The following is a 70,242-nucleotide window of genomic DNA, read 5'->3' as shown; positions in this document are numbered from 1 at the left end:
CACGGCTAAACAGACACAGGAAGGAGTGTCACTTAAAGACACTCAAACATTTACAGAACAGACGAGAAGAGGTCAAAGTACCGCCCAAAAAGCTTGATTGACAGGTGACGATGATCAGATCTCAGCAACGAGCATGAATAAAAATCAAGTTGAAGATTTAAAACACAGCAAGTTAAACATCTGTCTCGTTAATGACTTCTGTCTAGTTCAGTTTACACAACTCAGCAGAGTCTCCAGGAGAATAATATAACCCCAGTCCAGCATGTAGAGGCTGAGTGAATGTGGTCTGGACTCTGTGGAGGAGAGTCATGGTTTCAGAGATGCTGTAGAAGGACAGAATACCTGCTCTGTGATCCAGGTACACTCCTACTCTGGAGGACTGAGGACCTGAGACAGGAGTGAAGACTTTGTTGTACCAAAAGTAATAACTGTTACTGTTACAATATAACACCCAAGATTTGTCATTACGTCCAAACACACATTCATATGAGCCCCCTGTTCTGCTGATATTCTTGTATGTGACTGCTACATAAACTCTTCCTCTCAACTCCACCTCCCAGTAACAACGTCCAGTCAGACTCTCTTTACTCAGGACCTGACGCCAATCAGTGAATCTGTCTGGGTGACTAGAATAAGACTGATGTTTACTCATTGCTGTTACTTTTCTTTTCTCATCAGATAATAACAGTTTTGTGTGTGCTGTGTTTGGATCCAGTGTGATGTCACATGAATATTTTAAGAACTCAGCTCTGGTCTTGGGCTCTGGTTCTGGTCCTGACAGTAAAACATCCACTTCAGTCACTGTCTGTGAGATGTTTGTCCATTTCTCTCTCAGGACGTCCTGTAGTTTATCTCTGACTTCTGACACAGCCGCTGTCACATCCTCAAAGTACCTCAGAGGACGGATCTTGATGCTGGATGAGTGTGTAGATTCACTGAGGGGTGACAGTGAGGGGTAGTCGTGTAGAAACTGGTTGTGATCTTCTGTGTGTGAGAGCTTCTCCAGTTCAGAGTCTTTCCTCTTCAGCTCAGTGATCTCCTGCTCCAGCTTCTCCTGAAGCTCTCTGACTCGACTCACTTCAGTTTGCTGCTGGGATCTGACCTGCTGCTTCACATCAGAGCGTCTTTTCTCCATGAGACGGATCAGCTCAGTGAAGATCTTCTCACTGTTCCCCACTGTTTTATCAGCAGAGCCATTGATAGCCTCCACCTCCTGTTGGAGCAGCTTCACATCTTTCTCTCTGTCCTGGATTCTCTGCTGGATGTTTTGTCGACTCACCTCGAGCTCTCTCTGCTTCTCGCTCCTTTCTGCTGCAGCTGAGACTGTGTCGTGACCTTTGTGTTCGTCCATTAAACAGAGGAGACAGATAGACTGCTGATCAGTACGACAAAATACTTTCATTTCCTCATTATGACGAGAGCAGACGTTCTCCTGGAGCTTCTTGGAGGGCTCCACCAGCTTGTGTTTCTTTAATGGAGCTGCTTCAAAATGAGGCTGGAGGTGTTTCTCACAGTAAGAGGCCGGACACTGCAGACAGGACTTACAGGCTTTCAGTTTCCTCCCGGTGCAGACATCACAGGCCACATCTTCAGTTCCAGCATAGCAGTGATCAGCAGGAGCAGCTTGGAGTCCAGTCTTCTTCAGCTCCTCCACTAAAACTGCTAACATGGTGTTTTTCCTCAGGACAGGCCTCGGTGTGAAGTCCTGTCTGCACTGAGGGCAGCTGTAGATTGTCTTCTCATCCTCTGTGTCCCAGTGGCTTTTAATACAGTTCATACAGTAACTGTGTCCACAGGTAGTAGTCACCGGATCCTTCAGGAGATCCAGACAGATAGAACAAGAGAAGGCCTCCTGGTCTAGTTGAACTCCTTTCTGCGCCATTTCTCCTCTCTGTAACAACAACTGTCTGAGTTTCACTTCCTGAGAAATCAGACTAGCTCCACCTCTGATCTGCACAGCATGTGTTTGTTCAGTGAACGTCAGCTCTTCTTGGTTACACCCATCCTCAACTTGTAGATCTAAAGGGGAGGGAACCAGGAAATATAGAGTCAGAGTGGAGCTGGCTGTGTTTGAGAGCAGGAAGAAGAGGGAGGGGGAGGGAGACTTGTTTACAACAGAGAACATTTCTCTTTTAAAAACACTTCTCATTTCAGATTTTACAAGATGAACTCTTCTTTGAATCGGAGGGTTTGGAGAAGGCTTTCTGCCCCCAGTACTGCATGTTGTTTGTACAGCAGCTTAGAGGTTGCTCTGTTGTGAAAGTGCAATGCAGGCTTCATAAAAGTCAATCATTAAACTCATAAATGTCTGTGTTGCATGCTGGGAAACGTATTTGTAATGCTTACTGTGCAGGCGTCACTTTGCTGCCACCGGTGTTTTCTGAAGCAGCTTGTGATGACGATGAGCCCTCTCTGTGCAGATAAATGCAATTCTTCCTCTTGTCTTCAAATATTCTGCTTGTATGTATGCAACACTGAAGCCTGCTCCCCGCCTCCACACTCTGTCACGCTCAGAGCATGCACGGCGGGGCTGACCACGGACAGATTGGCATTCTTGTCATGCTCACATTGATTTGAAGCTTCTCACACAAGCAGCAAAAGCGAGTCGTAAGTAGTTAGTGAATTAAATGTTATTAGAATCAATAATAGAAAACAGCAGCCAGCAGTAACTAAGTGACTCATAGGCTGTTTCTGTGACAGCCGGCGCTTACTGAAAGAACTGGTTTACTCCTGCATTCACACCAAAGCTGGAAAAACAACTTCCAAACTCAGGAAAACAAACAGTCACAGGAGCATTTAAACAGTTTCATCGTCAGAAGTCATTAATTAGATTCTTTGCTGAATAAAAACTCTTCTTGTGTTAACTCATCAGACAAACGATTGTGACCTCACAGACATTTATGTAACAGAAGAATTCAGCGAGATTATCCCGTTTAAGTATCTAAGATTAAAGGTGAGAGCATTCAGCAGCCGGACTCCGACATCCTCTCAGGCCGAGCTGATTGACAGGTGCTGGGCGGGGTGAAGACGTCGGGGTCGCTGATGCCCAGCTGCAGGTTGAAGAAGCGGGTGGAGGTGGTGACGCTGCTGTTCCTGGCGTAGGTCTCCTGCACGGGGTAGCAGTCCTTCAGGGTGTAAACGCCCACCCAGGTCTCATCTGGTGGAGAGATGAGAAACAGGTCACAGCAGCTCTAAGAGGAACTGGAGGTTCATATCCAGCAGAAGTTGCTCCTTAAATCTGATGAAGCTTCATTTTTATTGTGAAGCAGCTGCAGGAAGAACGTACACAAACACTGGATTCAAGCAGCACGGACACTTTGTGTTTTAAAGTTACCACATAATCTAAAAGATGTTTAAAGGCTTTATAAGTGATTTTTTGATCCAGCAGATGTCGCCCTTGAGCTCCAGCATGAAACCAAAACAACTCGCGCTGCATTGTTGTGTTAGCATGCTAATGCTGGCGATCTTTATTATGCTGGTATCTTCACACTGCATGTAAATTTACCTGAAATGAGCGTGATCTAGAAACACAGTTAAGCAGTGAGTACAGTATGTTATTCTTCTTTTCTCTAGTCCCTCAATTAAACAACTTTTACCCGCGAGGGGAGGAGTCAGCCGGCCGTCCCGGCGATGTAAACAAAGTGAAGATAGGACTCTGAAAACTCTGAAAACATCACAGACAGTGGGACTCGGGTGTTACACCCATTGTAAACAGTCATGACTCACAGAGTTATTTTCAGAGGAGATACTTGATTTCTACATTTAAGTGTGAATAATCACATATAAAGCCTTTAACTGTTTTTAACACAGATGTCCTCCATTAAACGCAAGGTGTTGAAAAACTGAGCAGATATGGAAGTGCAAAAGATCGTAGTCTGTTCTGACGACCCCTGACTGTATCAGTGCTCCTCCTGTTGTCTTGTCTCTCTCCCCACTCAGGTTGTCTTCAGGTAGAAAGGGGCGGAGCCAGTTAATTTGATGTCATGCACCTGGGCAGACTGGGCCTTGGTATATAAGCTGTTTTCTCAGTCTCTCTCTCTCTCTCTCTTGTCAACACTCACTTTGGTTGGTGGTCTTTGTTTAGCCACAACACCACACATTCACCATTGCCATCACCACTGATGGCCTGGATTGTGACAATGTGTTTACCACAGATAAACCTACTTTATGTCATTTGGAAGGTTTGATTTTGGTGTCAGGCTGGCTGCACCCTAAGCCGTCATTTCAGGAGGAGTGATCTGGATATTCTCTCGACCTGGATGTTCACATATGCACCTCACAGTGGGAGACTATCCCTGTCACTGGCAGTTAATACTGACTTATTTCTTTGATTATGACTTTCTGTCTGTGCATGTCCTTTCTGGTGTTGTGTTTCAAAAATATTTTAAAAACCAGGTTTACGTTGGCGTGCTAGGCTTCCTGTCCGACCACTCCTGGACCACCACGTTGTCCCCGGGGCCTCCGATGATGTACTGGTCCTCGAAGGTGGAGTTGGCTGGGTTGTCGAAGAGATCCCAGGCCTCGGTCAGAGAGATCTTTGAGCAGTCCTTCGTCTTCTGGTCGATCTGGAACATCACCAGGCTCTGGTGCAAAAAGATGGACTCGAAGAACCTGGAGCCGAGGAAGAGAAAGATGAAGAAGTGACATCTTTGAATGTATTCTTCTGGCCAAAACAACAGAACAAAACCTAAAAAGTATTTAATTTATAATCATGAAAATCATGAAATCCTGGCATTTCAGAATCTGAAATCTGAAACATCTGGAATGTTTTATAATTAATTAAAATGTATAGCATAATTTCTTTTGACTAATTGATTGATGGGCTTATGTTGCAGCTCTAAATCATACCTTCTTGTTCCCATGTAGAGAGCTTTAACCAGGCCTGCCTTTCCTTTACATTTATTAGCTATATTTAAAATATAAAAATAACCGCTCCGTGATGGCTCCATATTTCACTCTTTATCATTTTCTGAGCTTATATTTCTACTTTTATCAATCTACATCTGTCTTTTCTGTTGATATCATGATGGTTAATGTTATTTTCCAGCTTATTTTTCTGTCATATATATCGGTAGGTGTGCCGCTCACTCGTCCATCAGTCTGAGTGAAGAGACGAACTTCTTATACGCGACTCTCTAATCCCTAAAACCCTGAGTGAATGAAAGTTTGTCTTTTTGTTTCTTTTATCACAGTTTAATTTAGTTAAAATGTATTTATTTCCCTGAAAACTCTCCTTTTTAATTGGATTTATTATTTTGTGATGCCTAAAATAAGCTGGTTCAGTCTCCAAGTGAGGCCTCAATTAACACTAAAATCTTACTAAGAAGGCTGATAACGTCAAAAGCAGCTCAATACACTTATTGTAAACCATGGTCACTTGTAAAGTCTGGATAAACATCTTATTTAAAGATATATAACTAAAAAAAATAAAGGTCTGAACTGCTTGTTAAAAGTGAAAATAATATATTTATGCAAATTTGACTTGATGACACCTTTTAACATTTAAACAAGTTAAATTTGCTTGCTGCATTAGCAACATTTTTACAGATTAAAAGCAATCCAGGTTTTATTTTGTATCTTGAAGAGGTTTTTCTGGACCTGTCAGGTGATTGTGGCTTTTAATAAGTGTATTGTTGACTAGAAATGACATAAATACACTTGGTAATATGGAGAAGAATGGCAGCAGAATCCAGGGACAGATGTATATGAATGAAAATCTGTTAGTACGTATTTTCATAGATTCATTCATCTTGATAATTTTGTGGACATATCTTTAAATTGTGTCAACCATCTCACAGTAATTCTTCTTTTGGGTCTGTGAAGCGTTAACCTTATATGGGTGAAGCACCTAAGTAGTAGCAGATCTATAAATGGATAGGAGCCAACTATATGTTGTCAGCAACTGTCTACACTGAGTCTACATCTGTTACGTATACAAATCAGTGTCATGTCATCTTTATTGTTTTATAGTGATGTACCCAAATGGAAAGGAATTTGTGGGCTGTACCTTCTAGCAGAATATAAGCAACACTGTGTGATGAAGATTTTGCCATTTTGCCATTTTGCCATTTTGCCCATGATGGCCACTTTGCCAATGATTGTCAATGATTGTGAGATCTTGGTCAGCATGGGTCAGCGATGGTCTGCACTTTGTCAGCCATGTGTGTTGTGTTTCTGTGTTGTCTGACCATGGCTGAATAAATCTGAGATGATCCACAGTCTGTTTCACAATTACATAATTGTCCATCTCATACAGAAATAACCCCCACCTAACAAGATCAGAGGGAATGAGTGAATAACTTTAAGTAGTTTGACTTCTTTTCACATCACTCTCTTCTGCACAAACTGAGTTCAGGTGATCTTTACAACCCTGGTTAGTAGGATGAAGGCGCCCTCTTGTGGTGATTTTTACTCTCTGCAGGAAAGCATCTGTATTATTATCCTCCCTTGATATCAATCAATCACACCGCTCAATGTAAATACTGTTACAACTCTTCCTCAAGTAAATGAACTCATCTGTTACATATATATATATATATTTTATTACAAGTTATCTCAGCATGTTTGCTCGACCCAACACTGCACTATTCTCTCATCGAGCCTTGTACGTGTTAGTCTTTGCTTACATTGTGTTTATTGTTGTAATTTAATGTTGTCCTTTTTGTGCATAGAGAGTATTGTTTTAATGAAGTCAAATTCCTTGTGTGTGAAAGCATACGCGGCCAATAAAGCTGATTCTGATTCTTCTGATTCTGATGCTGCATTCAGGACACATTGGAAATATAGGAAAGAAAAGTCTGTCAAAATGTTTTTAGACGTCAAAATGTTAAAGAGAACTCTGCTCATTCCTCAAAAGCAAATCTTTTTTAGTGAGGAGAGCTGAAGGAACAGAGAGTGAGTGACAGACGCTCTTCAGCTCTAAACACCAACACATGAACAAAGTGACTGAGTTTGACTCTCCATCAGCTTCTTACGACACCCTGCAATGAAGACGAGAAGAAAACATTTTGTTCTTGTGTTTATTCAGGATGTCAAACTTCAGTTTGTTCAAACATTAAATCAGTAAAGTGTGTTCAATGTCTCTTGTTCAATCATTTCATGAACACATTCACACAATCAGTTTGTTTGATCAGAATCTCCACTCACAGAAAACGATGATTTAACTCCTTATTGATTTAATCAGGAGGATTACAGTTTTAAAATACCTCAGAGGACATTTTTTACTTTACTTTGAATATGAACAACAACATTTATTCTGACTAACTCATTTCTTTAAGTGTGATTTTATAGATTTTCTACAAATGTACAAAGTGGTGAGAAGAGAAAATCAACATTAAAGAAAAGTTTGCTGCTCTCTCTCTTCAGACTCATGAATCAGAACAGAAACAACAGCATATAAATGTATGAATACAAATAATCAAACATGGAGAGTGGAGAGAAGTTGATATTTTCACGCAGAGAAATGTCAGTTCAGGTGAACAAAAGTCATCCTGAGCAGTGAAAGAGTCCACGGCTAAACAGACACAGGAAGGAGTGTCACTGAAAGACACTCAAACATTTACAGAACAGACGAGGAGAGGTCAAAGGACCGCCCATAAAGTTTGATTGACAGGTGACGACGATCAGATCTCAGCAACGAGCATGAATAAAAATCAAGTTGATGATTGAAAACACAGAAAGTTAAACATCTGTCTCGTTAATGACTTCTGTCTATTTCAGTTTACACAACTCAGCAGAGTCTCCAGGAGAATAAAACCTGAGTCCAGCATGTAGAGGCTGAGTGAATGTGGTCTGGACTCTGTGGAGGAGAGTCATGGTTTCAGAGATGCTGTAGAAGGACAGAATACCTGCTCTGTGATCCAGGTACACTCCTACTCTGGAGGACTGAGGACCTGAGACAGGAGTCCAGACATTGTTGTACCAAAAGTAATAACTGTTGTTGTCACAATATAACATCCAAGATTTGTCATTACGTCCAAACCAACATTCATCTGAGCTCCCTGCTCTGCTGATATTCTTGTATGTGACTGCTACAGAAACTCTTCCTCTCAACTCAACTTCCCAGTAACAACGTCCAGTCAGACTCTCTTTACTCAGGACCTGAAGATAATGAGTGAATCTGTCTGGGTGACTAGAATAAGACTGTTGTTTACTCATTAATGTTACTTTTCTGTTCTCATCAGATAATAACAGCTGTGTGTATGCTGTGTTTGGATCCAGAGTGCTGTCACATGAATTTTTGAAGAACTCAGCTCTGGTCTTGGGCTCTGGTTCTGGTTCTGACAGTAAAACATCCACTTCACTCACTGTCTGTGAGATGTTTGTCCATTTCTCTCTCAGGACGTCCTGTAGTTTATCTCTGACTTCTGACACAGCTGCTGTCACATCCTCAAAGAACCTCAGAGGACGGATCTTGATGCTGGATGAGTGTGTAGATTCACTGAGTGGTGACAGTGAGGGGTAGTTGTGTAGAAACTGGTTGTGATCTTCTGTGTGTGAGAGCTTCTCCAGTTCAGCGTCTCTCCTCTTCAGCTCAGTGATCTCCTGCTCCAGCTTCTCCTGAAGCTCTCTGACTCGACTCACTTCAGTTTGCTGCTGGGATCTGACCTGCTGCTTCACATCAGAGCGTCTTTTCTCCATGAGACGGATCAGCTCAGTGAAGCTCTTCTCACTGTTCCCTACTGTTTTATCAGCAGAGCCATTGATAGCCTCCACCTCCTGTTGAAGCAGCTTCACATCTTTCTCTCTGTCCTGGATTCTCTGCTGGATGTTTAGTCGACTCACCTCGAGCTCTCTCTGCTTCTCGCTCCTTTCTACTGCAGCTGAGACTGTGTCATGACCTTTGTGTTCGTCCATTAAACAGAGATAACAGATAGACTGCTGATCAGTCCGACAAAATACTTTAATCTCCTCTTTATGACGAGAGCAGACGTTCTCCTGGAGCTTCTTGGAGGGCTCCACCAGCTTGTGTTTCTTTAATGGAGCTACTTCAAAATGAGGCTGGAGATGTTTCTCACAGTAAGAGGCCAGACACTGCAGACAGGACTTACAGGCTTTCAGTTTCCTCCCGGTGCAGACATCACAGGCCACATCATCAGGTCCAGCATAGCAGTGATCAGCAGGAGCAGCTTGGAGTCCAGTCTTCTTCAGCTCCTCCACTAAAACTGCTAACATGGTGTTTTTCCTCAGGACAGGCCTCGGTGTGAAGTCCTGTCTGCACTGAGGGCAGCTGTAGATTGTCTTCTCATCCTCTTTATCCCAGTGGCTTTTAATACAGTTCATACAGTAACTGTGTCCACAGGGAACAGTCACCGGATCCTTCAGGAGATCCAGACAGATGGAACAAGAGAAGGCCTCCCGGTCCAGGTGAACTCCTTTCTGCGCCATTTCTCCTCTCGGTAACAACGACTGTCTGAGTTTCACTTCCTGAGAAATCAGACTAGCTCCACCTCTGATCTGCACAGCATGTGTTTGTTCAGTGAACGTCAGCTCTTGTTGGTGACACCCATCCTCAACTTGTAGATCTAAAGGGGAGGGAACCAGGAAATATAGAGTCAGAGTGGAGCTGGCTGTGTTTGAGAGCAGGAAGAAGAGGGAGGGGGAGGGAGACTTGTTTACAACAGAGAACATTTCTCTTTTAAAAACACTTCTCATTTCAGATTTTACAAGATGAACTCTTCTTTGAATCGGAGGGTTTGGAGAAGGCTTTCTGCCCCTAGTACTGCATGTTGTTTGTACAGCAGCTTAGAGGTTGCTCTGTTGTGAAAGTGCAATGCAGGCTTCATAAAAATCATTCATTAAACTCATAAATGTCTGTGTTGCATGCTGGGAAACGTATTTGTAATGCTTACTGTGCAAGTGTCACTTTGCTGCCACCGGTGTTTTCTGAAGCAGCTTGTGATGACGATGAGCCCTCTCTGTGCAGATAAATGCAATTCTTCCTCTTGTCTTCAAATATTCTGCTTGTATGTATGCAACACTGAAGCCTGCTCCCCGCCTCCACACTCTGTCACGCTCAGAGCATGCAGGGCGGGGCTGACCACGGACAGATTGGCATTCTTGTCATGCTCACATTGATTTGAAGCTTCTCACACAAACAGCAAAAGCGAGTCGTAAGTAGTTAGTGAATTAAATGTTATTAGAATCAAGAATAGAAAACAGCAGCCAGCAGTAACTAAGTGACTCATAGGCTGTTTCTGTGACAGCCGGCGCTTACTGAAAGAACTGGTTTACTCCTGCATTCACACCAAAGCTGGAAAAACAACTTCCAAACTCAGGAAAACAAACAGTCACAGGAGCATTTAAACAGTTTCATCGTCAGAAGTCATTAATTAGATTCTTTGCTGAATAAAAACTCTTCATGTGTTAACTCATCAGACAAACGATTGTGACCTCACAGACATTTATGTAACAGAAGAATTCAGCGAGATTATCCCGTTTAATTATATAAGATTAAAGGTGAGGGCATTCAGCAGCTGGACTCCGACATCCTCTCAGGCCGAGCTGATTGACAGGTGCTGGGCGGGGTGAAGACGTCGGGGTCGCTGATGCCCAGCTGCAGGTTGAAGAAGCGGGTGGAGGTGGTGACGCTGCTGTTCCTGGCGTAGGTCTCCTGCACGGGGTAGCAGTCCTTCAGGGTGTAAACGCCCACCCAGGTCTCATCTGGTGGAGAGATGAGAAAAAGGTCACAGCAGCTCTAAGAGGAACTGGAGGTTCATATCCAGCAGAAGTTGCTCCTTAAATCTGATGAAGCTTCATTTTTATTGTGAAGCAGCTGCAGGAAGAACGTACACAAACACTGGATTCAAGCAGCACGGACACTTTGTGTTTTAAAGTTCCCACAGAATCTAAAAGATGTTTAAAGGCTTTATATGTGATTTTTTGATCCAGCAGATGTCGCGCTTGAGCACCAGCATGAAACCAAAACAACTCGTGCTGCATTGTTGTGTTAGCATGCTAATGCTGGCGATCTTTATTATGCTCGTATCTTCACACTGCATGTAAATTTACCTGAAATGAGCGTGATCTAGAAACACAGTTAAGCAGTGAGTACAGTATGTTATTCTTCTTTTCTCTAGTCCCTCAATTAAACAACTTTTATACACGAGGGGAGGAGTCAGCCGGCCGTCCCGGCGATGTAAACAAAGTGAAGATAGGACTCTGAAAACTCTGAAAACATCACAGACAGTGGGACTCGGGTGTTACACCCATTGTAGACAGTCATGACTCTCAGAGTTATTTTCAGAGGATATACTTGATTTCTACATTTAAGTGTGAATAATCACATATTAAGCCTTTAACTGTTTTTAACACAGATGTCCTCCATTAAACGCAAGGTGTTGAAAAACTGAGCAGATATGGAAGTGCAAAAGATCGTAGTCTGTTCTGACGACCCCTGGCGGTGTCAGTGCTCCTCCTGTTGTCTTGTATCTCTCCCCACTCAGGTTGTCTTCAGGTAGAAAGGGGTGGAGCCAGTTACTTTGATGAGGGAGAGAGTGATGACCCGCTGCCGACACCGAGGGGCCACGCGGCCTCGGGTGCAGGGATCTACCGGTAATGATCCATCTGCAGGTTCACCTACGGAAACCTTGTTACGACTGTCTTGGCTTCTCTGCACTGGCTCCCTATACAGTCTAGAATAGAATTCAATATCCTTCTTCTCACTTACAAAGCTCTAAATGGCCAGGCACCATCTTATCTTAAGGAGCTACTAGTGCCGTACTGTCCCTCGAGAACATTACGGTCCCGGAGTGCAGGCTGGTAGTGGTACCTACAGTCTCCAAGTGTACTATGGGAGGTAAAGCCTTCAGTTATCGGGCTCCTCTCCTCTGGAACCGCCTTCCAGCCGGGGTCCCGGAGGCGGACACAGTCTGTATTTTTAAGAATAGACTTAAAACTTTCCTTTTTGATAAATCTTATAGTTAGTGCTGGTGTAGACCAGCAATTAGTTATGCTGCTATAGGCTTAGTATACCGGGGGAACTGGCACCTTGAGCTCCTCTCTCTCTCTCTCTCTCTCTCTCTCTCTCTCTCTCTCTCTCTCTCTGTGCATATACAGTACATCATATTACTGCATGTATCTATCTGTAAATCTCAGTCACTAACCACCTACTTTCCTGAGAGCTCTTGAGCTCTCTTAGGCTCCTCAAGATCGTTGGTTGACAGCCTGCCAGAACAACCCCCCCCACCAAATTGTTGATGGACGGTTTGCCTCCCCCCACCCCCTTGCTCCCTATCCCTCTTCCTGCATCTTATCCCATCTCTCCCCCTATCCCTTTCCAACCCCGGCGCAGTCTAGTCCTGTGAAGGCTGTTTCGTCATGAGCCGGGGATCCGGCCGAAGATTTCTGCCTTTTAATAAGCCACTTTTTTCTTACCACTGTAACTTTTGCTGCTTTGTTAAAGTGCTCATGATGGATAGGCCGGATCTTTGTAACATACCAATAAGTAAGGTCTTTTTACCTGCTCTTTTGTAACATAACAATGAGTAAGGTCTTTTTACCTGCTTTTTTGTAACGTTAAGAGACAAAGGGTAAGGTCTTTTACCTGCTTTTTGTAAAGTGTCTTGAGATAACACTTGTTATGAGTTGACGCTATACAAATAAATTGAATTGAATTGAATTGAATGTCATGCACCTGGGCAGACTGGGCCTTGGTGTATAAGCTGGTTTCTTAGTCTCTCTCTCTCTCTCTTGTCAACACTCACTTTGGTTTGTGGTCTTTGTTTAGCCACAACACCACACATTCACCATTGCCATCACCACTGATGGCCTGGATTGTGACAATGTGTTTACCACAGATAAACCTACTTTATGTCATTTGGAAGGTTTGATTTTGGTGTCAGGCTGGCTGCACCCTAAGCCGTCATTTCAGGAGGAGTGATCTGGATATTCTCTCGACCTGGATGTTCACATATGCACCTCACAGTGGGAGACTATCCCTGTCACTGGCAGTTAATACTGACTTATTTCTTTGATTATGACTTTCTGTCTGTGCATGTCCTTTCTGGTGTTGTGTTTCAAAAATATTTTAAAAACCAGGTTTACGCTGGCGTGCCAGGCTTCCTGTCCGACCACTCCTGGACCACCACGTTGTCCCCGGGGCCTCCGATGATGTACTGGTCCTCGAAGGTGGAGTTGGCTGGGTTGTCGAAGAGATCCCAGGCCTCGGTCAGAGAGATCTTTGAGCAGTCCTTCGTCTTCTGGTCGATCTGGAACATCACCAGGCTCTGGTGCAAAAAGATGTACTCGAAGAACCTGGAGCCGAGGAAGAGAAACATGAAGAAGTGACATCTTTGAATGTATTCTTCTGGCCAAAACAACAGAACAAAACCTAAAAAGTATTTAATTTATAATCAGGAAAATTAGGAAATCTTCGCATTTCAGAATCTGAAATCTGAAACATCTGGAATGTTTTATAATTAATTAAAATGTATAGCATAATTTCTTTTGACTAATTGATTGATTGGCTTATGTTGCAGCTCTAAATCATACCTTCTTGTTCCCATGTAGAGAGCTTTAACCAGGCCTGCCATTTCTTTACATTTATTAGCTATATTTAAAACATTAAAAATAACCGCTCCGTGATGGCTCCATATTTCACTCTTTATCATTTTCTGAGTTTATATTTCTACTTTCATCAATCTACATCTGTCTTTTCTGTTGATAGTTAATGTCATTTTCCAGCTTATTTTTCTGTCATATATGTCGGTAGGTGTGCCGCTCACTCGTCCATCACTCTGAGTGAAGAGAGGAACTTCTTATACGCGACTCTCTAATCCCTAAAACCCTGAGTGAATGAAAGTTTGTCTTTTTGTTTCTTTTATCACAGTTTAATTTAGTAAAAAATGTATTTATTTCCCTGAAAACTCTCCTTTTTAATTGGATTTATTATTTTGTGATGCCTAAAATAAGCTGGTTCAGTCTCCAAGTGAGGCCTCAATTAACACTAAAATCTTACTAAGAAGCCTGATAACGTCAAAAGCAGCTCAATACACATATTGTAAACCATGGTCACCTGAAAAGTCTGGATAAACATCTTATTTCAAGATATATAACTAAAAAAAATAAAGGTCTGAACTGCTTGTTAAAAGTGAAAATAATATATTTATGCAAATTTGACTTGATGACACCTTTTAACATTTAAACAAGTTAAATTTGCTTGCTGCATTAGCAATATTTTTACAGATTAAAAGCAATCCAGGTTTTATTTTGTATCTCGAAGAGGTTTTTCTGGACCTGTCAGGTGATTGTGTCTTTTAATAACTGTATTGTTGACTAGAAATGACATAAATACACTTGGTAATATGGAGAAGAATGGCAGCAGAATCCAGGGACAGATGTATATGAATGAAGATCAGAGAGAATTAGTGAATAACTTTAAGTAGTTTGACTTCTTTTCACATCACTCTCTTCTGCACAAACTGAGTTCAGGTGATCTTTACATCCCTGGTTAGTAGGATTAAGGCGCCCTCTTGTGGTGATTTTTACTCTCTGCAGGAAGGCATCTGTGTTATTATCCTCCCTTGATATCAATCAATCACACCGCTCAATGTAAATACTGTTAAAACTCTTCCTCAAGTAAATGAACTCATCTGTTACATATATATATATATATTTTATTATAAGTTATCTCAGCATGTTTGCTCGACCCAACACTGCACTATTCTCTCATCGAGCCTAGTACGTGTTAGTCTTTGCTTACATTGTGTTTATTGTTGTAATTTAATGTTGTCCTTTTTGTGCATAGAGAGTATCGTTTTAATGAAGTCAAATTCCTTGTGTGTGAAAGCATACGCGGCCAATAAAGCTGATTCTGATTCTTCTGATTCTGATGCTGCATTCAGGACACATTGGAAATATAGGAAAGAAAAGTCTGTCAAAATGTTTTTAGACGTCAAAATGTTAAAGAGAACTCTGCTCATTCCTCAAAAGCAAATCTTTTTTAGTGAGGAGAGCTGAAGGAACAGAGAGTGAGTGACAGACGCTCTTCAGCTCTAAACACCAACACATGAACAAAGTGACTGAGTTTGACTCTCCATCAGCTTCTTACGACACCCTGCAATGAAGACGAGAAGAAAACATTTTGTTCTTGTGTTTATTCAGGATGTCAAACTTCAGTTTGTTCAAACATTAAATCAGTAAAGTGTGTTCAATGTCTCTTGTTCAATCATTTCATGAACACATTCACACAATCAGTTTGTTTGATCAGAATCTCCACTCACAGAAAACGATGATTTAACTCCTTATTGATTTAATCAGGAGGATTACAGTTTTAAAAAACCTCAGAGGACATCTTTTACTTTACTTTGAATATGAACAACAACATTTATTCTGACTAACTCATTTCTTTAAGTGTGATTTTATAGATTTTCTACAAATGTACAAAGTGGTGAGAAGAGAAAATCAACATTAAAGAAAAGTTTGCTGCTCTCTCTCTTCAGACTCATGAATCAGAACAGAAACAACAGCATATAAATGTATGAATACAAATAATCAAACATGGAGAGTGGAGAGAAGTTGATATTTTCACGCAGAGAAATGTCAGTTCAGGTGAACAAAAGTCATCCTGAGCAGTGAAAGAGTCCACGGCTAAACAGACACAGGAAGGAGTGTCACTGAAAGACACTCAAACATTTACAGAACAGACGAGGAGAGGTCAAAGTACCGCCCATAAAGTTTGATTGACAGGTGACCACGATCAGATCTCAGCAACGAGCTTGAATAAAAATCAAGTTGAAGATTTAAAACACAGCAAGTTAAACATCTGTCTCGTTAATGACTTCTGTCTATTTCAGTTTGCACAACTCAGCAGAGCCTCCAGGAGAATAATATAACCCCAGTCCAGCATGTAGAGGCTGAGTGAATGTGGTCTGGACTCTGTGGAGGAGAGTCATGGTTTCAGAGATGCTGTAGAAGGACAGAATACCTGCTCTGTGATCCAGGTACACTCCTACTCTGGAGGACTGAGGACCTGAGACAGGAGTCCTGACATTATTGTACCAAAAGTAATAACTGTTGTTGTTACAATATAACACCCAAGATTTGTCATTACGTCCAAACACACATTCACCTGACCTCCCTGCTCTGCTGATATTCTTGTATGTGACTGCTACAGAAACATCTCCTCTCAACTCCACTTCCCAGTAACAACGTCCCATCAGACTCTCTTTACTCATGATCTGCCACCAATCAGTGAATCTGCCTGGGTGACTAGAATAAGACTGACGTTCTCTCATTACTGTTACTTTTCTGTTCTCATCAGATAATAACAGCTGTGTGTGTGCTGTGTTTGGATCCAGTGTGATGTCACATGAATATTTTAAGAACTCAGCTCTGGTCTTGGGCTCTGGTTCTGGTCCTGACAGTAAAACATCCACTTCACTCACTGTCTGTGAGATGTTTGTCCATTTCTCTCTCAGGACGTCCTGTAGTTTATCTCTGACTTCTGACACAGCCGCTGTCACATCCTCAAAGTACCTCAGAGGACGGATCTTGATGCTGGATGAGTGTGTAGATTCACTGAGTGGTGACAGTGAGGGGTAGTCGTGTAGAAACTGGTTGTGATCTTCTGTGTGTGAGAGCTTCTCCAGTTCAGCGTCTTTGCTCTTCAGCTCAGTGATCTCCTGCTCCAGCTTCTCCTGAAGCTCTCTGACTCGACTCACTTTAGTTTGCTGCTGGGATCTGACCTGCTGCTTCACATCAGAGCGTCTTTTCTCCATGAGACGGATCAGCTCAGTGAACATCTTCTCACTGTTCCCCACTGTTTTATCAGCAGAGCCATTGATAGCCTCCACCTCCTGTTGAAGCAGCTTCATATCTTTCTCTCTGTCCTGGATTCTCTGCTGGATGTTTTGTCGACTCACCTCGAGCTCTCTCTGCCTCTCTGTCCTTTCTGCTGCAGCTGAGACTGTGTCGTGACCTTTGTGGTCATCCATTAAACAGAGGAGACAGATAGACTGCTGATCAGTCCGACAAAATACTTTCATTTCCTCATCATGACGAGAGCAGACGTTCTCCTGGAGCTTCTTGGAGGGCTCCACCAGCTTGTGTTTCTTTAATGGAGCTGCTTCAAAATGAGGCTGAAGATGTTTCTCACAGTAAGAGGCCAAACATTGCAGACAGGACTTACAGGCTTTTAGTTTCCTCCCAGTGAAGACATCACAGGCCACATCTTCAGGTCCAGCATAGCAGTGATCAGCAGGAGCAACTTGGAGTCCAGTCTTCTTCAGCTCCTCCACTAAAACTGCTAACATGGTGTTTTTCCTCAGGACAGGCCTCGGTGTGAAGTCCTGTCTGCACTGAGGGCAGCTGTAGATTGTCTTCTCATCCTCTTTATCCCAGTGGCTTTTAATACACTTCATACAGTAACTGTGTCCACAGGTAGTAGTCACCGGATCCTTCAGGAGATCCAGACAGATGGAACAAGAAATAGTTTCCTTGCCCAGCTGAACTCCTTTCTGCGCCATTTCTCCTCTCGATAACAACAACTGTCTGAGTTTCTCTTCCTGAGAAATCAGACTAACTCCACCTCTGATCTGCACAGCATGTGTTCGTTCAGTGAATGTCAGCTCTTGTTGGTTACACCCATCCTCAACTTGTAGATCTAAAGGGGAGGGAACCAGGAAATATAGAGTCAGAGTGGAGCTGGCTGTGTTTGATAAAGATAAAGATAAAGATAAAGATAAAGATAAACTTTATTGATCCACCGTGGGGAGAATTTGTGCATTACAGCAGCTCCAGAAAACAGGGGACGGGAATATACTTACAAAAAATAAAAATCGAAGTTAAGAAATAGATCAAACATATTTACATCATTTAAATAAATAAAAAATACAATAATGTAAAAAAATACAATAATGTAAATGTAAAGTTACACAAAACAATACAATAATGTAAAATGTTTGCGAGCAGGAAGAAGAGGGAGGGGGAGGGAGACTTGTTTACAACAGAGAACATTTCTCTTTTAAAAACACTTCTCATTTCAGATTTTACAAGATGAACTCTTCTTTGAATCGGAGGGTTTGGAGAAGGCTTTCTGCCCCCAGTACTGCATGTTGTTTGTACAGCAGCTTAGAGGTTGCTCTGTTGTGAAAGTTCAATGCAGGCTTCATAAAAGTCATTCATTGAACTCATAAATGTCTGTGTTGCATGCTGGGAAACGTATTTGTAATGCTTGCTGTGCAGGCGTCACTTTGCTGCCACCGGTGTTTTCTGAAGCAGCTTGTGATGACGATGAGCCCTCTCTGTGCAGATAAATGCAATTCTTCCTCTTGTCTTCAAATATTCTGCTTGTATGTATGCAACACTGAAGCCTGCTCCCCGCCTCCACACTCTGTCACGCTCAGAGCATGCACGGCGGGGCTGACCACGGACAGATTGGCATTCTTGTCATGCTCACATTGATTTGAAGCTTCTCACACAAACAGCAAAAGCGAGTCGTAAGTAGTTAGTGAATTAAATGTTATTAGAATCAATAATAGAAAACAGCAGCCAGCAGTAACTAAGTGACTCATAGGCTGTTACAGAACTGGAGGTTTATATCCAGCAGAAGTTGCTCCTTAAATCTGATGAAGCTTCATTTTTATTGTGAAGCAGCTGCAGGAAGAACGTACACAAACACTGGATTCAAGCAGCACGGACACTTTGTGTTTTAAAGTTACCACATAATCTAAAAGATGTTTAAAGGCTTTATATGTGATTTTTTGATCCAGCAGATGTCGCCCTTGAGCACCAGCATGAAACCAAAACAACTCGCGCTGCATTGTTGTGTTAGCATGCTAATGCTGGCGATCTTTATTATGCTGGTATCTTCACACTGCATGTAAATTTACCTGAAATGAGCGTGATCTAGAAACACAGTTAAGCAGTGAGTACAGTATGTTATTCTTCTTTTCTCTAGTCCCTCAATTAAACAACTTTTATACTCGAGGGGAGGAGTCAGCCGGCCGTCCAGGCGATGTAAACAAAGTGAAGATAGGACTCTGAAAACTCTGAAAACATCACAGACAGTGGGACTCGGGTGTTACACCCATTGTAGACAGTCATGACTCACAGAGTTATTTTCAGAGGATATACTTGATTTCTACATTTAAGTGTGAATAATCACATATAAAGCCTTTAACTGTTTTTAACACAGATGTCCTCCATTAAACGCAAGGTGTTGAAAAACTGAGCAGATATGGAAGTGCAAAAGATCGTAGTCTGTTCTGACGACCCCTGACTGTGTCAGTGCTCTCCTGTTGTCTTGTATCTCTCCCCACTCAGGTTGTCTTCAGGTAGAAAGGGGCGGAGCCAGTTAATTTGATGTCATGCACCTGGGCAGACTGGGCCTTGGTGTATAAGCTGGTTTCTTAGTCTCTCTCTCTCTCTCTCTTGTCAACACTCACTTTGGTTGGTGGTCTTTGTTTAGCCACAACACCACACATTCACCATTGCCATCACCACTGATGGCCTGGATTGTGACAATGTGTTTACCACAGATAAACCTACTTTATGTCATTTGGAAGGTTTGATTTTGGTGTCAGGCTGGCTGCACCCTAAGCCTTCATTTCAGGAGGAGTGATCTGGATATTCTCTCGACCTGGATGTTCACATATGCACCTCACAGTGGGAGACTATCCCTGTCACTGGCAGTTAATACTGACTTATTTCTTTGATTATGACTTTCTGTCTGTGCATGTCCTTTCTGGTGTTGTGTTTCAAAAATATTTTAAAAACCAGGTTTACGTTGGCGTGCTAGGCTTCCTGTCCGACCACTCCTGGACCACCACGTTGTCCCCGGGGCCTCCGATGATGTACTGGTCCTCGAAGGTGGAGTTGGCTGGGTTGTCGAAGAGATCCCAGGCCTCGGTCAGACAGATCTTTGAGCAGTCCTTCGTCTTCTGGTCGATCTGGAACATCACCAGGCTCTGGTGCAAAAAGATGGACTCGAAGAACCTGGAGCCGAGGAAGAGAAAGATGAAGAAGTGACATCTTTGAATGTATTCTTCTGGCCAAAACAACAGAACAAAACCTAAAAAGTATTTAATTTATAATCATGAAAATCATGAAATCCTGGCATTTCAGAATCTGAAATCTGAAACATCTGGAATGTTTTATAATTAATTAAAATGTATAGCATAATTTCTTTTGACTAATTGATTGATTGGCTTATGTTGCAGCTCTAAATCATACCTTCTTATTCCCATGTAGAGAGCTTTAACCACGCCTGCCTTTCCTTTACATTTATTAGCTATATTTAAAATATAAAAATAACCGCTCCGTGATGGCTCCATATTTCACTCTTTATCATTTTCTGAGCTTATATTTCTACTTTTATCAATCTACATCTGTCTTTTCTGTTGATATCATGATGGTTAATGTTATTTTCCAGCTTATTTTTCTGTCATATATATCGGTAGGTGTGCCGCTCACTCGTCCATCACTCTGAGTGAAGAGAGGAACTTCTTATACGCGACTCTCTAATCCCTAAAACCCTGAGTGAATGAAAGTTTGTCTTTTTGTTTCTTTTATCACAGTTTAATTTAGTAAAAATGTATTTATTTCCCTGAAAACTCTCCTTTTTAATTGGATTTATTATTTTGTAATGCCTAAAATAAGCTGGTTCAGTCTCCAAGTGAGGCCTCAATTAACACTAAAATCTTACTAAGAAGGCTGATAACGTCAAAAGCAGCTCAATACACTTATTGTAAACCATGGTCACCTGTAAAGTCTGGATAAACATCTTATTTAAAGATATATAACTAAAAAAAATAAAGGTCTGAACTGCTTGTTAAAAGTGAAAATAATATATTTATGCAAATTTGACTTGATGACACCTTTTAACATTTAAACAAGTTAAATTTGCTTGCTGCATTAGCAACATTTTTACAGATTAAAAGCAATCCAGGTTTTATTTTGTATCTTGAAGAGGTTTTTCTGGACCTGTCAGGTGATTGTGGCTTTTAATAAGTGTATTGTTGACTAGAAATGACATAAATACACTTGGTAATATGGAGAAGAATGGCAGCAGAATCCAGGGACAGATGTATATGAATGAAAATCTGTTAGTACGTATTTTCATAGATTCATTCATCTTGACAATTTTGTGGACATATCTTTAAATTGTGTCAACCATCTCACAGTAATTCTTCTTTTGGGTCTGTGAAGCGTTAACCTTATATGGGTGAAGCACCTAAGTAGTAGCAGATCTATAAATGGATAGGAGCCAACTATATGTTGTCAGCAACTGTCTACACTGAGTCTACATCTGTTACGTATACAAATCAGTGTCATGTCATCTTTATTGTTTTATAGTGATGGACCCAAATGGAAAGGAATTTGTGGGCTGTACCTTCTAGCAGAATATAAGCAACACTGTGTGATGAAGATTTTGCCATTTTGCCATTTTGCCATTTTGCCCATGATGGCCACTTTGCCAATGATTGTCAATGATTGTGAGATCTTGGTCAGCATGGGTCAGCGATGGTCTGCACTTTGTCAGCCATGTGTGTTGTGTTTCTGTGTTGTCTGACCATGGCTGAATAAATCTGAGATGATCCACAGTCTGTTTCACAATTACATAATTGTCCATCTCATACAGAAATAACCCCCACCTAACAAGATCAGAGGGAATGAGTGAATAACTTTAAGTAGTTTGACTTCTTTTCACATCACTCTCTTCTGCACAAACTGAGTTCAGGTGATCTTTACAACCCTGGTTAGTAGGATGAAGGCGCCCTCTTGTGGTGATTTTTACTCTCTGCAGGAAAGCATCTGTATTATTATCCTCCCTTGATATCAATCAATCACACCGCTCAATGTAAATACTGTTACAACTCTTCCTCAAGTAAATGAACTCATCTGTTACATATATATATATATATATTTTATTACAAGTTATCTCAGCATGTTTGCTCGACCCAACACTGCACTATTCTCTCATCGAGCCTTGTACGTGTTAGTCTTTGCTTACATTGTGTTTATTGTTGTAATTTAATGTTGTCCTTTTTGTGCATAGAGAGTATTGTTTTAATGAAGTCAAATTCCTTGTGTGTGAAAGCATACGCGGCCAATAAAGCTGATTCTGATTCTTCTGATTCTGATGCTGCATTCAGGACACATTGGAAATATAGGAAAGAAAAGTCTGTCAAAATGTTAAAGAGAACTCTGCTCATTCCTCAAAAGCAAATCTTTTTTAGTGAGGAGAGCTGAAAGAACAGAGAGTGAGTGACAGACGCTCTTCAGCTCTAAACACCAACACATGAACAAAGTGATTGAGTTTGACTCTCCATCAGCTTCTTATGACACCCTGCAATGAAGACGAGAAGAAAACATTTTGTTCATGTGTTTATTCAGGATTTCAAACTTCAGTTTGTTCAAACATTAAATCAATAAAGTGTGTTCAATGTCTCTTGTTCAATCATTTCATGAACACATTCACACAATCAGTTTGTTTGATCAGAATCTCCACTCACAGAAAACAATGATTTATCTCCTTATTGATTTAATCAGGAGGATTACAGTTTTAAAATACCTCAGAGGACATTTTTTACTTTACTTTGAATATGAACAACAACATTTATTCTGACTAACTCATTTCTTTAAGTGTGATTTTATAGATTTTCTACAAATGTACAAAGTGGTGAGAAGAGAAAATCAACATTAAAGAAAAGTTTGCTGCTCTCTCTCTTCAGACTCATGAATCAGAACAGAAACAACAGCATATAAATGTATGAATACAAATAATCAAACATGGAGAGTGGAGAGAAGTTGATATTTTCACGCAGAGAAATGTCAGTTCAGGTGAACAAAAGTCATCCTGAGCAGTGAAAGAGTCCACGGCAAAACAGACACAGGAAGGAGTGTCACTGAAAGACACTCAAACATTTACAGAACAGACGAGGAGAGGTCAAAGGACCGCCCATAAAGTTTGATTGACAGGTGACGACGATCAGATCTCAGCAACGAGCATGAATAAAAATCAAGTTGATGATTGAAAACACAGCAAGTTAAACATCTGTCTCGTTAATGACTTCTGTCTATTTCAGTTTACACAACTCAGCAGAGTCTCCAGGAGAATAAAACCTGAGTCCAGCATGTAGAGGCTGAGTGAATGTGGTCTGGACTCTGTGGAGGAGAGTCATGGTTTCAGAGATGCTGTAGAAGGACAGAATACCTGCTCTGTGATCCAGGTACACTCCTACTCTGGAGGACTGAGGACCTGAGACAGGAGTCCTGACATGGTTGTACCAAAAGTAATAACTGTTGTTGTCACAATATAACATCCAAGATTTGTCATTACGTCCAAACCAACATTCATCTGAGCTCCCTGCTCTGCTGATATTCTTGTATGTGACTGCTACAGAAACTCTTCCTCTCAACTCAACTTCCCAGTAACAACGTCCAGTCAGACTCTCTTTACTCAGGACCTGAAGATAATGAGTGAATCTGTCTGGGTGACTAGAATAAGACTGTTGTTTACTCATTAATGTTACTTTTCTGTTCTCATCAGATAATAACAGCTGTGTGTATGCTGTGTTTGGATCCAGAGTGCTGTCACATGAATTTTTGAAGAACTCAGCTCTGGTCTTGGGCTCTGGTTCTGGTCCTGACAGTAAAACATCCACTTCAGTCACTGTCTGTGAGATGTTTGTCCATTTCTCTCTCAGGACGTCCTGTAGTTTATCTCTGACTTCTGACACAGCTGCTGTCACATCCTCAAAGAACCTCAGAGGACGGATCTTGATGCTGGATGAGTGTGTAGATTCACTGAGTGGTGACAGTGAGGGGTAGTTGTGTAGAAACTGGTTGTGATCTTCTGTGTGTGAGAGCTTCTCCAGTTCAGCGTCTCTCCTCTTCAGCTCAGTGATCTCCTGCTCCAGCTTCTCCTGAAGCTCTCTGACTCGACTCACTTCAGTTTGCTGCTGGGATCTGACCTGCTGCTTCACATCAGAGCGTCTTTCCTCCATGAGACGGATCAGCTCAGTGAAGCTCTTCTCACTGTTCCCTACTGTTTTATCAGCAGAGCCATTGATAGCCTCCACCTCCTGTTGAAGCAGCTTCACATCTTTCTCTCTGTCCTGGATTCTCTGCTGGATGTTTTGTCGACTCACCTCGAGCTCTCTCTGCTTCTCGCTCCTTTCTACTGCAGCTGAGACTGTGTCATGACCTTTGTGTTCGTCCATTAAACAGAGGAGACAGATAGACTGCTGATCAGTACGACAAAATACTTTCATCTCCTCATTATGACGAGAGCAGACGTTCTCCTGGAGCTTCTTGGAGGGCTCCACCAGCTTGTGTTTCTTTAATGGAGCTACTTCAAAATGAGGCTGGAGATGTTTCTCACAGTAAGAGGCCAGACACTGCAGACAGGACTTACAGGCTTTCAGTTTCCTCCCGGTGCAGACATCACAGGCCACATCATCAGGTCCAGCATAGCAGTGATCAGCAGGAGCAGCTTGGAGTCCAGTCTTCTTCAGCTCCTCCACTAAAACTGCTAACATGGTGTTTTTCCTCAGGACAGGCCTCGGTGTGAAGTCCTGTCTGCACTGAGGGCAGCTGTAGATTGTCTTCTCATCCTCTTTATCCCAGTGGCTTTTAATACAGTTCATACAGTAACTGTGTCCACAGGTAGTAGTCACCGGATCCTTCAGGAGATCCAGACAGATGGAACAAGAGAAGGCCTCCCGGTCCAGGTGAACTCCTTTCTGCGCCATTTCTCCTCTCGGTAACAACGACTGTCTGAGTTTCACTTCCTGAGAAATCAGACTAGCTCCACCTCTGATCTGCACAGCATGTGTTTGTTCAGTGAACGTCAGCTCTTGTTGGTGACACCCATCCTCAACTTGTAGATCTAAAGGGGAGGGAACCAGGAAATATAGAGTCAGAGTGGAGCTGGCTGTGTTTGAGAGCAGGAAGAAGAGGGAGGGGGAGGGAGACTTGTTTACAACAGAGAACATTTCTCTTTTAAAAACACTTCTCATTTCAGATTTTACAAGATGAACTCTTCTTTGAATCGGAGGGTTTGGAGAAGGCTTTCTGCCCCTAGTACTGCATGTTGTTTGTACAGCAGCTTAGAGGTTGCTCTGTTGTGAAAGTGCAATGCAGGCTTCATAAAAGTCATTCATTAAACTCATAAATGTCTGTGTTGCATGCTGGGAAACGTATTTGTAATGCTTACTGTGCAAGTGTCACTTTGCTGCCACCGGTGTTTTCTGAAGCAGCTTGTGATGACGATGAGCCCTCTCTGTGCAGATAAATGCAATTGTTCCTCTTGTCTTCAAATATTCTGCTTGTATGTATGCAACACTGAAGCCTGCTCCCCGCCTCCACACTCTGTCACGCTCAGAGCATGCAGGGCGGGGCTGACCACGGACAGATTGGCATTCTTGTCATGCTCACATTGATTTGAAGCTTCTCACACAAACAGCAAAAGCGAGTCGTAAGTAGTTAGTGAATTAAATGTTATTAGAATCAATAATAGAAAACAGCAGCCAGCAGTAACTAAGTGACTCATAGGCTGTTTCTGTGACAGCCGGCGCTTACTGAAAGAACTGGTTTACTCCTGCATTCACACCAAAGCTGGAAAAACAACTTCCAAACTCAGGAAAACAAACAGTCACAGGAGCATTTAAACAGTTTCATCGTCAGAAGTCATTAATTAGATTCTTTGCTGAATAAAAACTCTTCATGTGTTAACTCATCAGACAAACGATTGTGACCTCACAGACATTTATGTAACAGAAGAATTCAGCGAGATTATCCTCTTTAATTATATAAGATTAAAGGTGAGGGCATTCAGCAGCCGGACTCCGACATCCTCTCAGGCCGAGCTGATTGACAGGTGCTGGGCGGGGTGAAGACGTCGGGGTCGCTGATGCCCAGCTGCAGGTTGAAGAAGCGGGTGGAGGTGGTGACGCTGCTGTTCCTGGCGTAGGTCTCCTGCACGGGGTAGCAGTCCTTCAGGGTGTAAACGTCCACCCAGGTCTCATCTGGTGGAGAGATGAGAAAAAGGTCACAGCAGCTCTAAGAGGAACTGGAGGTTCATATCCAGCAGAAGTTGCTCCTTAAATCTGATGAAGCTTCTTTTTTATTGTGAAGCAGCTTCAGGAAGAACGTACACAAACACTGGATTCAAGCAGCACGGACACTTTGTGTTTTAAAGTTACCACATAATCTAAAAGATGTTTAAAGGCTTTATATGTGATTTTTTGATCCAGCAGATGTCGCCCTTGAGCACCAGCATGAAACCAAAACAACTCGCGCTGCATTGTTGTGTTAGCATGCTAATGCTGGCGATCTTTATTATGCTCGTATCTTCACACTGCATGTAAATTTACCTGAAATGAGCGTGATCTAGAAACACAGTTAAGCAGTGAGTACAGTATGTTATTCTTCTTTTCTCTAGTCCCTCAATTAAACAACTTTTATACTCGAGGGGAGGAGTCAGACGGCCGTCCTGACGATGTAAACAAAGTGAAGATAGGACTCTGAAAACATCACAGACAGTGGGACTCGGGTGTTACACCCATTGTAGACAGTCATGACTCACAGAGTTATTTTCAGAGGATATACTTGATTTCTACATTTAAGTGTGAATAATCACATATTAAGCCTTTAACTGTTTTTAACACAGATGTCCTCCATTAAACGCAAGGTGTTGAAAAACTGAGCAGATATGGAAGTGCAAAAGATCGTAGTCTGTTCTGACGACCCCTGACTGTATCAGTGCTCCTCCTGTTGTCTTGTCTCTCTCCCCACTCAGGTTGTCTTCAGGTAGAAAGGGACGGAGCCAGTTAATTTGATGTCATGCACCTGGGCAGACTGGGCCTTGGTGTATAAGCTGGTTTCTCAGTCTCTCTCTCTCTCTCTCTTGTCAACACTCACTTTGGTTGGTGGTCTTTGTTTAGCCACAACACCACACATTCACCATTGCCATCACCACTGATGGCCTGGATTGTGACAATGTGTTTACCACAGATAAACCTACTTTATGTCATTTGGAAGGTTTGATTTTGGTGTCAGGCTGGCTGCACCCTAAGCCGTCATTTCAGGAGGAGTGATCTGGATATTCTCTCGACCTGGATGTTCACATATGCACCTCACAGTGGGAGACTATCCCTGTCACTGGCAGTTAATACTGACTTATTTCTTTGATTATGACTTTCTGTCTGTGCATGTCCTTTCTGGTGTTGTGTTTCAAAAATATTTTAAAAACCAGGTTTACGTTGGCGTGCCAGGTTTCCTGTCCGACCACTCCTGGACCTCCACGTTGTCCCAGGGGCCTCCGATGATGTACTGGTCCTCGAAGGTGGAGTTGGCTGGGATGTCGAAGAGATCCCAGGCCTCGGTCAGAGAGATCTTTGAGCAGTCCTTCTTCTTCTGGTCGATCTGGAACATCACCAGGCTCTGGTGCAAAAAGATGGACTCAAAGAACCTGGAGCCGAGGAAGAGAAAGATGAAGAAGTGACATCTTTGAATGTATTCTTCTGGCCAAAACAACAGAACAAAACCTAAAAAGTATTTAATTTATAATCATGAAAATCATGAAATCCTGGCATTTCAGAATCTGAAATCTGAAACATCTGGAATGTTTTATAATTAATTAAAATGTATAGCATAATTTCTTTTGACTAATTGATTGATGGGCTTATGTTACAGCTCTAAATCATACCTTCTTGTTCCCATGTAGAGAGCTTTAACCACGCCTGCCTTTTCTTTACATTTATTAGCTATATTTAAAACATTAAAAATAACCGCTCCGTGATGGCTCTATATTTCACTCTTTATCATTTTCTGAGCTTATATTTCTACTTTTATCAATCTACATCTGTCTTTTCTGTTGATGTCACGATGGTTAATGTTATTTTCCAGCTTATTTTTCTGTCATATATGTCGGTAGGTGTGCCGCTCACTCGTCCATCACTCTGACTGAAGAGAGGAACTTCTTATACGCGACTCTCTAATCCCTAAAACCCTGAGTGAATGAAAGTTTGTCTTTTTGTTTCTTTTATCACAGTTTAATTTTGTAAAAATGTATTTATTTCCCTGACAACTCTCCTTTTTAATTGGATTTATTATTTTGTGATGCCTTAAATAAGCTGGTTCAGTCTCCAAGTGAGGCCTCAATTAACACTAAAATCTTACTAAGAAGGCTGATAACGTCAAAAGCAGCTCAATACACTTATTGTAAACCATGGTCACCTGAAAAGTCTGGATAAACATCTTATTTAAAGATATATAACTAAAAAAAATAAAGGTCTGAACTGCTTGTTAAAAGTGAAAATAATATATTTATGCAAATTTGACTTGATGACACCTTTTAACATTTAAACAAGTTAAATTTGCTTGCTGCATTAGCAATATTTTTACAGATTAAAAGCAATCCAGGTTTTATTTTGTATCTTGAAGAGGTTTTTCTGGACCTGTCAGGTGATTGTGGCTTTTAATAAGTGTATTGTTGACTAGAAATGACATAAATACACTTGGTAATATGGAGAAGAATGGCAGCAGAATCCAGGGACAGATGTATATGAATGAAGATCAGAGGGAATTAGAGAATAACTTTAAGTAGTTTGACTTCTTTTCACATCACTCTCTTCTGCACAAACTGAGTTCAGGTGATCTTTACATCCCTGGTTAGCAGGATGAAGGCGCCCTCTTGTGGTGATTTTTACTCTCTGCAGGAAGGCATCTGTATTATTATCCTCCCTTGATATCAATCACACCGCTCAATGTAAATACTGTTACAACTCTTCCTCAAGTAAATGAACTCATCTGTTACATATATATATATTTTATTATAAGTTATCTCTGCATGTTTGCTCGACCCAACACTGCACTATTCTCTCATCCAGCCTTGTACGTGTTAGTCTTTGCTTACATTGTGTTTATTGTTGTAATTTAATGTTGTACTTTTTGTGCATAGAGAGTATTGTTTTAATGAAGTCAAATTCCTTGTGTGTGAAAGCATACGCGGCCAATAAAGCTGATTCTGATTCTTCTGATTCTGATGCTGCATTCAGGACACATTGGAAATATAGGAAAGAAAAGTCTGTCAAAATGTTAAAGAGAACTCTGCTCATTCCTCAAAAACAAATCTTTTTTAGTGAGGAGAGCTGAAGGAACAGAGAGTGAGTGACAGACGCTCTTCAGCTCTAAACACCAACACATGAACAAACTGACTGAGTTTGACTCTCCATCAGCTTCTTATGACACCCTGCAATGAAGACGAGAAGAAAACATTTTGTTCATGTGTTTATTCAGGATGTCAAACTTCAGTTTGTTTACACATTAAATCAGTAAAGTGTGTTCAATGTCTCTTGTTCAATCATTTCATGAACACATTCACACAATCAGTTTGTTTGATCAGAATCTCCACTCACAGAAAACGATGATTTAACTCCTTATTGATTTAATCAGGAGGATTACAGTTTTAAAAAACCTCAGAGGACATCTTTTACTTTACTTTGAATATGAACAACAACATTTATTCTGACTAACTCATTTCTTTAAGTGTGATTTTATAGATTTTCTACAAATGTACAAAGTGGTGAGAAGAGAAAATCAACATTAAAGAAAAGTTTGCTGCTCTCTCTCTTCAGACTCATGAATCAGAACAGAAACAACAGCATATAAATGTATGAATACAAATGATCAAACATGGAGAGTGGAGAGAAGTTGATATTTTCACGCAGAGAAATGTCAGTTCAGGTGAACAAAAGTCATCCTGAGCAGTGAAAGAGTCCACGGCTAAACAGACACAGGAAGGAGTGTCACTGAAAGACACTCAAACATTTACAGAACAGACGAGGAGAGGTCAAAGTACCGCCCATAAAGTTTGATTGACAGGTGACCACGATCAGATCTCAGCAACGAGCTTGAATAAAAATCAAGTTGAAGATTTAAAACACAGCAAGTTAAACATCTGTCTCGTTAATGACTTCTGTCTATTTCAGTTTGCACAACTCAGCAGAGCCTCCAGGAGAATAATATAACCCCAGTCCAGCATGTAGAGGCTGAGTGAATGTGGTCTGGACTCTGTGGAGGAGAGTCATGGTTTCAGAGATGCTGTAGAAGGACAGAATACCTGCTCTGTGATCCAGGTACACTCCTACTCTGGAGGACTGAGGACCTGAGACAGGAGTCCTGACATTATTGTACCAAAAGTAATAACTGTTGTTGTTACAATATAACACCCAAGATTTGTCATTACGTCCAAACACACATTCACCTGACCTCCCTGCTCTGCTGATATTCTTGTGTGACTGCTACAGAAACATCTCCTCTCAACTCCACTTCCCAGTAACAACGTCCCATCAGACTCTCTTTACTCATGATCTGCCACCAATCAGTGAATCTGCCTGGGTGACTAGAATAAGACTGACGTTCTCTCATTACTGTTACTTTTCTGTTCTCATCAGATAATAACAGCTGTGTGTGTGCTGTGTTTGGATCCAGTGTGATGTCACATGAATATTTTAAGAACTCAGCTCTGGTCATGTTCTCTGGTTCTGGTCCTGACAGTAAAACATCCACTTCACTCACTGTCTGTGAGATGTTTGTCCATTTCTCTCTCAGGACGTCCTGTAGTTTATCTCTGACTTCTGACACAGCCGCTGTCACATCCTCAAAGTACCTCAGAGGACGGATCTTGATGCTGGATGAGGGTGTAGATTCACTGAGTGGTGACAGTGAGGGGTAGTCGTGTAGAAACTGGTTGTGATCTTCTGTGTGTGAGAGCTTCTCCAGTTCAGCGTCTTTCCTCTTCAGCTCAGTGATCTCCTGCTCCAGCTTCTCCTGAAGCTCTCTGACTCGACTCACTTCAGTTTGCTGCTGGGATCTGACCTGCTGCTTCACATCAGAGCGTCTTTTCTCCATGAGACGGATCAGCTCAGTGAAGATCTTCTCACTGTTCCCCACTGTTTTATCAGCAGAGCCATTGATAGCCTCCACCTCCTGTTGGAGCAGCTTCACATCTTTCTCTCTGTCCTGGATTCTCTGCTGGATGTTTTGTCGACTCACCTCGAGCTCTCTCTGCCTCTCTGTCCTTTCTGCTGCAGCTGAGACTGTGTCGTGACCTTTGTGGTCATCCATTAAACAGAGGAGACAGATAGACTGCTGATCAGTCCGACAAAATACTTTCATTTCCTCATCATGACGAGAGCAGACGTTCTCCTGGAGCTTCTTGGAGGGCTCCACCAGCTTGTGTTTCTTTAATGGAGCTGCTTCAAAATGAGGCTGAAGATGTTTCTCACAGTAAGAGGCCAAACATTGCAGACAGGACTTACAGGCTTTTAGTTTCCTCCCAGTGCAGACATCACAGGCCACATCTTCAGGTCCAGCATAGCAGTGATCAGCAGGAGCAACTTGGAGTCCAGTCTTCTTCAGCTCTTCCACTAAAACTGCTAACATGGTGTTTTTCCTCAGGACAGGCCTCGGTGTGAAGTCCTGTCTGCACTGAGGGCAGCTGTAGATTGTCTTCTCATCCTCTTTATCCCAGTGGCTTTTAATACACTTCATACAGTAACTGTGTCCACAGGTAGTAGTCACCGGATCCTTCAGGAGATCCAGACAGATGGAACAAGAAATAGTTTCCTTGCCCAGCTGAACTCCTTTCTGCGCCATTTCTCCTCTCGATAACAACAACTGTCTGAGTTTCTCTTCCTGAGAAATCAGACTAACTCCACCTCTGATCTGCACAGCATGTGTTCGTTCAGTGAATGTCAGCTCTTGTTGGTTACACCCATCCTCAACTTGTAGATCTAAAGGGGAGGGAACCAGGAAATATAGAGTCAGAGTGGAGCTGGCTGTGTTTGATAAAGATAAAGATAAAGATAAAGATAAAGATAAAGATAAACTTTATTGATCCACCGTGGGGAGAATTTGTGCATTACAGCAGCTCCAGAAAACAGGGGACGGGAATATACTTAAAAATAAAAATCGAAGTTAAGAAATAGATCAAACATATTTACATCATTTAAATAAATAAAAAATACAATAATGTAAAAAAATACAATAATGTAAATGTAAAGTTACACAAAACAATACAATAATGTAAAATGTTTGCGAGCAGGAAGAAGAGGGAGGGGGAGGGAGACTTGTTTACAACAGAGAACATTTCTCTTTTAAAAACACTTCTCATTTCAGATTTTACAAGATGAACTCTTCTTTGAATCGGAGGGTTTGGAGAAGGCTTTCTGCCCCCAGTACTGCATGTTGTTTGTACAGCAGCTTAGAGGTTGCTCTGTTGTGAAAGTTCAATGCAGGCTTCATAAAAGTCATTCATTGAACTCATAAATGTCTGTGTTGCATGCTGGGAAACGTATTTGTAATGCTTGCTGTGCAGGCGTCACTTTGCTGCCACCGGTGTTTTCTGAAGCAGCTTGTGATGACGATGAGCCCTCTCTGTGCAGATAAATGCAATTCTTCCTCTTGTCTTCAAATATTCTGCTTGTATGTATGCAACACTGAAGCCTGCTCCCCGCCTCCACACTCTGTCACGCTCAGAGCATGCACGGCGGGGCTGACCACGGACAGATTGGCATTCTTGTCATGCTCACATTGATTTGAAGCTTCTCACACAAACAGCAAAAGCGAGTCGTAAGTAGTTAGTGAATTAAATGTTATTAGAATCAATAATAGAAAACAGCAGCCAGCAGTAACTAAGTGACTCATAGGCTGTTACAGAACTGGAGGTTTATATCCAGCAGAAGTTGCTCCTTAAAGCTGATGAAGCTTCATTTATATTGTGAAGCAGCTGCAGGAAGAACGTACACAAACACTGGATTCAAGCAGCACGGACACTTTGTGTTTTAAAGTTACCACATAATCTAAAAGATGTTTAAAGGCTTTATATGTGATTTTTTGATCCAGCAGATGTCGCCCTTGAGCACCAGCATGAAACCAAAACAACTCGCGCTGCATTGTTGTGTTAGCATGCTAATGCTAGCGATCTTTATTATGCTGGTATCTTCACACTGCATGTAAATTTACCTGAAATGAGCGTGATCTAGAAACACAGTTAAGCAGTGAGTACAGTATGTTATTCTTCTTTTCTCTAGTCCCTCAATTAAACAACTTTTATACTCGAGGGGAGGAGTCAGCCGGCCGTCCTGGCGATGTAAACAAAGTGAAGATAGGACTCTGAAAACTCTGAAAACATCACAGACAGTGGGACTCGGGTGTTACACCCATTGTAGACAGTCATGACTCACAGAGTTATTTTCAGAGGAGATACTTGATTTCTACATTTAAGTGTGAATAATCACATATTAAGCCTTTAACTGTTTTTAACACAGATGTCCTCCATTAAACGCAAGGTGTTGAAAAACTGAGCAGATATTGAAGACACAGTTTTTTTAGACGTCAAAATGTTAAAGAGAACTCTGCTCATTCCTCAAAAACAAATCTTTTTTAGTAAGGAGAGCTGAAGGAACAGAGAGTGAGTGACAGACGCTCTTCAGCTCTAAACACCAACACATGAACAAAGTGACTGAGTTTGACTCTCCATCAGCTTCTTACGACACCCTGCAATGAAGACGAGAAGAAAACATTTTGTTCATGTGTTTATTCAGGATGTCAAACTTCAGTTTGTTTACACATTAAATCAGTAAAGTGTGTTCAATGTCTATTGTTCAATAATTTCATGAACACATTCACACAATCAGTTTATTTGATCAGAATCTCCACTCACAGAAAACAATGATTTATCTCCTTATTGATTTAATCAGGAGGATTACATTTTTAAAATACCTCAGAGGACATTTTTTACTTTACTTTGAATATGAACAACAACATTTATTCTGACTAACTCATTTCTTTAAGTGTGATTTTATAGATTTTCTACAAATGTACAAAGTGGTGAGAAGAGAAAATCAACATTAAAGAAAAGTTTGCTGCTCTCTCTCTTCAGACTCATGAATCAGAACAGAAACAACAGCATATAAATGTATGAATACAAATAATCAAACATGGAGAGTGGAGAGAAGTTGATATTTTCACTCAGAGAAATGTCAGTTCAGGTGAACAAAAGTCATCCTGAGCAGTGAAAGAGTCCACGGCTAAACAGACACAGGAAGGAGTGTCACTTAAAGACACTCAAACATTTACAGAACAGACGAGAAGAGGTCAAAGGACCGCCCATAAAGTTTGATTGACAGGTGACCACGATCAGATCTCAGCAATGAGCATGAATAAAAATCAAGTTAAAGATTTAAAACACAGCAAGTTAAACATCTGTCTCGTTAATGACTTCTGTCTATTTCAGTTTGCACAACTCAGCAGAGTCTCCAGGAGAATAATCTAACCCCAGTCCAGCATGTAGAGGCTGAGTGAATGTGGTCTGGACTCTGTGGAGGAGAGTCATGGTTTCAGAGATGCTGTAGAAGGACAGAATACCTGCTCTGTGATCCAGGTACACTCCTACTCTGGAGGACCGAGGACCTGAGACAGGAGTGCTGACTTTGTTGTACCAAAAGTTATAACTGTTGTTGTAACAATCTAACGCACAAGATTTGTCATTACGTCCAAACACACATTCATCTGACCTCCCTGCTCTGCTGATATTCTTGTATGTGACTGCTACAGAAACTCTTCTTCCTCTCAACTCCACTTCCCAGTAACAACGTCCCATCAGACTCTCTTTACTCAGGACCTGACACCAATCAATGAATCTGTCTGGATGACTAGAATAAGACTGACGTTCTCTCATTATTGTTACTTTTCTGTTCTCATCAGATAATAACAGCCGTGTTTGTGCTGTGTTTTGATCCAGTGTGATGTCACATGAATATTTTAAGAACTCAGCTCTGGTCTTGGGCTCTGGTTCTGGTTCTGACAGTAAAACATCCACTTCAGTCACTGTCTGTGAGATGTTTGTCCATTTCTCTCTCAGGACGTCCTGTAGTTTATCTCTGACTTCTGACACAGCCGCTGTCACATCCTCAAAGTACCTCAGAGGACGGATCTTGATGCTGGATGAGTGTGTAGATTCACTGAGTGGTGACAGTGAGGGGTAGTCGTGTAGAAACTGGTTGTGATCTTCTGTGTGTGAGAGCTTCTCCAGTTCAGCGTCTTTCCTCTTCAGCTCAGTGATCTCCTGCTCCAGCTTCTCCTGAAGCTCTCTGACTCGACTCACTTCAGTTTGCTGCTGGGATCTGACCTGCTGCTTCACATCAGAGCGTCTTTTCTCCATGAGACGGATCAGCTCAGTGAAGATCTTCTCACTGTTCCCCACTGTTTTATCAGCAGAGCCATTGATAGCCTCCACCTCCTGTTGGAGCAGCTTCACATCTTTCTCTCTGTCCTGGATTCTCTGCTGGATGTTTTGTCGACTCACCCCGAGCTCTCTCTGCCTCTCTGTCCTTTCTGCTGCAGCTGAGACTGTGTCATGACCTTTGTGTTCATCCATTAAACAGAGGAGACAGATAGACTGCTGATCAGTACGACAAAATACTTTCATTTCCTCATTATGACGAGAGCAGACGTTCTCCTGGAGCTTCATGGAGGGCTCCACCAGCTTGTGTTTCTTTAATGGAGCTGCTTCAAAATGAGGCTGAAGATGTTTCTCACAGTAAGAGGCCGGACACTGCAGACAGGACTTACAGGCTTTCAGTTTTCTCCCGGTGCAGACATCACAGGCCACATCTTCAGGTCCAGCATAGCAGTGATCAGCAGGAGCAGCTTGGAGTCCAGTCTTCTTCAGCTCCTCCACTAAAACTGCTAACATGGTGTTTTTCCTCAGGACAGGCCTCGGTGTGAAAGTCTGCCTACACTGAGGGCAGCTGTAGATTGTCTTCTCATCCTCTTTATCCCAGTGGCTTTTAATACAGTTCATACAGTAACTGTGTCCACAGGTAGTAGTCACCGGATCCTTCAGGAGATCCAGACAGATGGAACAAGAAATAGTTTCCTTGCCCAGTTGAACTCCTTTCTGCGCCATTTCTCCTCTCGGTAACAACAACTGTCTGAGTTTCTCTTCCTGAGAAATCAGACTAGCTCCACCTCTGATCTGCACAGCATGTGTTTGTTCAGTGAACGTCAGCTCTTGTTGGTGACACCCATCCTCAACTTGTAGATCTAAAGGGGAGGGAACCAGGAAATATAGAGTCAGAGTGGAGCTTGCTGTGTCTGAGAGCAGGAAGAAGAGGGAGGGGGAGGGAGACTTGTTTACAACAGAGAACATTTCTCTTTCAAAAACACTTCTCATTTCAGATTTTACAAGATGAACTCTTCTTTGAATCGGAGGGTTTGGAGAAGGCTTTCTGCCCCCAGTACTGCATGTTGTTTGTACAGCAGCTTAGAGGTTGCTCTGTTGTGAAAGTGCAATGCAGGCTTCATGAAAGTCATTCATTGAACTCATAAATGTCTGTGTTGCATGCTGGGAAACGTATTTGTAATGCTTGCTGTGCAGGCGTCACTTTGCTGCCACCGGTGTTTTCTGAAGCAGCTTGTGATGACGATGAGCCCTCTCTGTGCAGATAAATGCAATTCTTCCTCTTGTCTTCAAATATTCTGCTTGTATGTATGCAACACTGAAGCCTGCTCCCCGCCTCCACACTCTGTCACGCTCAGAGCATGCACGGCGGGGCTGACCACGGACAGATTGGCATTCTTCTCATACTCACATTGATTTGAAGCTTCTCACACAAACAGCAAAAGCGAGTCGTAAGTAGTTAGTGAATTAAATGTTATTAGAATCAATAATAGAAAACAGCAGCCAGCAGTAACTAAGTGACTCATAGGCTGTTTTTTGTGTCTGTGCTCAGTTCACTCACAGAGTAAAGGATTATAGGGGGATCTGTCGGCTAAAAATGTTATTTCTCAGAGAGTATTACAAACAATTTACAGCTATATCTTTTTTCTGTCTTTTGTAAATCTACAGACACTGAGGACGACATAATAAAGCATATGAACGTCAGCATCCTCCTGGTGATAGAAGATGAGGTATGAAGGACTATTGGTAGCATATGGTAGCTATGTTCATGGGTCTGCTGTATGCAATTAACATTGCCCAAAAGGAAGTACAGTATACATTTAAAGTCATACAGAAGAACCTATTGAATATCGGTGGTGACCGCTGCCCCCTTCAAGGGTCCATGGACTGAGAAAAAGACTTCTTCTGTGAGGTCAGGAGTTTTCTGAAAGCTTCCAAGAAATATTTGGACATTGTCTCACAGATCTTTTCTGAAATGTTTGTGTTACCACAGTAATATCACCTCATTAAATGTGTAAATTACCTGATTTTATACGTTTATTGCATCTGAAAATACTGATAAAAGTGACCGATAATGATAAATGCAGCAAAAGAAGGACAACTTATTTTTTGTACATTCTTGGGTGGAAATGTTTTTACAAACTAGTGGTAAAAACATTTGTAAATGTTTAGATGTGCTATTTGATTTGATATCAAAGGTTGAAGAACTAAAGTTGGTTGGTTTCTATGATAAATTGAATAACCTGTAGAGATTATACCTTTTTTTAAATTTGTATTTGAAAGGAAGTTGAAAGTTTCCACAAAAGAAAAGAGAATCACTAAAAATGTATACGCTGAACTGATTTAAGTTGACTAAAATATAAATATATATTCAATTTAAATTGATTAATTCATTTAACTCAATATTTTAGATGGACTCAACTTTTGATAAAGTATCTTAGCTTTGGATTTCAAGTCAAAAGAAATTGAAAGAGCATTTTGCCTCAACTAGATAACGAGATAATTTCACAGGAACTGAGTTGTGTTCAGAAGTTTTGTGAACTTAAAGATTTAAGTACAACTGACTTGATGTAAAGTTTATTTGACTATAAAACATTTTATTTCTTTGGAATAATCACAAATGTATCTCAACTTATCTTTTTTAAGTTCAGGTAATTTAACATTTTAAGGCAACCCAAATTTCTCATCAAATATAAATTGATGACATTTGACAATGTTTCCAAAAATCACGAGGTCCAATTTGGTTCCATTGTTTTACTTTCTAACATCACAGGTCTTACAAAATACATAACCACACCAGCAGATGTCACTATTTTAATTATGAAATGCTTAGAAACATTTCTCTAAAATGTTTTTTTTTTACTTTACAAATGAAATTGGGTTATTGGGTGGATTTTAAGTAGAATAAACATTTTTTAAGTCTTGATTCCTTTTTGTGCACTAATGCAATGTCCTTACATTAAAGACCCAAATTCTCCATCTGTTCCAAAAAATAGTCCATAGTGTGGATGCATGGTTTTATAAATCTGATACCAGAGGATGTGTCTCTATTTATTTTGTTTTTTGTTAACTGCAGATTTGGACGACTATATTAACGCTTTAGAAGAACGAATTGACAAACCAATCAATCAATCAATGAAATCTACAGTGTTTTCACTGACTGAGAGAAAGTCTTTACTTTGTTCTTTAGTCCTTCTTTGACTCCACCCACCAAAAACTGACCAATAAGATGTATTTCACACCTACAGCATCTGTTAAATCAATTAAAAACGGATAGGGGAACATTTCCCAATAAAGTGATTGAGTTTTGCAGATAAATGAATTGTATTTTTCTCGACCTATTATTGGCACTCAATATTTAGTTAAATATTCTATTTTAAGTCAAGCACATTAAGCATGTAGACTATTTATCTTAAAGCACTTTGCGGATATTTTCTTGTAGGCATATGAGCTATAAAAAATAAAGACCTTCAATTTTCTTATAAATAATTTAATTATTACAATAAATGAACATGTAGCACCATTGCTTGTCATCAAATAGCAATATTGTAGATTACTTCACTGAATCTTTAAGGGCAGAATATTTTTGGTCAAACAAATGGGCAACATGCTGCCCTAACTTTTACCAATCTATAAAAAAAAAACATATTTAGACTCGTTTATTATTAATTGGGAAAGAAACACACAACACAAATAGGTCATTACAGGAGAGAGATGCTTTTGTGATTAAATGCTGATAAGGCTTTCTCTTGTGTAGCCTATCTTCCCTGATCTGTTGTTGGTAACCTCCCACTTGAACCGGAACCTTTCTCTCGGGTTTGCAGCCCTCCCTGTCGGTCTATCGCCCTGACAGCAGCAGCCACAACACCGACCACAGAGGCAGCACCGTGTGCGCCCCTCTCTCCTCTCCTCTCCTCTCCTCCTGCCCCGGAGCAGGACGCGTCCTCATTTTACTCTGCATCATGTAACATACATCCGGTACTTGCTGCTGGATGTGACATATATTCATCCTCTGTGTGACAGCCTCGTCTCCGTGGATCTCTATAACGATTGACAGGAGGACCCATGGGCGCTGCTGTTCGGATGCACCCTTTGCGCTGCGCTGCTCTGTGGTGACCGGGCTCGCCTCGGGTGCGTGCGGGGTTGGTGACCCATCGTCAAAAAAAAACAAAAAACTCGTTCATTCACGGATTATTGAACCTGTGGGGTCGATACGGAGTAAAAAAAAAAAGAGATGGGGAGCACGACCTCCTGCTGCGTGTCTGCCAGCCCCAAGCTCCGCAGAAATGCTCACTCCAGGCTGGAGTCGTACCACCAGGAGTCGGATCTGAGCAGGGAGGAGACGGGATGTAACCTGCAGCACATCAGCGACAGGGAGAACGTCGACGGTAAAAAAAAATAATACAAATATCAGTGTTTTGGCTGTCAACATCTCACCTCTGATGAAACTCAGAGATAAAATCCAGTGATAAAGTTTAAGGAAAGTTATTACAGAATTGTAAACACCACTTAATGCAATAGTGTTGAAATAAAATAGAGAGGAAAGGAATCTATCAATCACTATGTTGAAACACCTCTGACACATTTTTCTTGTTACACTACAACACAGGAACATTGAAGTGGTTGGTAGTGATGCAGTATGGCTTCTTAATGGTTTTTATAATGTCACAAATTGACAATAAAACACTTCGCAGTAGAAAATGTTCTTTAAACCATATTAAAGTAAAATTGACATCATAATATCAAATATCAAAAACAGTTGAACGATGATATTTATTGTCTTTATATCTGATTTGGGGAACAGTTACATACACTACATTGATTAAATATTACATTTTTATATACATATATATGTTTTATTACGGTTATCAGTCTAAGCCTCTATCTTGCCATTTCTAAGGCACTGCATTTATACATCAAGACACGATATGATACAATACAACACGATACACTTTATTGTACTCCTAGTGTTGCATACATATATCTCACTCCACAGTAGACTCAATAAGTAAGAACTATAGAAACAAACAAATATCAACTGGTTAACAGAGCAGCACATACTGATGAAAGCCACTAACCATATGATGCATATGACTGATACCGCACAAGAACATCAGAGTCAGCTTTATTGGCCAGGTATGCTTAAACACACAAGGAATTTGACTTTGCTAAACTGTGCTCTCTTTGTACAAAGGTGTAACATTAAATATCAACAATAAACACAAAAATAAACAAATAAGCAAAGACTAATATGTACAAGGCGAAATAGGATGATATAAGATAATAGTGCAAAGATGCTGAAGTAAACATGAGGTAGTTTTCACAGTATTTACATTAAAAAGAACATAAGTGAAGAGAGAAAGACAAAAAAAGATACGCAAAAAATAAAACCCCATGACACTATTGCACAACCCGTAAAAACTTAAGAAACCTTATTCAAATTTCTGATGTAGGTGGGCACCAACAGGTATTTAAGAGGGCTCACTTTGCATTGGGGAGGGGGGTGTACTCTGTATTGTCTGCCAGGTTGTATAAGCTCTTCCCTAAGTATACATTTTGGTTGTCTTCTTCAGGTCACAACTTATTAATTCTCTTTATTTCGGATAACAACGCTGTCTTTTTTCTCGAGATCTGGAGAAATTCTCTCAACATCCCTGGAGAGCGGAGTAAAAATAAAACGTATGGCTGTGACTCTATATCAGGCTCAGAAAATCTAATACCCAGCAGGCTTAATGAAGTCCATCAATATATGATCTAAAAGCAGTTTCTTTAATCTTGTTTGATCACCCCTTGACCTCTTCAGTGGTCTTCATAAAAAACGGCTCCCCTCTCATATATCCTGCTGCTGCCCGCTGTTCACACTCGTCTGCCTGTAATATTGAGTGATTGGCAGAAATGTAATTTTAACGGCCATGAGGACAGGCAGGCACATGGCAGGAGTCATGTGTGCATGTTCACTCCCATGTGTCCTAACATAGAGACAGAGAGATGGAGCTGCAGACAACATCCTGTTCATGAGGGCAGACTCCTTTGTGCTGCTCTTTGTTTTCAGCCTGTGCATGAAAGAAACTGCAACTATGGAACCCAGCTCCCCCCTCCACTGACACATGCTAATATGCATTACAATTGACCCATTCACACCGCAAAGTGTCTCCTAAATGGGCTGTCTATTTCGCAGCCAGCAGCCAAACCATCACAAATAAGTGGATTTATCTCAGAAACTATAAGACCCCTTTTTATCTAATTCCAGATATCGCTTGAACTCTTTCACAGGCCAGCATCATGACATTTGGTTATATGTCATCAGAAATATAACTATAGGACCCTACTTTTTTTTTTTTTTTTTTTAGCTATGACATCCCACACTTTTTTGACTCTATCACAATGTTTTTTTCTTGACTGTACGGACGCAGATATTTTCATTGCATGGATGCAGTGTAAGTCCACGTCACTGAGTTGCAACATCAGTTGTCAAACCATTTTTTCAGAAGTGTTGGTACATAAATAAATATGCACTGTGACTAGATTTAAAAATGCATTGATTGGCTGAAAAGGAAAACAAAACATCTTCTGATCTATTTATTCTGCTGTAGTTGAAAGAAACGTCACTTTTATTACTCTTCTTCTTATTTGACAGCATTACAGCCTGAACCAAAGAGGAGACAAAACATTGCTCAGATTGTAGTCAGATAGCTGATGATGATCCTCTGGTTTGCTATCTTGAACAATTAAACGCACAAACTGTATTTAAGAGCCACCGTGTTGTCAGGTCTGGGACTGACCTCTTGGAGCCTTGAGTTTGCCATTTTGCACATCACCATCTTTTATTTCATTTTATTTTGAGCCAGAAGTGACCATATTAGAAAGAGAGGGTGGTACTGGATAGTGGATATGAATTAATACGCCTGTAGCTGTGTCCAATTGAGGGGCTGCATCCTTCAAGGGGCACGTTTGAAGAGCTATAGTAATCCAGCCTCTTCCTGAAGGTTGCCTCCCGGCCTACGAAGAATCCGTCCTGTGCATCCTTGGCACAACATATCGGACCTTCTAGCAACTAACAATTACACTTCTTAATGTTAGCAATTTATTTGAACTCAGCTGAAAAAGCTGCTTATACAAATGTTAAAAAAAGAAAGGCTCCTTTAAACGTCATATCATCTTTAAAATGGTTAAGTTACATGACATCGGTTATGTAAGCTAGCTCTGGTGCAGCTGTCATGGCTGCTAATTGACTGGATTGGCGCTTAGCAATGATATGTAAGAGCGGGAACAACTTATGACAAACAGGGGATTTCTAATGAAGTCCGCAGGAAGTTAACCCTGAGCGGACCACACAGGCTGCGAAAAGCTGGGTCCTTTCAAAGGAAGCTTTTAGGGCACAGCTGTCAGATCAAGATAGTAGCATCTTGTCCATCAAAAGCTAGCGAATCATAAAGCATACCCTGCTTTGTATATTTTGGCCTAAAATGCTCTTACTTTCTCTCTGTTTACTGATTTTGCAAATCGCAGAGAGAGAATGGTCGTTTTTGTCATTCACTTCTACACAATCCCTTATTTTGAAGCACCTGGAGTTGCCGAGTTTTGGCCATTAGAAAGACAGCAGGTTTAAGGCACCTGTGCATTGACTTCAATTACCAAACAAAGCAGGCTATGTCCAGAGTCTATGGAGCGAACATTTGATTTTACTCTTTGTAGTGTTCCATAAGCTTCAACAAAGTAGGTTTTACAATATTTTGTTGAACCACATGTGGAAAAAGCTTCAACTGATCTGTGCAGAGTTTAGCCTTTTTCACACTTGCACAAAACTCCTTAAAAAAACTGCTGACATTTTTCGGATTGAGCTGCAAGTGTGAACGCAAACAGCTGCATTTTTCAGTCGCACTTTAATTGGTAGAAATAGAAGAAAGAGTGAAAGATCTCTATCTTACTGTCTCTAGTGAAAATAACAAGTGGACATGGCTTACAAGGACTCTTGCTGGTGATGCACTTTGGTGTAGGAGCGCTCTCAGACTTAACAAGCTATTCCCCGTCAGAGTGTTTCCCTTTAATTGAAATCACCCTTTCATTGATCAGTGATGTCATTTCCTCTTGTAAACTTGCAGAGTTTATGCCATGTGCATGCTACACTGGTGATAACTATTAACTGTAGTGCTCAGTGGGTGTTTATATGTATATAAAGGTGACGGTATCCCTGGAAGTACAGCCAGATTGATTTTGTAAATTTGAGGCCGATTGGAGAGAGGAGGAAATTGACCGATAACCAATGTGGCAGCTGATTTAGAGGTACTTTAATCTGGAATTAATGAAGAACTTTTCTGTTTCTATTATTAGATATTTTAACTGCTTTATTGGCAACCAATATCTGCTGCAAAAAGTGCTTAAAGTATTGTTATCTTCGGATTTGAAAAATAAAGTTTTGGTACTAATGCATATTGGAAAACAAAGACAATGAGGTGACATTTCTGGGATGGTGGAGACCCCTGCCAAACAGCTCTATCAGTCGAACTCTACTTGAAGGAGGTGTTGTTGTATTCCCACCAAAGCACAGCAGAGTGGAAAATATTTTGGATTATTTCTTGAATAGGGTCCACAAATTGCTGGAGTGTCGAGCCAAACGCCTCCATGATATAGATGAATAAATGACCTAAAGGCAGATGACTGACAGACGACCGGCGCTTCTTGGCGGGGATAGAGTCGACTCCTGCTGAGACGCCGTCTGTCTCCGCAGTGCAGTGATTGAAACGGGAGCGTGTCTAATGTGTTTTCTCTATTATGAGTTCGCAGACAGTGCCGTTGGAGATTAGCGGACTTCATTACGATCTCTACCATCAAAAAATAAAAATAAAAAGCCCAAGCCCAGAGGGGCAGCTGTGAGCCTGTGTCAGAGCAGATAGGAGAAACCACCAGGGACAAGTGACTGCCAAGTATTAACGCCTCAATTCAGAGCGTGACGTGCTGCTTTCAAAGACATCAGCTGTTTCCTGAATGAATTGGCTGGCTTCTATAGGTAAGAAAGACATTGAAATACTGAAGTTAGAATGATGCAGTACCATTAGATTGTGTGAAAGGTGTGGAGTCAGGCCACACAGGTGTGCTCAAGGTTTGGGATGTGGTGCAGACTACAGGAGGATTATGGCTGTCACCCCATTATGTGAGAAAACACACTGAGAAATAACTTTATGTATTGCTGACAAACATGTAAAGTAGCTCATCTCTGTACATTTTTATAAAGTTTACATAAGAAATTAACTTAAATAATGAAGCCTATAGGGAAGTGTTTAAAACCCACTCTCTCTGAAATTGTGCGAGGGATGTCTGTTGTTGCAAAAAAAGGAGTCAGAAAAAGGCCTCAATAAACATTTTAAATTAGTTTTGGTCTTGATTGCAAATTACAAGTCCTTGTTAATACTACATCATGCTCGTTTTGTAACTTATGTAACTTCATCACACTGATACCAATTTGAGGTCAAATTGTAAACTGTGTGGTAGCCCCTCAAAGTGTAACAGTGAAGGTTGTAAACTTATGAGTCTTCAAATGAATGGACTCACAACACAGAGAAAATAAATATGAGTTATTCTTGTTTTTAAAGTGATGGTGTCCCTATTTATGAGTGATTAAAGTGAGTCATTGAAGGATAAATGCACTTAAATGTTGACATTTTGACATATAAAGTTAGCTGTTGTTAAAGCATGATGCTGTGTGTAGAGATAGCAACAGAACTGTCTCCCCTCCCTGGAGGTGAAAGTTCATGGACAGTGAGAGAGAGAGAAACAAAGCCGTCATATGATCTGCCTCGTTTTGACAAAGCTCGCTGTGTTCCTCTCTTAAGATGACTGTTAGTGTGAAGCATCATGCATCAGCTGATTCTCTAAGATTCAGTTTGGGTGAATGGAAAGTTAAAAAAAAGTTTCCCAAATGTTGGAGAGCAAAAGTGTGTCTGTTTTGAGAACCCTGATCTGGATTAGGTTGAGGTTTGGGAAAAAGTCAAATTCTGAATATCAGAAACAAAAGTGTGGGACTGTATGAATAAGAATTGATTGACTGATTGAACTTCTACCTGGCAGGATGTTGGCTTGTTTTGAAAAAAAAAAAAAAAGGCACAGGCAGTGTATCTTTGAAGGCTCCACGTAATGCAAATCACACTTTTCTATGTTTGGTTTTGCTTTTTTTTGACAACTGTTTGGATTGCTTGAACACTGATTTTGGGTTATGGACACTATACCTTCTGTTGAGAATGGTTTGACCCCTTCCTGGTACCAGATGCTAATTCTGGAAAACAGAAGAACAGACGTTAAAGGCTTTATTTGTGATTTTTTTTTGATCCAGCAGATGTCGCCCTTGAGCACCAGCATGAAACCAAAACAACTCACGCTGCATTGTCGTGTGAAAAATCGCATATTAAGCCTTTAAGCTCTCCATCAGGTAGGTGAGTGAGGGGTGTGGTGCTTCAGTCGGAGGCATTGGAGGCATTTTTGTTGGTAGAACATTGGACATAGAGTAGTACATCCAGGATAGAGGTTTAGGACCTCAGACATTGTATCAAATAATACTGAGACTGGGAAACTGGTTAGAGCCAAAAATCAGTACACACTTCTCGGGAGAGAACTTGGGCCCGCTGTCAAACTTACTTAGTGCGATAAGCAGGCGACCAGGGCGATCTTCAGACATGGGAGAGACACTACTCTGCATGTTGGAAGTTGTTGTACTATTAGATTGACTCTAAAAAAAACTACTATTTTAAGGTGGAAAAGTTACATATTGTTGCTTTAAAACCAAACAAAGGAAGATAACAAATCTCATTCCTGTTTCAAACTGTGGGGCTTTCTCGGCCATGTCTGCAATCCTGAAGTTTGGTCCAGGGGGGATTAAAGTACTGTAGCACAGTTATGCTGAAGTAGCACAATATAGCCAATTCTTTCAAGCAACACATCAAGCCTCAGTGCTATTTTTAAAGCAGCAGCAGCATGCATGTGTTTCACCAGAGGCCGATGAGTGGCTCAGCTCAACGTGGTGATGATGGGAAATCGCTCTATTTAACGGGCATTTCTGGAAAAATAGCGCTAAAAAGATTTTTTGTAAAGAAATCAGAAAACAGACCATTATTTTGTTCTTTTCCTTTTGCAGGAGATAAATAATTCCTTTCAGGCTCGGTGTATTCACAGGAGAGAGGGTCCTTGTTTGATTTATTGACTAGCAATGAGAGAGTAATTTGCTCCCCAGCACACACAAACAAACACCTCCTCCTCTCACTAATTACCACTTCACAAAGGCACGTCGGCTTTGAGCTAAGAAGAAAGAAAAACACTTAAAAGACAATCTGATTTACATTATTGAGGACGAGATGTGACAGGAGGGCGTCAGTTCAGATTACAAAACCAAATCCTCATTCAGACTGACACTTCTGATGATGCACCATCTGACCTGGCCATTATCTGCAATGCAATATGGGAAATAATCTCTAAAATATCATACTTAGATTTGTATGTATGGACTCATAATGCTCTTCTTTTTTGGTCATTCATGTGATTTTGTATCTGATGTTTATATTTCATGCCTGCAACATGAAAGTCTTACATGTTGGAGGCAGCAATCAGGGGCCTGAAGGGGTTTCTTCAAAAAACTTGTACTCTTAAGAAGACCTGAATGAAACAAGAGGTCAGCACTGACGTATATGTTTTTTTAAAAAAAAGATTGATTTGTTATCTTTTTGTGCCTTTATTGGAGAGATAGGACAGTGGATAGAATCAGAGCTCTCCCTGAGAGAGTGGGGGCATGACATGCGGGAAAGGAGCCACAGGTCGGATTCAAACCTGAGCTGCCCCCTTGGGGGACTATAGCCTCCGCACATGGGTCGCCCCCGATCTCCTGAAATCCTTGTTTTCATATCGGGGAAATAATCGTGTGGTTTTGCAGAAAAAGCGGTTTATCACCATCTGCAGACTCATCCTGGGAACACTCAAACATATGATAACCTCATGATGTGAAACTTTGCCCACGTTCAGTTTGGGCATCCAGCGTTGTAACACTTAAGCTTATATATATTTTTTTTAAAGAGAGTCAGTGTAAAAGGTTCAACTTTAAGGTTTCTGTACTAAATGCTTATGACAAAATCTTACTGAAAGAAGAAGCTTCTTATTACTCCTGTCCTCGTGGCCAACAAAATAGATAGATAGATACTTTATTGATGCAGAGGGAAATTCAAAGCATCCAGTAGCAGGTTACAAAGACGTACATGAAACATTTGTTACAAATTAAACCACTAAACAGACGCCCCCCTCCCATACATACATGTTAACCCAAAGAAAGATTTAAAGAATACCCCTAGATTAATCAATTTGTTTTTTAGCAATGTTTAGAATGAAGAAAATTATCAAAAAAGCAGACATTAAATAACAGTCAAATATGTAAATAAGTTATTTTCTTTTCCTGTATGTACACATAAAAGTACGAATACGTTTGTAGTACAGCCTTGCGGCGCACACTGGTTTCATGCAAACAAAGACGACCCTTCAGCTGGACAATAACGTTTACTCTGGTTTCTTTTCATTGAAAGCAGAGTGTGTGGTTTGTTGCACGTGTTCTGGTAAACAGCAGTGTTGTCGTAGTAGTCTTAATGGTGAGGTACAGTGATCATGGTTAATGTTCACAGGGAACTCTCCCTCCCCTGAAAGAGTGGGCAGGTCAGTTTTGTTTGTTTAAGCTGGGTCGGTTACACACACCGGCCTTTGGACAGTGTTGTGTGTGTGTGTGTGTGTGTGTGTGTGTGTGTGTGTGTGTGTGTGTGTGTGTGTGTGTGTGTGTGTGTGTGTGTGTGCTGAAACAGTATAAGGGGGTTAGGGTAACATCCTCCTGTTGTTTGACGGCTGATGTGATAATGAAGAAGGAACATATTTGAGACACTTGCAGGAGTACTGGATGATAAATCGCTCAGTTTGTAATTCATCAAGATCGTCTTGTATAGTAGATGTCACCCAACATTAGAAACACAATATGATGCATTCATGTTCCAAGTGTCAGGTTTATGTCACATCCTTTAGCCCAGTGTACACTCACAGTGTGGTAGAAATATGTTACAGGTCAGTTTAAATGGTCAAAGATTAATAAAAGCATGACTGAACAGTGGACATGTTCAGTGACTGCATGGGAGCCAGTCAGTGTTCACTCTTCCACACAGCCTCCAACAATAACACTGGGATCATATCACATCAGTGCACATTGTAGATTTAACCCAAGAACAAGAGCTGCCCTGGAAATTATCCCACAGCGTTAAGAGTTTTTTAATGAAAAGAAGAAATGTTTTGATTATTTGATCGATCTATCTTACTCAAAGGCTTAGTGAAAACTGTGCTGAAGGGTTCAAGTTGAGGTTTACGACATGATAGATTACAGGGAGCCTGAAGAGTGGCGGACACACAAACAAAACATTTATTGGCTGATATGAAAATCCCAACCCACGTCTTTGTTGCGTCCTTTTTGTATCTGCAAAGTCTTTGCCGGTTTATCCATATTTGTATCCACACTTGCATCAACACCATCCATGAACAAACCTTATTTCAGAGGTTTTGATGCTGTATGTACTATCTGATGGGGCTGTGATTGGATGACAGGTTGATGGATGTAATGAGTGCATGATGATCTGATCTAGGATCAGTTACTGTATGTCATCTTGTGATTACAGAGAAGTCATGTCAATATGTTGGACAAGGGGCATCCCACTGGAAACAAACTTATTTGAGTCAGCTCCAAAGGCTGATGGGAGCGAGGCAGGGGGAGCTAATGTTAGCCAGGAGGCTAGTGCTAACAGTATACTGATCGAATGTGCTTAAGTTGAGTTAAATCATATCTGTGTGGGAGGGCCCATTTACTGGGTTTTTCAGGGGCCCAGCCATTTCTAAGGGCAGGCCCCACTTATTATCATGCCAGTGATACTTGTATACTTGGGTAAAGGTGCAGTAATGCAGCAAGCCATGGTCCCAGTATGAGGGCTTGAAAGTCACCCTTTTTGTTGTGGAACCTGAGAAACGTGTTAAGACCTGGAGGTTTCTTTTCAATCTGACCAGTTGAGGGATAAAAGGAAAATGTTGATGCCGCTGTAAAATGATCATTATCAGAAAAGCTGCTAACACAAACCTAAGGGACCAGACCTCAAAGAAACGGGGAAAAGAGAAAGGAGTGACGTCTCCTCATAACAAAGGCAGATTGTGGTAACAGATAGCAGCACTGTGTTGCTGACAGGGCCACATTAAAGGATGCACTGCAGTTTTACTCTGAGTCACTGACACAGCAAGATGCTTGAAAGAAGCAGAAGCAGACGCAGAACCCAAACCACAAAGTGCAAATGTTCACACTTGTCCATCAGCAACATTTCTGTGCTGCTCTTGTGTTTTTATTCGACTAACACATTGAAACAAAGACCTCAGGATCATCTTGATCAAAATCAGCAGGGAGGAATTGTTGACATAATCAACAAATCCAACGTTAAAAAACACTACAGTGCAGTTGTGGTTTCACCCATTGAGAGCAGGGTGCGTCTGTTGTTGATTCATTATGTAAAAGCAGTGAGACAGACAGGTTGCTTTGCCAGCTAATAGGTTAGCCGAGCTTCTACTGTTTCACTGTGCAGGTGCCGACCGCGAGTCTTCTTTAAAGTTAACTTGAGGTGGTGAATATCACATATCAACACTGGACACCAGCTGCTGTGCACTCTGGGATTTCCAGGAGGTACAGGCCCAGTAGGTCGGGACCTGTCAGATTTATTCAGAAATGTAAAATACATTTGGTAAACCAAAAAATGTTTTATGCGACTCAGCGCAAATTTATCTTTGCATTATAATGTTTCAAACACAAGAGCTGCTTTATGTAAGGCATAGAAATACATTAAAGGGCACATTATTATCCTCTTTAGATAAATGCCCCAGAGCTCCCCGAAACATGTCTGTAAAGTTTCTTGTTCTAAATCCACTCTGATCCTGTATTTGATCATGTCTATAAACCCCTCTATTTCAGCCCTGCTCAGAACAAGCTGTTTCTGTGTCTGTACCTTTAAATGCAAATGAGCCCCTTCCTCTCTGGAAGGGGCTTTGGGGCTTTCTCGCTTAATGCCTAATTGTTTGCACTGGAAAGTGAGACTATGGACAGAACAAACACCTAGCTGTGGGAGTGTCACCCACCTGGGGGAGGGGTTACTGCCCTTTGTGATGTCACAAAGGGAAAATCTCCAAACGGCCTGTGTGAGCACACATTTTCTGAAAAGTAGAGCAGGCAAAAGACGGAGAGGATGGACTTAATTGGGGGGTTTGAAGACAGACTAGGGACACATATTAGTGTTAGAACAACACAGTGAAGTGTATTTTGCAGAATATGTGACATTTTGAGCAAAGTATGAATCTGGATTGGCACTGAGTATTACTTCCAAACATCTGTAGCAGAATAGTGCAAAGATACGTTGTAAAATTTCAAACTAAGATGTTAATAAATAAATGCACTACATCCCTGAATTAAGCGATTCTAACTTAAATTTACATTCACAGAATGTAACACAATAATATTTTAATCAGCTGTTATTTTAAAATCTGTCTTGCTTTACTCTCTCAGTCCCGCAGCACTGATGTGCTCTCACAATGAACACCAGCTTAGCATCTGGTAAAGCTCCGATATGCAAACGTGTTGAAATTGGCCGGATACAGCGACACCCCTGATTACTGTTGCATAAGGTGCTAAACCGACACAAGGCTAATCCAAGCTCAGTCCTCTCAGCCTGCTCGCCTGCAGAGGCCTTCAACCAGAAATAATCAGATGTGTTTCTGAAAATGTCAGAGGGAGAAACCGTGTCAAGAGTATTTTTGCCAATCGTCCAGCTGCCAGCGGAAGTGGCATTTGGGTTAAAATTAGTTGAGCAAGTAAACAAACAGTTTGCAAGGCCAAAGTCTGTGAGAAGGCTCATGTAATTGGGTTTAGCAGTGAAGTAGAGCACAAAGATGTTTCAGCGGTGCCTTCTTTAACATGCTCTATTTTCTCAGCTTCAAGAATGTATTTTATAACGCTTTACTAACAATAGGCTGTGTACACAATCACACTGTGCACATATTCATCCATCATTCTATACACTGTGCCTGAGAAGCAAAAAAAAGGAAACACAAGGGTTTAAACTTTAAAAACAAGACTGTACAAGAAGTTTAATTTGTTCACTATCAACCAGGCTCTGCTGGAAATATCATGCGTAATAGTGTGTCTAGTGTTTGTGAGGTCTAAAGGTCAGTAAACATGTTGTTTAAAGATTTCTATTTTTTGGGGTTTTGCCATTCTTTAGACAGGACAGGGGACAGAGTGAGAAATCAGGGGGGAGAGTGGGGAATAACATGCAGGAGTCCTGGGTCATTGAAGTGCAGATGGGAGCCGAGCCATGGGAGGAATCAGCTGTAGAGAGCCTGCCAATGAAAGGCGTCTGATCCAACCTTCACAACAGGGCTCTAAGTCTCTAACTAACTTGTCCTCTGTCGCTCCCCGGTGGTGGAACTACGCCAAACTCCATTTGATCTGCAGAGTCCCTCTGCACACTTGATGATGACATTTAGGATGGTTTTGATGCTGATTATAACTCTCAAGAACAGCTGTTGATGGTGATATATTAACTTAATTATTCTTCTTCTGTGCAATGTCTGTCAGCACCTGTGTGTGAGATCGGAAGCTGTTCGTTTGCACTTACTGTCGTTTCCTCATCTCTCCATCCTTGCTTTAGTTAAACTCACTCTCTGATAGGATTGTAAGATCACTCCTGTTTGGTACTTATATTTTATTTCACCGCTAGAAGAGGATAAGTGCCAGGAACAAGAAAAATTATCACAGACCTTTGGTTTCTTAATGTTTTTTTTTTACGTTATTGGCGTCCGAATAGCCTGGATCTGAATCTAAGTCTGCTGTCGTACTGTGGGAGTCTGAATTTTGTACAACCCAGACTGCATGCCGGGCATTTTTAAATGCTGATTTCACCAATTCCCAACACTTTGAAAATCCAGCAGCATTTCCCAGCAGCAAAATACACTCACTTCTCAAAATGCAATGTTCAGGTTTTAAGTGCAAAATACTGTGGATGGTCTCCTTTTGATTATAATAGGCTCCAGCTGCTTTTTCAGCAAGATAACAGAGCTGAGATTGTATTTCAGCAACGATCACATTGCATATTTAAACACTGCAGCATTTTTGGTTTGAAACTAGTTCTCGCTGTTGAAACGGACACCTCATGGGGAGAGAAAGGAGACTCTTACACTATCCACTCTCTTTCTTTTCACAGTAGCTGCTCAAATCCACAAGGAATAAAGAAATGTTTGCATGTAGCCCATGATTAGGGCATTTCGAGTGCTTCCCTGTTTTATTAGATGCAGCACATGCATCAGTGGTTCATGCCCTCAGGCTATGATACAGTCCAGATTAGCTTTAGATAGGAACATGAATCATGCCTGGATGTGGAACAATAAACACACATGCAGCCCTGTTTTTTAAGATAAAGGAAAAAAATTGTAGCCATTTAGTCATGGTTTATAGTCATCATGGTAACAGTTTGCAAACAACGGTCTGAAGACGCTTGCAGAGTCATATTTGCCCAAAATCTGGTCACATTACCGAACCATGTAAGTCGACGTGGTTGTTTAGCTTCTCATGTCTTCACGCTTCACGCCCTCTGCTGGTAAACAAATGCAGTTGCACTCTGAGACCTTTGGTGGGCTCCAAAGTGCACCAAACCAAGTTCCTACATGTTGTCGCCTCAAAACAGATAACAGCTGGTGTTTCTATACTTTTGTAAAGTGAGGATTAAAGTTGAATGTCTCCCATAACGTTGGTTTTTCAGAAGGTGACATTTGTTTTTTTTGTTTTTACAGAGTTGAATATGGAGTACAATCCATCAGACCATCCGCGGGCGAGCACCATCTTCCTCAGCAAATCCCAGAACGATGGTGAGTACCTTTGAATTGAATGATGAAGCATTTAAAAAAAAATCCAAACTAGATTTAGATCATAAACTGTTTATTATAAGTGGATGTAATGATAGTGACATTACTTTTTAGGTTTGTGAAGTACCATTTTGAAACCCTTGACTTTGACATTTTGACTGTTGCCATCTTTTCTTTAGTTTTTTTTTGGAACCAGTACTTACCATGTTTGTCTTGTTTGATAAGGGCTCATTAAACTTTGCTTCTCCTGATTGACAGTTTGTCATCTTAACATTTTGCAAAACACAGGGTATCCATGAAATAAAGCGAACCTGGCTAAATTGTCGAACTCGAAAAGGTCCGAGATGTAAGACATATTGATAAGATAAGATATCTGAAATAGATCATCTGATGACCTTACTATATCATCAGACACGCCCCTCGGTTTGACAGGCAAACGCCAAACCAACAGGTGTTGCAGCGATAGAAGCAACCGAAGCGAACTGGTTCAGGTATAACTGATGCTATCCAACCTAAAAGGTCGACCAAAAAACATTGTAAAACTTAGATAAATATTGGAGAGGGGTTAGAACTCAGAAAGGTTTGGAGATCGATGTAGAGGTGGTCAAACACTGAAGCTTCAGTGTCTTCGTCATGGCAACCTGAGTGCACATCGACTCTAGGGAGGAGTTACATATTGCTCCTTTAATTGGACCCTAATTTACATTGCCCTGAAGAAGACTTAAAATTAGCTATCGAGATCACCAAATCAAATGAAATTCACGGGAGGAAATTGACCTCGTGAGGAATAAGCTCCTTTTTTAGATTGCATTCAACTGGACATCTTTCTGCAACTGCCCCCTGCTGGCCATTAGAAAGAATGCAGGTTTAATGCACCTCCTTATTGGCTTCACTTTAGAAACTGTAGTGCTTTAAACCTCTTTCTATATTATCCTGCTCTGATACTTTCCATAACCAGATGCTGTATGTAGGAGTTCCTTTTTGTTTCTAGCTGATGCTAATTTATGCGTTTGCCCAGAGGCGGCCGGTGAAGCTTATTGTTTTTCTTAAAGGCTGCAAGAACCAACAGCAGAGCGTGCACGCTTTCTGATGTTGAAGTAGATGGAAACTGCATAATAATGAATGGGTTCTCCTGAACCAAATTTAATCCCAGATATGAGATGAGATGAGATGAGGTATTGAATAATAAAGCATGTGCAGCATGCTCTTATGGACCGCTTTTTTCTGTGTGTCCATGTGGTGAATATTTGTCCAGATACAACTGAACAAATGACATTATTCTCCCTCTTCCCCCCCCCCCACTTTTTTCATTTTTATCAACAAATCCCCTGAAGAGAACAAACCTGCAGCAAATCAATCCTCCCCTCATGTATTGCCTGTCTAGTGACATGACTTTGTGCTGCTGAGCTTTAATTTGGTTTTATAACTCTGAAAGACACAAACTGAAATATCCAGACATGAAGCCCTATCATATTGTTATGTCTTTGAGCAAATTGTGTTAAGTCACCAGATTTATACAAACACTTTGGCTTCTGACTCTTCTTTAGCAAAGACACTTTTTGCAGTGCTTCTTCAAATGTTTCCTTCTCCATTTCATTTTCATTTTTTTCTCTTTCTTCATTTTTCTACAATATTGCTGATGATGTGCACAAAAAATGTATTTATTGTTTTTCATAAAAGCTCAAAACGTGGCACACTTTGGGACAGTTTTTACATTTTGTTACCCTGAATGTGTCTGCAGAGATTGTCTTCTATTACTACCTACTTAAAGCCATGACAACCACTATTATTATTTACATTATAAACTCTGTCATCAGTGACATGCTTTGAGTGTGGTCTATTGCACGCAAGAGGTAGAGAGCAAGCAGGGAAACAGGGAGGCGTCTGATTGGTTCATCAGATTGGTACCTCATGGCAGACATTGATCAAAGATTTTACAGTCTTACATCTGCTACAGATGATGGAGTTTCTTAGTTCCTTTTTCAGAGCACATGAGTTATTAATGTCTGTCAGGACCTAAAGACAATTTCAACCAAAATCTGAAAATCTGTAGAAAATGAGAGCAGACACAAATAAACCCAAATTTGAGCATTTAACATTAAAGTGGTGAGCAGCCGAGTATGTTGTTTATATGAAATCATACATAAAAAAATATCTTTTTTTTTCTGTCCTTACTTTTTTAAAGAATCAGTGACCGTGCTGCAAATACAATAAAGCTTTGGTTGGTCTTTTTTTTTTTCAGAGTTGCCCTTCAGGAACGGTGAGTAGTCCTGTGACTCTGTCTCCCTCTAGTGGTGAAACGGCACCTTGTCTTCCCTTCTTTTCCAGCTCAAATCGCTTGCTTTCCAACCCTCACGAGCAGCTTTTGTTCTGTGTGTGTGTGTGTGTGTGTGTGTGTGTGTGTGTGTGTGTGTGTGTGTGTGTGTGTGTGTGATAACAGCATGTGCTACTGGTTGATAACTGCTGGGTTTTATATGTGTGTCTTTGTGCTGCTGTCCTACAGAGGACACAAGATTTATTGACACGTCCGTCTTTCTTTCTTTAGTGCGAGATAAACGGAAAAGCCTTTTCATCAATAATGTAAGTGTACATTTTGGTCTGTTTTTATTGCCACCTTTTCAGAATCTAACTCTTTATCTTGGCATGTTATTCAAGCTCTGAGATCTACCAGTTAGTCATTTCTGTCAGTCCGAACCAGTTGGCCTTTGAATACAGCGTTTACTGAATTCTGAATGACACAAACGGGACTGAAAATGTAAATTGTAGGTCACTTGTCCCTAACTCTCAAATCTCCCCCCCCCCGAGCACGACAACCCAGCATGCATTATGTGGGTCAGACAAAAACATGTACACTCTAATAACATCAATGTGTGTGTGTGTGTGTGTGTGTGTGTGTGTGTGTGTGTGTGTGTGCAGCATGGCACGTCCAGGAGGAAATACAGCTCCTGCTCCACCATCTTCCTCGACGACAACACGGTCAGCCAGCCCAACCTCAAATACACCATCAAATGGTAAAAACATCATGATAAATGTCTGTCACTCATATATCTGTGAGTGATTCATGATCTACATTTATCTGAAGTTTAAAAAATATTTAACACATTTGTTCTTATTCTCTTTTTCACAGTGTAGCATTGGCAATCTACTACCATATAAAAAACAGGTGAGGGAACAGCAGAGTGAATGAATCAATCAATCAAGGAAGTGTTTTTCTTTTTTCTTTTTTTTTCTCCAGACTTAACTGGCATATGAACGTTCATTTGTTAAAGCACAAAATGATTGATGTATGTTATAAGGGTAAAACAAAGTAGTACATGTAATTTAAAATATAAAGTTTAACACAGTGGATTCAGTTATAGGTTTGTGAATTGTTAATTTGGGGATTTTAAAATAAGACAACACATGAAGGGAGGAAAAATAACTAAAAAAACAAACTAAAATGATAACAGACGATAGAAGGGGACATGTTGGGGGCACTGGTAGCTTAGTGGTTAGTGCATGCTCCCCATGTACAGAGGCTATCGTCCTCGGAGTGGGCGGCCTGGGTTCAAATCCAAACCTGTGGCATCTTTCCCGCATGTCATCCCTGATTTATGACTCTGTTCACTGTCCTGTCTCTAAATAAATACCTAAAAAAAAACAAAAAAAAATTGGGCTGTTTTCAAGACTATTGAGATGTTGAAATCCTCAAATATCTCGGTTCAAAGTATTAACAAAAGATCAAATTGAGACATGGGCAAAATAACACGAGCAACCAGAGAATATGTATTCAAATTCAAACAAATTTAAAGTCAAAAGAAAGAATTTAAAGTAACACGTCACTTCAAGATCACTAATTATCACGTGCAAGATTCAAGGGCTGAATAAATAAATGTTTAATTCATCTGGCAAATCTGGAATCAATCGATTTATTGGTAAAGTAAGAATTGTGATCTGAAAAGATAATCACATGTTATGTTTTCTTAAAAAAAACAGCACAAAGAAAAGCACACAAATCAGCAGTAATCATATTTGGTTTACAACGCAAGAATTCCAGCCAATAAGAAAACATATCACATTTAGTCTGATGATCTCTAAACTGCTAGATCTTCTTTCACGTTTAGGATTTTACTGATGTCATTAAACTCACCATGAAACTGTTTTATTTTTCACATCAGGGACACAGATGGAGCGATGCTGTTAGATATCTTCGACGAGAAGCTTCATCCTCTTTCAGTAAGACTCCATCACTTTGTATTTTATTTTTCAAATTTGTTACACATTTACTCCAATGGATTTTTTTATAGTAGAGGCTGAAAATAAAGTTTTTTCTTCCTTAATGCTTCCCCTTCATTTACTTCCTTCTTTCTGTCCCTTTGGGGCGGCAGTAGCTCAGTCTCAAGGGACTCGGGTTGGGAGTGGGAGGGTCGCTGGTTGCTGCTGGTTCAAGTCCTGGTGCGGACCAAGTCTGGAAATTGGTCTGGTTTCTAGAGATGAGCCAGGTCACTTCCTGAGCACTGCCAATGTGCCCTTGAGCAAGGCACCAAACCCCCAACTCTGACATCTCTCCATTAGTGGATGTCTATAGGATCCTGTTTCTGCATGTGTGTGTATTTCATCTTATGTGTGTGAAAGTGAGATTCCCCTCATGGGATTAATAAAGGACATCTTCTTCTTCTTCTTCTTCTTCTTCTTCTTCTTCTTCTTCTTCTTCTTCTTCTTCTCTTTCCTTCCAGAAGTCGGAGGTGCCGCTGGACTACGACCAACACGACCCTGAGCAGAAGCAGATCTACAGATTCGTCAGAACTTTGTTCAGCGCCGCTCAGCTCACGTCTGAGTGTGCCATCGTCACACTGGTAAGATTTTTTTTAACTTCCTACGCTTTATCATCTTTATTAATAACTGTAACCTCACACACACACAAACACACACACACACACACACAGTTTCTGTTCAGGCCTCGGGGGGGATTGAAACCCTGATTTGTTGAGACAAGCCAGGGATGTGTGCACAATGTCGATGCGACTGTACACCCAAAATGCCATACATGTAGTCTGTGTGTATCTATTAACAGAGAGAGCGGTGATGAATGTAGGATGTCATACAGGAAAGGGTTAATGTAAACTCTCTGACAGCATTAAATGCGGCATGAAAAGAAAATTAGATCAGCGCTAAATTTGAGAATTTATTATTAAAGTCCCCATGAAACAGAACTTGGAGAGTATCTTACTGTCTTGGCTTCATGAGTTACAATTAAAACAGGATAGAACCAATCACAAGAAAGGAGGCGGGACATAACGTTGGGATGAATGTGATTGGATCGTTAGCTTCCACAGTGCTTTGGAATTAGTTGAAAAATGAGTAAACGAGAAAGAAGAGATAATTAGATGTATAAATACTCAGAAAATGCTTGATTTAAATATATATATTTATATATTTATATAAAAGAAAGCTTTTTTATTTTCCTTTTAAATGTTGCCACATTTGTAAGGAAGATACATTTGTGGGATGAGCAGCAGAGCTGAGTATGTGGGTTGCAGCCCATGAAAAACTTGCCAAATCTTGTTTTCTTGTCTTGTTTATATATTTGGCAGAAAAAAGATTTCCAACTCTTCTTATCCCTGATGGCTGCCTTACTTTGTGTGTACCTTATCTGTGTTGTGTAGGTGTACCTGGAGAGGCTCCTGACCTACGCAGAGATCGACATCTGCCCGGGTAACTGGAAACGGATCGTTCTGGGTGCGATCCTGCTGGCCTCAAAGGTCTGGGACGATCAGGCCGTCTGGAACGTTGATTACTGCCAGATCCTCAAGGATATCACGGTGGAGGATATGTGAGTTTTATTATTTTAAAGACATGGAACTGGGTCTGTTTGAAGGACTTTGGTCCAGAAGATTTTTATTCAAGGTCAAGGTACATTTAATTATCCTCGTGGGGCAAAACGTTTTACAGCCTGCAGTGAATAAAACTGCACACAAAGAGATGGCGTTATTACAGACAGTCAGCAGTGAAATCAGGTAGTGCAGAAAACGTTGATTCCATGAATCACCAGCTCTCTCCTCTCTCCTACAGGAACGAGTTGGAGCGCCAGTTTCTGGAGCTGCTGCAGTTCAACATCAACGTGCCGTCCAGCGTCTACGCCAAGTATTACTTTGATCTGCGATCGCTCTCAGAGTCCAACAACCTCAGCTTCCCCCTGGAGCCGCTCAGCAGGGAGAAGGCCCAAAAACTAGAGGTGGTGCAGCCAACTATTCACACAGTCCTTCCTTTGTTTTTACAGTGCTCTTGTCATGCTTCCTTCCTCTTGTTAAATCTTTTTTTCTGATGAAAATTGGAGCCAAGGTGGCAGATTTATGAACTCAGCGCCCAATTGGTAGAATCACAAAAGATGCTGAAAGAAATGTGTGCAGCTCTTTCCTTTTAAAGATTTATTTTTTGGACTTTATTCAGTGGATTGAACAGTGGATGGAGTGTTACAAAGTGCAGAGAGTTGTCATCAAACCCTGGCCACTCGAGGACTCTGTTCATGAGGGTATGCAACTTAAACCCCAGCCCCCCCCCCACCCCCCTTCTTTATTCTTTATTTTTGAACTGATTTGATGTGGTCACAACCTAATACAGAGATTAAAAACGACATAACATTTAGAAGATCCTTGTTGATGAAAATGAAAACATTCATCTGAACATCAAATCTGTGGACCTTCAACTCAACAGACACACAAGACTCCAGTTGAATCTGTCTTTTTAAATGGATTATCACAGTTGAGCTGGGCGCTAGCGGCCTAGTGGTTTAGTCACGCCCCATATGTTGAGTCTATAGTCCCCCCAAAGTGGATGGCCCAGGTTCAGGTCCAACCTGTGACTGCTTTCCCAGAATTCTCCATCCCCGATTTTCAACTCTATCCTTTAAAATAAAGGCCAGAAGCCCCAAAGACATGTCTTTAAAAAAAGTATCATGGTTTATCTTCACTTTTAGAAGTGATTAATGCAAAGCAAACAAAACTAAAAAAAAAATGTAAGCGTCTTCTTAATATATTATATTTTCTTGAAGTTCTTTCACACTTGCACAAAACTCCTGAAGCTTTTCAGGATGAGGTGCATGTGTGAACAGAAAGTTTCTCCAGCCAGCACCGTAGTGTTTTATCTGCAGAAAGTCAGAGTGAGCTGATGTGAGAACGCAGCAGGTTATAATCAGGAGAATTCACCTGGAGCCAATAGGAGGGGGAGGGGGAGGTGACGTTTATTTCCTGCAATCGTCGCACAATCATAGACTGTATGCACTCAACCAGTACAATCTCTGTGCATGTAATTAAACGGCTGCAATATGTTTAATATGTTTTCTGTTCTGCAGTATGTTCTTCTCCACTCTTTTGTTGATATTCTCATTCAGTCAAACTACACATAGCATTGATATAAAGGCAAATCTTCTCATTATGGCTTCATTAAGCAGACTCTGTTGCTTCGTCTGCCACTTCCATGTTGTTGCTTTACGTCGTGTCTTGCCTCTGGAGACCCTCCCCCCTCCTCCTGCCCGACCGGGAGAGTCTCTTGCAGTCTGAGCAGCTAGGTCAGGAGGATTTCTGGGGCAGTACACCAGAAATTCTCTTGAAAAATTCAGGAGTGCATACTGTATGTGAAAACATCTTTTGTGTTAAAAAGAGGCTGCAGAGCCAAACAGTTCTCATCAGGACTGTCCCACTTCCCTGCAAACACAAATATATGCTCTGAGATTCATTTTAAATATGCTGCTGAAGAATTCTACAAATACTTGCTTTACTTTTCTAAGCCAGGTTCTGAAATTATGCAAATATCTATTTTTAATGGAGTGCGAGTTTTTTGTGTGTGTGATCGTTGCCTCTGCAATAAAACCCTTTCCATGTCGTCTCCTCAGGCTATTTCCAGGCTGTGTGACGACAACTACAAGGACGTCCGCAAAGCTGCGAGGAAGCGCTCGGCCAGCACGGACAATCTTTGTGGGGTCAGATGGGTTCCTGCCATCCTCTCCTAACCAGACGCCATGAAACTGAACACTGGCTTGACACGCTGGTTTCGATGCGAGAACTCCTACACACACACACACACACACACACACACACACACACACACACACACACTCACGTTGGTGGAATTAGACCAGCATGGTTTAAAAACTTCCAGATAAAACAAAAAAACATGGAGCAGCGACTGAAAACTGAAACCAAAACTGACGTCTTAGGAGGGGGATTATTTTTGCCTTCACAGTGCCTCAACTCTTCTATTAACACAAGAAAGAAAAGAAAGGCGGTCCAGGTTGTTTTATCATCCTCGGGGAAGAATCCAGCGACGGACCAATAAACACAATCCTGGAGAAGAAAGCCTTGAAAAACTTTTTCAGGACATGGCTTTGTGAACGTGTCTAAATGTATCAGCACTGATCAGTTTTCTGCTTTTCTGTCTGGACTGAATCTGACACGACCTGCCTCCGAGACGACCTTTCAACCCACACAGTGAAGCTTATTATTATTTATTTGACTGAGCAGCCTGGACTCTTAATACTTTCAGACTTTCAAAAAAACAGTAGCATAGCACTGGAATTTCTACCTGGTATTTATTTCCTTTTACAGGTCTTAGAATAATAAAAAAAGTATTAACAAGTTGATGTCCTTCTTTGGAAGTCTTTATGTTCAAGGTTTACAGTTTTTAAAGTGTTACCGTCGATACTCAGGTGGAGCGTTTCGTCTTCATTTATTTTCTTCTTCTCGTGTTTATTCTGATGCTCGGCACCTCACATACATTTTCTAGATGCGAGGATCCGCACAATAATTGAAATTTGTGACAATTCTCTCTGACGCAATTCTTTTCTGAGATATATTCATGGGAAGAATGAGTCAATAAAGAAGCAATAAATAGAGTTTGTTTTGTGACCCTTTGCTGACATCTAGTGGACGTGTGAAAATTGCAGAACATGTATTAAGAGGTTATCTTAAATTTCACATTTTTATCGTTATGTCGACTGGAATTCAGATATGTACCTCCACTCCATGATGCTGTGTGTCTGGTACTCTTATTACTAACATTACATTTAAAAGAAAATCTGAAGCAAGGGGCGAGGACGGCCCTAGCAGTTAGGTCGGGGTCTGCCTGGTTCACGTCCGACCTGTGGCTCCTTTCCCACATTTCATTCCTCACTCCTTCCTGATTTCCTGCTCTTTGCACTTTCCTCTCTTAATGAAGGCAAATGCCCAGAAAGTATCTTTAAAAAATAAAATGAAATGATGACCCTATTTTACCACAGAAAGTGTGGTTCCAATAACTCATGGCACAAATATAAAGATGGTATTTTGCAGCTTACACATGTATTTATTACCGACATATCAATCAATCAATCAATCAATCAAACTTTATTTATGCAGCACCTTTCAGACAAATTAAATTGCAGTTCAAAGTGCTTTACAAGAGTGCAGAAAAGTTATTGATGAAAAAGTAGTTTATAAAATCATTGAGTGACTAATGCACACCAATAAGAATTAAAAAATGTAAAATGTATAGATGAAAAAATAAAATACGACACATAAAAGCAACAAGATATTAAAATTAATACATAGGATAAAAATATTAAACATTGTAGTAGGATAAAAAAGACGACACAATAATGTTAAGATTTGAATTGATATAAAGCACTTTATAAAAGCCAGACTGAATAAATGAGTTTTAAGACTGCGTTTAAAAATCTCAATATTCTGGGCTCCTCTCAGACCCTCAGGAAGGTTGTTCCACAGTCTCGGAGCGTAACAGCTGAAAGCAGCATCACCATAGGTGTTTGTACTACATACTCTGTTGCTGTAAACCTCAAGCTTTACCTTTAAACCTTCCTAATGATCACAGCCAATAGCTGCTTTGCATAGAAAGTGGATGCTGCAGTAGAAGGAGTGAGGAGGCAACAGAGCACCTCTTTGTTTTTGTGTATTCAGTTTTATAGAGTTACATTAAAACATTTGATCTAAAATACATGTTGCATATTGAAACAAAAACTCCTCTTTGGTTCTTGATTCCAAGTATCTTTGTTTCATTGTAAAAAAAAAAATCTGCCACTTTGTCTGCGTCCTTAATTTTCCCCGATTTGAATTGCATCCAATCCCTGAATTTTATCCACACCTAAACTCGCCTGCACGCTGTCATTGGCTGGAGGAAAACACACCAGCGCCCCACCCAGAAACATCCTGAGTCAACTTAAACAAACCTAAACATGAAAATCCAGACAGAGGACAGAGTCCCTGCAGGCACAGTCACCACCACAAAGACCCAGAAGTTATGATCGAGCGGCATATAGACGACTTTAGTAAACGTCTATATTTGATTATTTAAGGAAGATGCTACTGACGCTACTTAATAAAAAGGATAACTAAAAAAGGATTCTGGCTGACTTTTTTCTTCAATAAAAAGCCCAATAGAATGACTTTAACAAACAATATCAGAAAACATTTTCTTTCAAGTTGGAAAAAAATGTTTAAAACAACAAAACAGAAAAGATGTTCCTGACAAAGTTTTCTTTCTTGTCTTCTAAGGCGTCTGTAGTCATTAAAACCAAGCTGCCTCTGTCTCTAAATACCTATAAAATAATCATTATCTGTCCTGTGATTAAAATGTCAGTGTGACTTACAAGCTTCTCTCTACCATTTTATTGTCTTTCTTGAGTTCATATCTAAAACCAGCTCAGCCGCCAATGACTGACAGCTTCCAGTAAGGTTGACTGGTACCTCGACATCCCAACAATGCTTTGATGGGTGCCTGGTAAGAATAGCTCCCCTCGACAGGTCTCGGCCTATATACGAGGACAAGAGAGAGAGCAAGAGAGAGAGAGGCGGTATAAGAAAACATTGGAGGTGTTCTAAAACGATACTAACAGCAGTGTTGGTGGGCGAAGCGACTCAGGAACTTCTCTCTGAAGTGAAGTGAGTTCGGTGTTTTTTTTTAAAGGTGAAAAAATGAGGATGATGGGAGCAACTGATCTACTGTTCATCACTGTCAGTCAAAATGTCTCCTTCATGGGTGAGTCTTCATTTGTTGTTTTCCGACCTATACCGCCAAAATACGAAGTCTATTTTGTCCATGAAGCTATTTCAACTTCTATTTCTTTTTTTTTTTTTAACTGTATCTTTATTTGGAGCAGACAGGTAAATACACCAGCAGAGCAACATTAGTAAAAATAAAAACAAATGTCCTTCCAGTTTTGTTTGTTTTGAGTCCGGAAAAAGCGCAACACCAGCCATCCAGGCATACGAGTCCAAAGAAAGTAAAGTTATGGATCGTGGATCGGATTTCGTTCGTCCTTTGTAGTGTCCATTCTCCTCTAATAACTTCACAGCAATTGTGACAGAGTAACATCAGTGGGTACACATTATCTTCTAAAGGGACAGTACTGACAATTTGCCCGTGATAAACAGAGCCAGATGAGGCTAAACTTCAACTTCTATTTCAACATGTAACTCCTGCAGTATCCTTTGGCTTGCTACTGCAATGGCCCAGGGACACTCCTGAAATAAATTATCTTCTTTATTCTGAAAACATGAAAAGAGAACGTTTTTTGGAATGCAAAAATTAAGTTAAAAAAAGAAAAGAAAAACTTTTTCCTCTCTGAATTCACTTTTCTTCACCTGCTTTTTTTTTTTTCACTTAAGATTACATAAAATTACAAAACAAAAAGTACAGAGCACTTAGGCAGAGCATGTAAGTCATCTCCTAGCATGAGATAACAGAAATAACAAAATAATGCCACACACATAAGAGAGGTACAACCACCAACATGAGTCATGACCTTAGTTTAACATGTTGCTAAAACAGATCCCATATCTCTGTCATCTTTCCACCAACATTCATTTTCCCCAACATGTTTTCACATGAAGAGATCTTAACCATTTCATCAGTCCATTCCTTCACAGTGGAGCGCCTGAGGTCCTTCCAATTTCGCAGTATAATTCTCGCGGCTGTGATAAATCCAACCTTTAAAATGCTAATTTTGGGATTTGTTACGTTAGGCACCAATGACTTGTCACAAAGGAGGCAAAGCACTGGGTGCACTGGGAGAGTGACACCAATCCAATCCCCCAGTATCTCCAAAATACTACACCAAAATGGATGCACCATAGCACATTCCCAGATCATATGTAAATAAGTGCCCAAGTCGTTCTTACACTTCCAGCACTGATTGCTATCAGCAATTCCCATCCTATGTAATCTAGTTGGTCTTCTTTTAAACTTAAAGCTTGACTCTTTCCTTCAGAGTTCAGCCTGAATCTCAACATTTCTCAACATGGAGCTACTTCCCCGCTCTGTATTTAACCTTCTCTGTTCCACCTCAGGTAAAGTCTGGTGGATGCTGATGCTGTTTCTACGTCTGCTCGTCCTCCTGCTGGCCGGCTTCACCCTCTACGCCGACGAGCAGGACCGATTCATCTGCAACACCATCCAGCCCGGCTGCTCCAACGTGTGCTTCGACGTCTTCTCCCCCGTGTCCGTCTTCCGCCTCTGGCTCTTCCACCTCATCCTCCTCTGTCTTCCCCATGTGCTGTTTGCCACCTACGTCGCGCACAAAGTCATGACGGTGTATTATCCGAGCGTTGGAGGTTTCTTCTTCTTCGACAGGAGCAGAGGAGGTTCCACTTTTGAGAACTCGAGCTCCTCCAGAGAGCTGTCCTTACACAAAGCTCCGATTCATGAACTTCCCCGAGAATGGGGAGTGCCGCGTTTCTACTGCGCCTACCTCCTGGTTGTAGTTCTGCGGATCCTCCTGGAAGTGTTTTTCAGCGCCGGGCAGTTTTTCCTCTTCGGTTTGTCCATGCCGAAGAGCTTCCTCTGTTATGAGGCGCCCTGCACGTCCGGGGTGGAATGCTACATCTCCAAGCCGATGGAGAAGACGCTAATGCTCAACTTCATGCTGGGCGTTTCCTCCCTGTCCGCTCTGCTGAGTTTCTTCGACCTGGTGAGCTCGGTGAAGGCCATGGTGAGGTGGAGGAGGAGACGGGAGATGCTCCTGGAGGAGATGAGTAAAGCAGGCGAGCAAAGCAGCGTGTTCACGGCCACTACCAATGAAGACAGCGACGTTCTTCTAACCAGTGGAAGCTCAAAGAGCGCCATGAAAGATGAGAAAAATGCAAAAATCGACGGTGAAACTTTCATAAACCCGGCAGAATCCACCCAGGACCACGTGCCCGAAAACAAAGACATATCGCTCTCTCCCACTCCAGTGCCGACTCACTTCGTCCTCCACAGCCACCTCAGACCTCCAATGTCTCCTCGTCCTGATAGGATACCGCCGCCGAACCCCAGGGCGCCAACACCCGTAAGGGTCAAACAACTGGGCCAGTTCACTCCAGCTGCAGCAAACTCAGGCCAACAGTCAGACAGCAGTGACTCTCAGGACAAGAGGGCATGGGTGTGATTCACTACAATGTGTCACTGTTGTTGGACAACATCTGCTGTGAAAAGATCCAGATGTTTTGAGCTTTAAGCAGGTTGTTCTTAATCACCGTTGGAGGCTATTCCTACAAAATGGTGATAACTGTGATTAATACATTGTCAGTTCTCTTGAGACAATCTGGACCCAACAGGCGGCAATTTGAAACACTAAAGCTGTGAAGCTTGTGGGAACTGAGCTGCTGAACAGAACTGCTGGGTGGAAACGGGGTCTTTGGTCGTGATCAGAGGCAGTAAATGGTTAAAACGATTCAGCAGGGGCACCGGATAGCCTAGTGGTTATAGTTGTGTTACTGTGTCTCTTCAGCTGTCCTACACGATCTATCATCCATTAAAGGCAATAATGGTCCAAAAAAACAACAATTCAGAGCTCACACCCAGGAGGCACAACTCATACAACAAAAAGTCAAAGTCGAGGTTTTGTTTTCGGCCCACCAGATGATTTGTATCTAAACTACACCAACGTTTTTTCACCCTGAACGACACCCTGATCTGGAAGAGGGCGTGTCACAAAGCTTCAATATTTGTCGACCTGAGTTTGTAGGAAGACAAATGAGAATTATGCAAACGTACGATATCATAAGAGGATGCGTTGTTTAAAGCACGAGGTCATAGACAGAGCTGTTGTTTTATAAAGTAAAATGAGCTGGGATCTGGCTAAGATCAGCGAGCTGTTTTGATGATTACTTTCTTTTTTTTTTATAAACAAGTAATCAGTTTTCTACGATGGAGGATTCGGGCCATGTTAAATTATTATTATTTTTTTTAATTCCAAGATTAAACTCGTAAATTTACGAGAATAAAGACTTTAATCCCGAAATAAATAAAAAATAAAAAATTTAACGTGGCCCTAATCCTCCGTAGTTTTCTAAGTTTGATATGCTGGGTGTCTGTTTTTTTTTTTTTTTTGCAGGGTGTCTTTGTTTTTGGATTAAGCCAGAGAGGATCACTTTTAGCTCCTTGGTTTGGTTGACTTGGGTTACAAGTCAAATCAGTTTGACTCAATAATAATGATGCACCCTGTCTGCTAGATGATTTATTTATTGCTATAACAATAAAAAGAGTAATAAAAAGTGAGATACCGTAAAACTTCAAATAGAAGCCCATCCCAAGTCTTGAACAGCGCATTTTGTCTTTTCTCCCAGCAGTCTTTGTAGCTCAAATCTGCTACAAAAACAGGTTCCTCTTCTAAAGCACAACTCAGGTTTTTATTTATATGTTATTAATGGGGGTCTCTCCCCCACAGGTTAGGAGAGATGGGCTGTGTTACAACGCAGGAACAAATGAGGGATTTAACTTATTTTGTACAGATGTTTTTTTTTTGGTGTAAATTTACCATTTCTACACATCTTTGCTGTGGACAAATTATTGATTGAATAATTAAAGGTATCGAGGACTGTCCCAAATAAAAGCTGGGTCATCTTTTAGAACGATGTAAATAAAGAGTTTTTAAAAGAAGTGTTACGGTAACTGTTTTCTCAACCTGTTCAATTGTTTCCAATTAACCGAAACTTCAGTGACTACAGCTTTGAAAAAAGATCATTTAGATTCAGCATGGATTATCACAGAAGATCGATACGCTTTTTAAATAAAACAAACATAAAAAGTAAAAATGTAAGATGTTTTTCTAGGATCATAATCAGAAATCTTGTCTCAGTGTTTGAATATTTTTTGGGAAAAAAAGTCTTGAAATGTACGTGTCTGAATCTAAATGCATGTTAATCGATTACTATTTTTTACTAGATAATAAAAAAAATGAATCTATAATGCGAGAAGTTTTTGTGTTAGAAAACGAGTCACACACACACAACAACCCAGGCTGACCTCACGCAGCACTTCAGTCAGAGAGCTCAGCTGTTCACCCGATGACTGAGTGCAATGCAACCACAACAGACACACTGACCTGACCTCTGACCTCTCACACGAGCATACAACAACCCAGGCCATGACCTGACCGGAGAGAAGCCAAACCTGCTCGAATGACACAAGACCTTCACCCTTCTCACTTCTCGTCATTCAACATTAAGAGCAGGTACAGAGGGTGATTTATGATCACAGTCACATTCTTTGATAATATCCTGTAGATATTAAAATACCTAAATCAGGGCAGGGAAAGGAGCTGTACGCCTTTCAGTTATATTGAAGACATAGAAAAGCCAGAGGACGGGGAGCAGGAGAAGATCCTGCTGATGATTCTGGCATTACTGATTTTATCAATAAACTACTATTCATGAAGATAGTCATCCCTGTGAGGGTCCACGAGGAGTTTTAACCAAAACCTATCATGTGAGGAACAGCAGCGGAGAGCCGCAGACTGTCGGACCTGGGCCATGCTTGTGATCCCAGATCACCCACTTCACAGTGAGTTTGACCTTTTACCCTCAGGTCGTCGTTTTAGAGCTCCTGTGAGGAAGACTAAAAGACTCCAGGTCTCATTTTTAACAAGTGCAATTCATATGTTAAACAACAATTAGCTTTTTGTTGCTCTTTTTGCACACCTCCACTTTGCACTTCAATAACTAGAATTACCATTCTGGTTTGGGCTCTTGACTGATTTTATTGCGCTGTTTTTATTTGGGTTTACATTTTGTTGTGTTGTCTGATTTTTTAATTTAGTTTTGGTTTATGTTTCGTGGTGATGTTGTCCTTGTGATTCTTGTCTTCTGTGTGCTCCTGTTGCAACGCAAATTTCCCCTTGTGGGACAATAAAGAATCTGAATCTGTAACCTGGCACTGTAGGAGATCAACACCAAAAGAAGAACAAGGGCCTGAAGAAAACAACAACATTTTGCATTCACCCTAAACCATGACATCAGACCGACCGCTTTATTATGAAGACATCAAAAGGTAGGTTTGCGTTAATCTCGTCTGCTGTGTATACATTTCATGCATTTTGGTGTGTTTGGCACACAGTCTGTATCCTGTGTGCTGCTCATTTTCAGTACGGGATGAAGTTGGCCCTAATGTTCGGTATTAGTTGAGATGCTGATAACTTGAGTTTGTCTGAGTTTGTCCAATTATAGTATCTGTGTGGGTGGAGTGCGCATAAAATATGTGATGCTTGCTGCGTGTGCGCAATGCCACATATGCGCAGGCCCTGTCGTCATAGGCGGTTTTACTTAAGGAACATGTAACCGACGTGTAACTTCTGCTGTAACTTGTGCACGTAGTGTGTGAGTGGTTAAGAGAGAGAGAGAGAAGAGACAGAGAGAGAGAGAGAGAGAGAGAGAGAGAGAGAGAGAGAGAGAGAGAGACAGAGAGAGAGAGAGAGAGAGAGAGAGAGAGAGAGAGAGAGAGAGAGAGCGAGAGAGAGAGAAGAGAGAGAGAGAGAGAGAGAGAGAGAGAGAGAGAGAGAGACAGGGAGAGAGACAGGGAGAGAGAGAGAGAGAGCGAGAGAGACAGAGAGAGAGAGAGAGAGAGAGAGCGAGAGAGAGACAGAGAGAGAGAGAGAGAGAGAGAGAGAGACAGGGAGAGAGAGAGAGAGAGAGAGAGAGAGAGAGAGAGAGTGCTGAGATTTCAAAGTTAAACACAAACTGTTCTTATGTTTAAACACTTTGTAATACTGTAATCCTGCACATCTCTGTTACTTGAATATCGATTTTTTTTATTCTTTTTTACATTTAATTTCTATTTTAGGCAATGTATAGGCTACCTTTGTTTCCCATGCT

General features: G+C 41.1%; 7 protein-coding genes and 1 pseudogene across 9 annotated transcripts in view; 2 read left to right on the top strand and 6 right to left on the bottom strand.

Annotated features, from left to right (window-relative positions):
- The window catches only part of LOC136178945 (uncharacterized), a 9,894-nt gene extending 507 nt beyond the window's left edge, over positions 1–9,387 (bottom strand). Inside the window, exons 1-5 of the mRNA XM_065953391.1 lie at positions 7,714–9,387; positions 4,402–4,583; positions 3,335–3,342; positions 3,008–3,157; positions 1–2,019 (exon numbers count right to left, since the gene is read on the bottom strand). The exon at positions 1–2,019 is cut by the window's left edge and continues 507 nt beyond it. Of these exons, the coding sequence (XP_065809463.1) occupies positions 203–2,019; positions 3,008–3,157; positions 3,335–3,342; positions 4,402–4,583; positions 7,714–9,387 (3,831 nt within the window). The 3' untranslated portion in view covers positions 1–202. The remainder of the gene's footprint in view (positions 2,020–3,007; positions 3,158–3,334; positions 3,343–4,401; positions 4,584–7,713) is intronic.
- A 1,081-nt stretch (positions 9,388–10,468) lies between these two features.
- LOC110004300 (mammalian ependymin-related protein 1-like) lies at positions 10,469–13,532 on the bottom strand (annotated as a pseudogene).
- A 1,544-nt stretch (positions 13,533–15,076) lies between these two features.
- Positions 15,077–17,555, bottom strand: LOC136179027 (tripartite motif-containing protein 16-like). Its single transcript, XM_065953621.1, has one exon. The coding sequence runs from the start codon at positions 17,463–17,465 to the stop codon at positions 15,786–15,788; it is 1,680 nt and encodes a 559-aa protein (XP_065809693.1). The 5' UTR covers positions 17,466–17,555; the 3' UTR covers positions 15,077–15,785.
- A 4,768-nt stretch (positions 17,556–22,323) lies between these two features.
- On the bottom strand, positions 22,324–24,703 carry LOC136179024 (tripartite motif-containing protein 16-like). The gene has a single exon (XM_065953618.1). The coding sequence runs from the start codon at positions 24,693–24,695 to the stop codon at positions 23,019–23,021; it is 1,677 nt and encodes a 558-aa protein (XP_065809690.1). The 5' UTR covers positions 24,696–24,703; the 3' UTR covers positions 22,324–23,018.
- A 4,525-nt stretch (positions 24,704–29,228) lies between these two features.
- Positions 29,229–32,094, bottom strand: LOC136179025 (tripartite motif-containing protein 16-like). Its single transcript, XM_065953619.1, has one exon. It carries the CDS (start codon positions 31,603–31,605, stop codon positions 30,208–30,210), a length of 1,398 nt encoding a protein of 465 aa, XP_065809691.1. The 5' UTR covers positions 31,606–32,094; the 3' UTR covers positions 29,229–30,207.
- Positions 32,095–33,550: 1,456 nt separating this feature from the next.
- Positions 33,551–35,944, bottom strand: LOC136178885 (tripartite motif-containing protein 16-like). Its single transcript, XM_065953312.1, has one exon. It carries the CDS (start codon positions 35,918–35,920, stop codon positions 34,238–34,240), a length of 1,683 nt encoding a protein of 560 aa, XP_065809384.1. The 5' UTR covers positions 35,921–35,944; the 3' UTR covers positions 33,551–34,237.
- A 2,906-nt stretch (positions 35,945–38,850) lies between these two features.
- LOC109999057 (cyclin-Y) lies at positions 38,851–61,760 on the top strand. 3 transcript variants are annotated; one of them, XM_065953617.1, is made up of 11 exons: positions 38,851–39,582; positions 53,072–53,146; positions 55,386–55,403; positions 55,689–55,723; positions 56,060–56,154; positions 56,271–56,306; positions 57,301–57,358; positions 57,862–57,978; positions 58,789–58,955; positions 59,195–59,357; positions 61,014–61,760. In XM_065953617.1, exons 1-11 carry the CDS (start codon positions 39,429–39,431, stop codon positions 61,128–61,130), a joined length of 1,035 nt encoding a protein of 344 aa, XP_065809689.1. In that variant the 5' UTR covers positions 38,851–39,428; the 3' UTR covers positions 61,131–61,760. The 3 variants fall into 3 exon arrangements, with proteins under 3 accessions (XP_065809689.1, XP_020509623.1, XP_020509622.1); XM_020653966.3 differs by having other exon boundaries at positions 38,857–39,582; positions 57,859–57,978; XM_020653967.3 differs by lacking the exon at positions 55,386–55,403 and having other exon boundaries at positions 38,856–39,582; positions 57,859–57,978.
- Positions 61,761–63,854: 2,094 nt separating this feature from the next.
- LOC109999060 (gap junction delta-4 protein-like) lies at positions 63,855–68,304 on the top strand. The gene is made up of 2 exons (XM_065953615.1): positions 63,855–64,150; positions 65,461–68,304. The coding sequence occupies exons 1-2, from the start codon at positions 64,087–64,089 to the stop codon at positions 66,537–66,539; spliced, it is 1,143 nt and encodes a 380-aa protein (XP_065809687.1). The 5' UTR covers positions 63,855–64,086; the 3' UTR covers positions 66,540–68,304.
- The last annotated feature ends 1,938 nt before the right edge of the window (positions 68,305–70,242 follow it).

This window comes from Labrus bergylta, chromosome 4 (assembly GCF_963930695.1).
Source record: "Labrus bergylta chromosome 4, fLabBer1.1, whole genome shotgun sequence".
NCBI classification, from domain to species: domain Eukaryota; kingdom Metazoa; phylum Chordata; class Actinopteri; order Labriformes; family Labridae; genus Labrus; species Labrus bergylta.
Note: the sequence above shows the minus strand (reverse complement) of the source record. Positions and strands in the feature narration are given on the sequence as shown.

Excerpts from the sequence above, each read along its gene's own strand:
- LOC109999060 (XM_065953615.1), top strand. The coding sequence starts at position 64,087 with ATGAGGATGATGGGAGCAACTGATCTACTGTTCATCACTGTCAGTCAA. Across the intron at positions 64,151-65,460 it reads TCAAAATGTCTCCTTCATGG|GTAAAGTCTGGTGGATGCTG; the intron begins GTGAGTCTTCAT and ends GTTCCACCTCAG.
- LOC136179027 (XM_065953621.1), bottom strand. The coding sequence starts at position 17,465 with ATGGCGCAGAAAGGAGTTCAGCTGGGCAAGGAAACTATTTCTTGTTCC.
- LOC109999057 (XM_020653966.3), top strand. The coding sequence starts at position 39,429 with ATGGGGAGCACGACCTCCTGCTGCGTGTCTGCCAGCCCCAAGCTCCGC. Across the intron at positions 55,724-56,059 it reads AAAGCCTTTTCATCAATAAT|CATGGCACGTCCAGGAGGAA; the intron begins GTAAGTGTACAT and ends GTGTGTGTGCAG. Across the intron at positions 56,155-56,270 it reads CTCAAATACACCATCAAATG|TGTAGCATTGGCAATCTACT; the intron begins GTAAAAACATCA and ends TCTTTTTCACAG.
- LOC136179024 (XM_065953618.1), bottom strand. The coding sequence starts at position 24,695 with ATGGCGCAGAAAGGAGTTCACCTGGACCGGGAGGCCTTCTCTTGTTCC.
- LOC136178885 (XM_065953312.1), bottom strand. The coding sequence starts at position 35,920 with ATGGCGCAGAAAGGAGTTCAACTGGGCAAGGAAACTATTTCTTGTTCC.
- LOC136179025 (XM_065953619.1), bottom strand. The coding sequence starts at position 31,605 with ATGGCGCAGAAAGGAGTTCAGCTGGGCAAGGAAACTATTTCTTGTTCC.